The sequence below is a fragment of the Scardinius erythrophthalmus genome (assembly GCF_964197995.2).
Source record: "Scardinius erythrophthalmus genome assembly, chromosome: 14".
Classification (NCBI taxonomy): domain Eukaryota; kingdom Metazoa; phylum Chordata; class Actinopteri; order Cypriniformes; family Leuciscidae; genus Scardinius; species Scardinius erythrophthalmus.
Window position 1 is genome coordinate 12,880,743 of NC_138234.1, and position 60,948 is coordinate 12,941,690.

At 36.8% G+C, this 60,948-nt stretch overlaps 2 protein-coding genes across 11 annotated transcripts; both read right to left on the minus strand.

The window, feature by feature from the left end:
- Positions 1-12,514: 12,514 nt before the first annotated feature.
- Positions 12,515-33,098, minus strand: LOC308702133 (uncharacterized protein; the record flags this gene model as incomplete). The annotated part of the gene is made up of 6 exons (XM_081384801.1): positions 12,515-13,006; positions 13,733-13,758; positions 29,273-29,395; positions 29,730-30,059; positions 31,171-31,506; positions 33,068-33,098. 6 exons carry the CDS (start codon positions 33,096-33,098, stop codon positions 12,992-12,994), a joined length of 861 nt encoding a protein of 286 aa, XP_081240927.1. The 3' UTR covers positions 12,515-12,991.
- An 18,332-nt stretch (positions 33,099-51,430) lies between these two features.
- LOC308701686 (uncharacterized protein) lies at positions 51,431-59,463 on the minus strand. 10 transcript variants are annotated; one of them, XR_014031496.1, is made up of 8 exons: positions 59,121-59,463; positions 58,202-58,531; positions 57,579-57,725; positions 57,244-57,453; positions 56,694-56,810; positions 56,522-56,550; positions 54,446-54,716; positions 53,056-53,701 (listed from the first exon to the last, which is right to left on the minus strand). XR_014031496.1 is itself a non-coding variant. In XM_081384081.1 (8 exons), the coding sequence occupies exons 2-8, from the start codon at positions 58,494-58,496 to the stop codon at positions 54,657-54,659; spliced, it is 765 nt and encodes a 254-aa protein (XP_081240207.1). In that variant the 5' UTR covers positions 58,497-58,531; positions 59,202-59,366; the 3' UTR covers positions 53,056-54,656. The 10 variants fall into 10 exon arrangements, 8 of the variants coding, with proteins under 8 accessions (XP_081240209.1, XP_081240213.1, XP_081240212.1 ...); XR_014031497.1 differs by having other exon boundaries at positions 59,202-59,397; XM_081384081.1 differs by having other exon boundaries at positions 53,056-54,716; positions 58,202-58,372; positions 58,466-58,531; positions 59,202-59,366.
- Between the last annotated feature and the right edge of the window lie 1,485 nt (positions 59,464-60,948).

Consider the following 60,948-nt stretch of genomic DNA (forward strand, 5'->3'; position numbering starts at 1 on the left):
AAATAAAGTGATTAACACTGACAAAATATGATTATGTTATAATAGTTATTGCTATATAAGTGATTTTTAGTGTGTATTCAAGTATAAATGCAAGCACATGTGGAAAAATTTAATTAAGTAGAATGGCCAGCAGAGGGCAGTAGAAGACCACTTATTGGCTCACTTTCACTTTAAACCTCATGATTTTGACCAGTTTTCTGCACTAAAGCAAACCAGTGTTTCCATGTTAACTCAATAATGCATACTTGCTACATATGCTACACACAATAATGCTACACACACACACACACACACACACACACACACACACACACACACACACACACACACACACACACACACACACACAAATGTTTTAGTGATATTGGTGTCACATTCACCTTCATCACATTCGCCTTCTGTCTTCATCACATTCACTATCTGTTGTCATCACCTGCACCTGCTCCTCATCACCCTCCTCATCATCACCTGCTCCTCATCATCATAACCGTCACCTGTTGTCCTTGTCTTGATCTGTGTATTTAAGTTCCCCTCTCATCCATTATCATTGTCGGTTATTGTTTGTGCACTAGCACTCTGTTATGTTTGTTTTCATGTTGGAAAATAAAACCTTTGTTATATTTGTACCACACACACACACACACACACACACACACACACACACACACACACACACACACACACACACACACACACACACACACACACACACACACACCATCATTTATCATGATTTACCATGGCTGATACCAATACCAATATGAGAAAATGACTATTTTAAACAGCGGGGGGCAGTAAAATACCACTTATTGGCTTAACATGCCATTAATTCATATCATTTTCACCTTTTTAACTGTTATAGAGGCAAATTTTGTCCGATCTGTCTGAAAATTTTCATGCTTGTTCAGGGTGATATTTCACACGTTCTGACTTGTTTTTAAGAAGGTCTGAGCATTGATTAAAGAGATATAGGCTTTCGGGGACACTTGGTAAAGGCCAGATTTTGAAGTGAACCTATTATAGCTATCCAAATGAAGTAGTTCAACTTTTTCTGACAATTATTGATCTAGTGAGTCCAGAGAATTGTATTGCACTAGTTTTGAACATTATGATATGAAAATTATATGATCAGAGATGGAAAAGACCATTTACAGCCAATACAGGCAGTTTACCATAGGAAATATATGATTTTAAAGCTTTTTAACAGTTATAGCGCCACCTATCGTCCGATCTCCATAGAATTTTTCATGCTTGTTAATGATGTTATGTCACATATGCTGACCACTTTTTGTGAAGTTCTGAGTTTTTATTTAGGATTTATAGGCTTTTTAATGTATTTTGACACGCCCATTTTATAAATGACCCTATTAGAGCCATCCAAATGCAAAAGTTCAACTTTTTTTTGATAGTTTTTGATCTGGAGAGTCCAGAGAATTGTCCTAGACTGGTCTGGTTCCGATCGGGCGAAAAACCTAGGACTAGTTCGCAAAAGTAGGTTTTTAACATGTTTGCGAATATTTAATGAACGGTTTGATTGACAGCAATGGTTCTTGAGGCAAAGTTGTTCAGGATGAGGAGGTCTATCAAATGATATGCATATTGTGTGGATATTTGTAACACCACGTGATTACAGAGCCATAAAACTCGTTAGCGCCAACTAGTGGCCGATTTCTTTCAAAATTCTTACAGACCTCTAGGGCCTTGAGTCGAACATGCCCATCGAGTTTCGTTCCGATCGGCCTCCGTTAACCTTGTCTAATAGGTGCTCAAATTTCATTGGCCGATGGCGGCCATGTTTTTTGAGATACGCCAATGTCCTCATACACATACATGGCACCTTGGACCAAGACACTGCATACCAATTTTCAAGTCAATCGGACTAACGGTCAGGTGGTTATAGCCTGTTTTATGTTTTTTTCATGTTATAGCGCCACCATGTGGCCAATCGCCGCGGTTTTTTTACTGTGACCTCAGATTGACCTCTTACACATGTGTACCAAGTTTGGTGAAGATACCTCATTTACTTCTGGAGTTATAGCCATTTTAGTAAAATAGGCCCTGCCCACGACGTACGTTTTGGCGCCCCTTAGCGTCCGTGAATCGAAATTTCAACTTTTTTTCGATAGTTTTTGATATTCAGACTCAAGAGAACATTTCTGCACTGGATTGGTTCCGATCGGGCGAAAAACCTAGGACTAGTTCGCAAAAGTAGGTTTTTGACAAAATTCAAAATGGCGGAAAATCTATCATGGCGGAAATGAAATCGGAGATATACGTTTTGTTCGTCAGGCGTCCAGCTTTCCAATGATATAAGACACTTGAGTCTACGACATACGGTCTAGTAGTTATGAGCAGTTTTGCGCTTTTGGTTGCTATAGCGCCACCTATGGGCCAATCGGGGTCATACTTTTATAGGTTCTCCCCAAATTGAGGACTACCATTTGGCCAAGTTTCAAGGTTCCAGCTCTTACGGTTTGGTCTGCACGATGCGTTTAAGGGGAAAATAATAATAATAATAATAATAATAATAATAAAAATCAGTACAATTACAATAGGGTTTCAGCACTTCGTGCTTGAACCCCTAATAATAATAATAAAAATCAGCACAATTACAATAGGGTTTCAGCACTTCGTGCTTGAACCCCTAATAATAAAAATCAGCACAATTACAATAGGGTTTCAGCACTTCGTGCTTGAACCCCTAATAATAATAAAAATCAGCACAATTACAATAGGGTTTCAGCACTTCGTGCTTGAACCCCTAATAATAATTAAAGCTGCAAGCAGCATTTAGCGGGGTTCAAGCATTTAGGGTCTTTAAGCACATAAGGCAGTTTAGTGAGTTGTCTGAGTTTTTGTTTAGGATTTACAGGCTTTTGAGTGTTTTTTGCCATACCCATTTTCTAAATGATCCTGTTATGGCTACCCAATGGGTAAAGTTAAAGTTTTTTATATAATTAATAATCTAGAGCTTCCAGAGAATTGTACTGCACTGGTATATTTCCGATCGGGCGAAAACCTAGGACTAGTTTGCAAAAGTAGGTTTTTAACATAATCGCAAGTATTTAATGAACAAATTGATTGACAGTAGTAGTTCTTGAGGCAAAGTTGTTCAGTATGAGGAGATCTATCAAATGATATGCATCACGTGATTACATAGCCGTAAAACCTGTTAGCGTCAACTAGAGGCTGATTTTTCAAAATTCTTACAGACCTCTAGGGCCACGAATCGAACATGCCCACCGAGTTTCGTTCTGATCGGCCTCCGTTAAGAGTAAACTAACAGCTTTGAATTAAAATGGTGAGGTATCCTGTTGTAAACATCAACCATGCCTGTTGACAGTTCTCTTTTGTGGGAAGGGAATGAAAAGTTCTCAAATCCGCAGCACAGCCTCAGACATAACATTTATATCCATGATCTGCCATTTTCACTATTGTCCTTGCTTGCTTCTTCACAATACCTGCAGATCTTCTGATGATTTGGCTGTGCAGGTCCACATTAACACTGCCTGGCCTAGAACATGGACTGGAAAATGCAAATTTGGGGGGTATAAATATTAATGATCCTGACTCCAACGTCACAGTCGGTGTTATGGTGGGATTCACTCATTTTTCAGCGGTCTTTTGCAAACAAGAGATTTACACATGAAGGAGGAAACAATGGTGTTTGAGGCTCACGGTATGTCAGTTCCATGTCCAGAACTCTTATCATTCAACTATGCCAAGATAAATACAGTTTTCAATTGTATGGCACCTTTAAAATAGATGATTAGTAATATAATGCTTACTTGGAGTCTGAAATGGCTTTAACAAAAGAAGAAAAATATTCTTAGATTTCTGTTCATTCTAATCATGTACAAATAAAGTAGCACAATAAGATTACATTTATTTGAATGCATTAGTGAGTGTGTGATTGTGCTGTGTGTGCAGCGTGTCAATACTAAAAGTGAAGGTTTAGTTGATATCTTTGGTGATAATATCTGTAGTAATCATAAAAAAACAATTAAGAAATAAAGAATTAAAATTACAAATAATATTCTATTAAGATATGAGTTACAATAACATGATTTGCAATAGTAATAATATCAATAATATATGCACAATACACACAGATTAGACTATCAGGTCTGTGTTTTACAAAAACATTAGTATTGCAGCCAATGTGAGTCTGTGGGATTTATAAACAGACAAAATATTATTTGAAATGTTATTTTAATGATTTTATTAAGTTTAAACAATATTTCAAATGGAAAATATTGAAAAATTTCAAAAAAAATGAAAAATAATATTTTAGTGAGCAGAATGAACCAATGAGTGTTCTTCTTCTGGTGGTTAAAATGTAAATGAAAACAATAATACTTAAACAATAATACTTAATACACTAACCATGCTTGAACACACACATGCACACACATTTTGTTGTAGATGTAGATATTTAAAATAAAAGATAGGTAACAAAATGATAATTGCAAATCTCCTCTGTATAACACCATTTTCAGATTTCAAATTAATTACTGAGAGGCAGAATTGTTCAAACTGAGAACTCAGTAAAAATGAAGTGATAAACTTTGACAAAACATGACTGTGTTATAATAGGTGATTTTCATGCAAGTAATTTTATATAGTCCAAAAACTAATGCAAAAGCACAGATGAAAATATTTTATTAAGTAGAATGTCCTGCTTCCATAGTAGAAGACCACTAATTGACTCACTTTCATTTGAAAGACTTTTTTATCCACCAGTAAAACAAAGCAGTTTCTCCATGTTCTTTCCATTAAGCATGCTTACACACACAGACACACACACAGACACAAACACATCCACACACACACACACACACACACACACACACACACACACACACACACACACACACACACACACACACACACACACACACACACACACACACACACACACACACACAAAGACAAATATGTTTTCAATGTTTTTAGGATGTGATATTGTGAAAATATCTTCATCTCCTCATCTTGAACAACTTTGCCTCAAGAATCACTAATGTCAATCAAGCCGTTCATAATCATAATAAAAAAATAAAATATATACAAATATCATAATAAAAAAAAAAACATCATAATAAAAAAGATTGCTTCTTAAAGCATTTGTTTATTTCCCAATACTGAAGCGAATTAAAAGATCATGCGTAATCCTGCTGCTCCCTCTAGTGGACAACAGTGGTATTATAGCTTACATTTTACAGTTGAAGTGATTGAATGAATGAATGGGAATTTGTTTTTTTACTTATATCTCAGGAACCAAAAGGCGAAAAATTCTGAAACTCAGAGCATAGATAGTGCTTGAGGAGCCCTGTTGAATGAGACCATCAAGGTGTTTTTGGGCGATTGGGGCTGGGAGTTATGACTGTTATAAGGCATATCTGTTCGGGCTATTATCTCTGGAATGCCCAGGGCAAATAACACCACATTTGAATCGAAGCTAGCCAAGGACGCGCCCTTTCCAACGAGCTCTCACACAATGTTCGGGGTGGTCTGGGTCGGGAGTAATGGCCGTTCAAAATCGGGGGTCCCGCGGATTCGCGATGCGCGGGGGGCGCGCTCCCGAGGCCCGCGACGACACGTTTCGATCAAGAGCCCGGAGAGGTCCTCACCATCAAAATTTGAGCGCGCAACGACTTTCCGTTTTCGAGTTATGAATGAATTTGTATTCGGGGGCGTGGCTTAAATGCCGTTATACTTTCGTTTCATTTCATTCATTTACTTTCGTCCATTTCCATATCTCAGTGTAACACAATTGTCAATAGTAATACTCAATAGATGAGTTTTGACAAAATGTGATTGTAAATGTTAAAATAATGATTTTATAAAGTCTAAATATGAATTTTATAACAATATTAGGGAGTAGTATGATGAAATGACAGCAGGGGGCAGTAAAATACCACTTATTGGCTTAATATGTCATTATATTCATATAAAATCACCTTTTGAAGAAGTTAAACTTTTTTTCTGATAATTATTGATCTAGAGAGTTCAGAGAATTGTGCTGCACTGGTTTTGAACATTATGATATGAACATTATATGATAAAAGATAGAAGACACCATTTACAGCAAATACAGGCAATTTACCATAGGAAATATATGGTTTTAAAGCGTTTTAACAGTTATAGCGCCAACTATGGTCCGCTCTCCATAAAATTTTCCATGCTTCTTAAGCAGGTTATGACACATATGCTCATCAATTTTCGTGAAGTTCTGAGTTTTCGTTTAGGATTTATAGGCTTTTGAGTGCATTTTACCACGCCCATTTTCTAAATGACCCTGTTAGCCATGCGAAAAATGCAAAAGTTCAACTTTTTTTTGATAATTATTGACCTAGAGAGTCCATAGAATTGTCCTAGACTGGTTTGGTTCCGATCGGGCGAAAAACCTAGGACTAGTTCGCAAAAGTAGGTTTTTAACATAATTACGAATATTTAATGAACGGTTTGATTGACAGCAATGGTTCTTGAGGCAAAGTTGTTCAACAAGAGGAGATCTATCAAATGGTATCCATTTTGTGACAATAAGTGTAACACCACGTGATTACAGAGCCATAAATCTCGTTAGCGCCAACTAGTGGCCGATTTCTTTCAAAACTCTTACAGACCTCTAGGGCCATGAGTAGAACATGCCCACCGAGTTTCGTTCCGATCGGCCTCCGTTAACCTTGTCTAATAGGTGCTCAAACTTCATTGGCCGATGGCGGCCATGTTTTTTTAGATACGCCAATGTCCTCATACACATACATGACACCTTGGACCAAGACACGGCATACCAATTTTCAAGTCAATCGGACTAACGGTCAGGTGGTTAAAGCCTGTTTTATGTTTTTTTCATATTATAGCGCCACCATGTGGCAAATCGCCGCGATTTTTTTACTGTTACCTCATATTGAGCTCATACATATGTGTACCGAGTTTGGTGAAGATACCTCATTTACTTCTGGAGTTATAGCCATTTTAGTAAAATAGGCCCCTCCCACAACGTACGTTTTGGCGCCCCTTAGCGTCCGTGAATCGAAATTTCGACTTTTTTTCGATAATTATTGATCTTCAGTTTCTAGAGAACATTTCTGCACTGGTTTGGTTCCGATCGGGCGAAAAACCAGGGACTAGTTCGCAAAAGTAGGTTTTTGACAAAATTCAAAATGGCGGAAAATCTATCATGGCGGAAATGAAATCGGAGATATACGTTTTGTTCGTCAGGCGTCCAGCTTTCCAATGATATAAGACACTTGAGTCTACGACATACGGTCTAGGAGTTCTGAGCAGTTTCGCGCTTTTGGTTGCTATAGCGCCACCTATGGGCCAATCGGGGTCATAATTTGATAACCTCTCCTCGATTTTTGTACTACCATCTGGCAAAGTTTCAAGGTTCCAGCTCTTACGGTTTGGGCTGCACGATGCGTTTTACGGCAGAAGAAAAATAATAATAAAAATCAGGACAATTACAATAGGGTTTCAGCACTTCGTGCTTGAACCCCTAATAATAATAATAATAATAATAATAATAATTAAAGCTGCAAGCAGCATTTATCGGGGTTCAAGCATTTAAGGCCTTTAAGCACATAAGCATTTAAGACATTAAGTTTTATTTGTAAAGCTTTTAACCACTGAAATAATAGATGGAAAAGACCATTTACAGCCAAAACAGGCAATTTACCATAGGAAATATATGGTTTTCAAAGCTTTTTAACAGTTATAGCGCCACCTATCGTACGATCTTCATGAAATTTTACATGCTTGTTTAGACTGTTATGGTACATATGCTCACCAATTTTTGTGAAGTTCTGAGTTTTCGTTTAGGATTTATAGGCTTTTAAATGCATTTTGCCACGCCCATTTTCATTATGACCCAATATACCCATGCGAAAAATGCTAAAGTTGAACTTTTTTTGATAATTATTAATCTAGAGAGTCCAGAGAATTACCCTAGACTGGTCTTGTTCCGATCGGGCAAAAAACCTAGGACTAGTTCGCAAAAGTAGGTTTTTAACATAATTGCGAATATTTAATGAACGGTTTGATTGACAGCAATGGTTCTTGAGGCAAAGTTGTTCAGCATGAGCAGATCTATCAAATGATATGCATTTTGTGACAATAAGTGTAACACCACGTGATTACAGAGCCATAAAACTCGTTAGCGCCAACTAGTGGCCGATTTCTTTCAAAATTCTTACAGACCTCTAGGGCCATGAGTTGAACATGCCCATCGAGTTTCGTTCCGATCGGCCTCCGTTAACCTTGTCTAATAGGTGCTCAAATTTCATTGGTCGATGGCGGCCATGTTTTTCGAGATACGCCAAAGTCCTCATAGACATACATGGCACCTTGGACCAAGACACTGCATACCAATTTTCAAGTCAATCGGACAAACGGTCACGTGGTCATAGCCCTTTTCATGTTTTTTTTCATGTTATAGCGCCACCTAGTGATCAATCGTCGACATTTTTTTACTATGACCCCAGATTGAACTCTTACACATGTGTACCAAGTTTGGTGAAGATATCTCATTTCCTTTTCGAGTTATAGCCATTTTAGTAAAATAGGCTCCTCCCACAACATTAATTTATCACCCCCTAGCGACCAGGAATCGAAATTTCGACTTTTTTTCGATAATTATTGATCTTAAGACTCCAAAGAACATTTCTGCACTGCTTTGGTTCCGATCGGGTGAAAAACCAGGGACTAGTTCGCAAAAGTAGGTTTTTGACAAAATTCAAAATGGCGGAAAAATTTGCATACCTGAAATAAAATCGGAGATATACGTTTTGACCTTCAGGCGTCCAGCTTTCCAATGATATAGGACACTTGAGTCTACGACATACGGTCTAGGAGTTATGAGCAGTTCCGCGCTTTTGGTTGCTATAGCGCCACCTATGGGCCAATCTGGGTCATACTTTGATAGGTTCTCCCCAAATTGAGGACTACCATTTGGCCAAGTTTCAAGGTTCCAGCTCTTACGGTTTGGGCTGCACGATGCGTTTTAGGGGAGAATAATAATAATAATAATAATAAAAATCAGTACAATTACAATAGGGTTTCAGCACTTCGTGCTTGAACCCCTAAAAATCAGCACAAATACAATAGGGTTTCAGCACTTCGTGCTTGAACCCCTAAAAATCAGGACAATTACAATAGGGTTTCAGCACTTCGTGCTTGAACCCCTAAAAATCAGCACAATTACAATAGGGTTTCAGCACTTCGTGCTTGAACCCCTAATAATAAAAATCAGTACAATTACAATAGGGTTTCAGCACTTCGTGCTTGAACCCCTAATAAAAATCAGTACAATTACAATAGGGTTTCAGCACTTCGTGCTTGAACCCCTAAAAATCAGTACAATTACAATAGGGTTTCAGCACTTCGTGCTTGAACCCCTAATAATACAATGCCTGGACAAACCTCACTGGTTATTGTGCATCAAGCATGCAGATGTGAGCTTCTGTTTACCACATTAGATGAGCTGTATGTGCATTGATCAATATTTGTATTTGCATAAAGTGTAAATAAAATATGTTCATCATATAAAAGTGGTCGTGTCTCTTCAGACAACTTTACATTTAAACCCCTTGATTCAAATGGATTACTTTTATGTTTTTATGCACCTTCTGAAGCTTGAAAATAATGAGAGAATATTAAAACATCTTAATTTGTGTTTCAATGATGAACAAGTGGGGTCTGAAAACTAGAGGCCATGTATATCTGACAAACTAAAAATGTAAAATATTCATCAGAACAAGTCAAAGTGAACTTCATTCTGTACACTTCAAAGTGAACTTCATTTTGTGAAATGTGGTTTGACCTAGACAAACAGCTTTTGCATGAGAGTGTGTGTGGCTGGATGTTTGTGAGTGTGTTTAAAGGTGTCAGTTTTATGTCTGTGCATATAGCATGTGGCTGAAGGTGTTTTTCCATTTCTGCTCATAAGATGTTAGCAGTTTTACTTCTGCGACCACTGGAATGTCCTCTAGTGTCAAAACCCAAAATTCAGTTTTTAAGGACTAAAAATGTTAAAAATGTAAAGTTTTAATCCAATCAGAGTTAAAATCACATTCTAGAATGTAAAGAGATTCACAATGATCGCTCTACTAACTCAGTGTAACTTTGTTCAGCTATTTCCAAATACAAACTTTAAAAAAAAAAAAATCATGACAAATTCAGATTTCAGCTGTTAGTCAAACAGATGTTTTTAATGGCACATGGACATACAAAGACATTACAAGTTCTTTTATAAAATGAAATGGACAAAAATATTCAGCTTTTTTAAAAGCCTCAATAGAATTAGACACGTCTTAGGATATAGAGGCGTTCTGTCCAAGAACAAGGTTGGAGAGACTAGATAACACACCACTCAGACTACTCAAATGAAGGCAAACATTTCCATCATTTAAGGAGATTTCATACAAACACAGCAAAAAGAAAGAAAAAAACAATATAGCAAATCTTGAATGAAGAAAACATGGAGAAAATGCATTACAGCATGAGTAATGATTACATGATTACAGCTTGCAGGCTAAATAACTGAAATACACACATAACATTAAAAGCTATTAACACTAAGTGAAAATACAACATTGACATTTAAAACGGTTTATTATTATTATAAGCTGAAGCAAAAACAGTATTCAGATAACATGAGGGGACCTCCAAAAAACAAAACACGTGGCAGTGAGAATCTGATCAGCAGCACTTAAAACATCACAAATATTTTGTTCACAATTTCAAGTTTTAAGTGTTACAGTTTCACTGAAATTCATTTTCACACCTTTCAACAAAAATATATAAAACTGTTCAAAGACTACACAAAATTATTATTAGAGTGTTTGTTGTATCATGCATCACATTTGTGTGGAAAGCTGGTGAATTCGGGTTTTGTGGTGGTGTAACAGGTTTTTTATTTATTTATTTTTATAAAAATGGTTGATCAAAGGCAGCTTGCCGGTTAAAATAGATAAAGGTCGATTTGTTCCAGAAACTTTTTTGTTATGCATAGTTCAGTTGAAACTTCAGTTGCCCCCTGTTGGCTTGCAGTTAAATGTACGAGACAAAAACAGTCTGCTTAAATTACACGGATCGAAAGATAAACAGTGAATTCTTACTTCAGTTACGGGTCATTCACACGCATGTCAGAGCAAGTCTAGAGACGTGTAGTTGAACTTTAACTTGAGCTCAGCATTTTCAGAACACTGCGTCATTCACGAGACAGCCAAAGTTTGAACGCGTGACTGTAAAACACGTCAATCTAACATGTTTTTTTTACATTGAAAAAACGATGAAAAAGTTGCATAGTGAAATGGGGAAAAAAAAAATGTGTGAAGCCTACTACGGTGTTTTCTTTCAAAATTGTCACTTCACAGTAGAAACGTGAAAATGGTAGAATAGTGACCATAAGATAAAAAATGTTAGGTATAAGAGTTAGATATTCTTTCTCCTCCACATCACACGTCATCAGTGCGTTACATGCTATGTAGAGTTAGACATGTCAGGAGACGCTCAGAAGGGAGGGTGGGATCTCGTGCTTTCAAAGCTTTTATCTAAGCTTTTTAAAGGTTACGATTTTCGTACTTAGCAACATAATATTAGTTTTTTTTCTACTAACAGCAACAATACCAGTAACACTTACAGTATCAGTAGTACATTTGTGCACAAGCTCATTTCTGTGTAGAGAAGGTGTTTCAGCTGTGTTCATCTTGGCAACATATTCATGTAAACAGTCAATTCTAACTGAATGTCCCCAAATGGGACAAAAGTAGTATTTCAGTGCATTGATAGGTCTTAACAGTGCTCGAAGTGGACAGGAATACGCACCAGTATGCAGTACTGGCAATTCTGTGTTTTGATCTGTAGTGTACCCTCACTTCCACTGGGATATGATTTCAACCGATAGACTACCAGCACTTTTTTCCCACTTCGAGCACTGGGTCTTATAGTGTAAACGACAAAACAAAACTATGTTTCTGTGTGAGTCAGTTTAGCAGCTTTAACAAACCTCTACAAATGGCTGACCAAACCAACAGACCAATTTTTATCATACAGATGAATCTGATCGTTTCACTAAACCAGGTTCGAGACAAGTTAACGTGTGCCGTCTGTAGACGTTTTTCATACATTTAGCATTATTAATCAGAATATGTAGAGCTGATTAGAGTGATAGAACTTTGAAAATTATTTAGAGATGGCAAGGGAAGACAAATCTTTTAAATTACTTGTTAACTTTGTTTTACCCTCATGATGAGAATGTTGATCAGATTGTAGTTTATTATTTTTAGCAAAATATAAAATACTTTTCTTAAGAGGTAAACCTGCACCTCCTGTTTTTTCTCAGTCCCAAGGCCTTCTATGGTGTCTAAATGTAAAAAAAATAATTTTTGGGTATACTGTTTTTTTGGTAAAGATAGACATTCATTGTTTTGACTCTCTGGGCCCAAGATTCTCATCTTTGGTGAATATTTTGAGTGTTTAGTTGTTTTTTTTTTTTTTGTTTTTTTTTTTTACAGCTGCCTCAATGAAAATTTGTAACTGTTCCTACATAAAAGTCTTGTCCTGACCTCCGCTGGGAAGGAAATATAGAGACCGGACCTCTTGGAACTTTAATTGAATACCCCTGATCTTTATACTGAAAAAATGTTGTTCTATTGCTTGTAAATTGTTTCTTTGTTCTTTGTGTTATTACTGGTATGTGGTTTAATTGTCTTATTTTTTTATTTTATTTTATTTTTGAAGAAATGGGTATATAACTTAATATTTAATGTTTTAATCTGTTACAAAAATTACTATTTTTGCGGTGTTGAAACTCGTTGAGGTGAAACTTCACTGGTATTGGTACCAACTACTAAAATCTTTTTTTCAGAGCAACTTACAATAAAGAGAACAAAAGAAAATCTCGTTCCCCATCTTTTGTTCACTTTCCTTTTCAGTTAAAGTATCAGAATAATTAAAAATGTTCCATTGATGTCTCACTGGCCAAGCCTTAAACACCATTCGCCTGTAAGAAAACAGATTCATAGTAGGTGAAAGAAATTAATCATTTCAGACTAGAAACAGTAATTGTGCATTTCTTTTGATTTTTGCAGAATGTATGGTAGTTTTCTTTACCCAAATATTAAACACGTTGTCATAAGTGTGGGATGTTTCTCGTAACGTATCTGATAAACTGCATTACACGGTCATCTTCTGTACTACAATAACATTCAGTCATGGTAAAAAACGAAATTAAAAAAAATAATTCGCACCCTTGCACTTTTTTTTTCTTTCAAATCAAAATTAATCCTAAAAATAAGTTGAAATTGAACAAAGTATTTGGTATCTATGACTATTTCCAAAATGTTTGGCCACGTCACGTTTCCACAAAAGGGTGTGGAAATACATGTTCAGACTGCAACTCATACTGTGTGTGGAGAAAATATGTCTTGCGTTTGATTTAAGCGCTGTCGAAATAACGCATAGATCCTTCAGCAGGGTCATATAACAGTCTACGGTATATAAACATAATAGTGATAATATAATTAAATAATTTCAATTATATAAAAATATAAAAGTATCCATACCACTGTTTATTATAAAGTAAAATAGTACAAGAGCAGTGCTGTCCTGAAGAGTCAGTTATTATTGGTTTAATGTATTGATTTCTGAATCTAACCAAGTAAAACCCTGCCAACTTGCAGATCTGAATCTGATTTCAGTAGTCAGACAAATTCAGTGAGTATCTTACCTGATAATTGAGCTGCATCCTGGTCTCTGTTTGAACAATTAAAAAACTCAATTAAACACACATTACTATGGTTTTTTAGAAGAATTTTTTTTTTTTTTTTTATATATATTTACACACAATTTCCATCTTGTTAATTCAACTGCATGTAATTTAGTGATGGCCAGTTCATTAACAAATAATTCTTCTGAACCAGTTCTGGATGAGCCAGTTCTCCAAACTGAACTGAATTGTCTGAAACAGTTGTGGCTAGGGGATGTCCCGATCCGATCCACGACATCGGTATCATGCCGATAGCCTACTGGCCCAGAACGCTAGATCGGATATCGGAGAAAAAACAAAACAAAAAAACTGATACCTATGATCCGAACAGTACGTGTATTCGTACTGAACGTACGTTCGGTACGTGCGTCACGGTTCGGTGCATGGATTTACACGGAGAATAGCCTACACGGTATAAAAATAAATAAAACTCGCGTGCACATTAACTACTGAACTACTGTTAGATATGCGCATAGACAGACATTTCGCTTCAAACGCTCGCTTTATACGCATGTCCTATTCGCTTTGGACGCGCGAATGGATTCAAAATGTTCAAGCGTCGAACTAGACGCGAATTTGACGCTCTATCCGCGTTTGGTGTGAATGCAGCAAAATGAACAGGCTGCGATGTCAAGATTGCAATGCTGGAATGTGTGTGTGTGTGTGTGTGTGTCAGTGAGAGAGAGAGGCACGGGCGCGATCGAACAGTGGAAACATAAAAATATACTCCGTCATTTTGTTTACAGGACATATTTAAAACTGCAAAGTGTTTAGCCTACTCATATTTGTGTAAAACACAACATTGTGCTTTTGTCAAACTGTAAACTCGTCAAACTGTACCCTCTAACTGTCACCCAACCAAAATCACACACACGCAGTTTAAAAGCAAAAATTATCTCATCTTTTGGACATTCATCATATTATATTGGTTTTCATTGCTTGTCCTAAAACAGAGCACTAATCTGTTTATTTTTATTGTTTTTATTGGTAGTATTATTTTATACAGAAATAAATTATAATTCAGATGAGAATAAAGTTAAAGTTAATTAAAATTTGAAGGAAACAAATATATTGATTTGAAATATAGAAAATTTATTTTAAATTCATTCAGGTACAAGGTCTCAAGGTCTTTTGAATAAAGGGTGGCAGTCTTTCATTAACTGTTGTTGTGGACTATATACTGGAGAAGTATTTGTTCTCTATTTGAGTGAGATGTTTTTATGTGGCTAATTGAGCAAAGTGCTTCCATATATTTTATTATTAGTAGTATTAGTTCAAGAATATGGAGGGATTATTGGGTCAGATTTAAAACTAAAACTCTAAAACTAAAAGTCTTAAACGAAAACTAAAAGTCTAAATTTGAAACTAAAAGTCTAAGTCGAAAACAAAGTCTAAGTCGAAAATGAATTTGGTATTTAGGATTGGGCATTTGGTATTTAGGATAGGGCATTTTGTATTTAGGATTGGGCATTTAAAATTTAGGATTGGGCATTTAGGGATAAAGGATTGGGAATTTGGTATTTAGGATTGGGCATTTAATCATTTAGCCATTTAGGATTTAGTATTGGGAATTTGGGGATTTAGGATTGGGCAATTGAGGATTGAGGATAGACCAACGCTACTTTTGCGTCATCGAAGGGTAACGCCCCTTTTTGGGGGAATACAAATGGATTCCCCTGAGAACAGAACTCGCTCGCTCGTCTAGACCTGCAAAGTTTCTTGATAGCAAAAATGGCACAAACATTGTAAGAACTGATTTTCTGGACAGCAGATAGCAAAGACAGAGCACAGAACCTTGTCCTGCCCAAACTTATCTCCTTGTCGCTTTGTTTGACTTCAACTCATCCCCCCTCTCCCTCCTCTTCTCCCTCCTCAAGTCACTGAAAGTTAAATTAAGAATGTCTATATATCGCATATGGTGTATCTTGTGAATGTGTTGTTTTTTTTTCTTTTCATGTTTGGTATCATTTTAAGTGTCTCAGTGCGATTGGTAAAATGGTCTTAATTTCATTGCAGTCATTGGTTTAATGAAAAAGATTGAAGAACTTAGGAGAATCCTGTATCTCCTCTCTGGCTGATATCTCTTTACGATATCTCAAGAAACCAGGTGCTACCCCCCTGGGGTACATGGATTGGCCCAACCAACTCTAAACAACATTTGTTTAACCCCTTTTGTTCTGGTCTGGTATTTAAGGTGAGGGGACAGAGCAATCATTGGGAATCTTTTACCGGGATCATCCCCCACACAGTAATGCATGGCAGTATTTTCCTGTTGGAAAATCCTGACACATTACTGTGTGTCTTTGTCAGGAGAACATTGCTTACTTTTAGATTCATCTTTGAGTAAATGTATATTTGAATTGGCTTTTAATAAATTACTTCTGTAATTGGCATAATACATTTTTACCTGACAAATAAATGTTACATCTTGATTTATTCTGAAGTATTCTGAAATCATTATTTTAATATATTTAAGGAGGCTGGTGCTACCGCAAACTTAGTTAAGGTAGGTCAAACTACAGGCACATGAATGAACGGAGCAGTAGGCACGTCATCTTGGAGACCTGTTGATTTCTGTCTATCACTGGTTTAGCAAGTTGTATGGAAATGGCTAAAATAAACTACACTCTCTAGTCCGTAAGCAGTAGGCGACTGACTTTAGGGGTATATTAGCAAACCCTACATCCTCTGACTCAAATCAGAATTAACAAGTTTGTGTCCGTGAGAAACACGAATTGGCCGACGTGATCTCTGTGCGGCATTCGGGTCCATAACGTATTAATAACTGAAAGTATGGGATAATCAGGATAATCAAAGATCTAAATTAATTCATAATCGATGTTTATGATTAATTTCTAATCAGAAATACGATCTAAATTTGATTATCATTTGAAATTGGAGTCAGATCAAACGTAGAGCTAAAGTAATACTAAAACTAAGTTCCAATAGATTAAGTGAACTTCACTGGAGCGCTGAAAAGACATACACGCTTTAAACCTTCGCCAGGCCGTTGGATTCCGTCGTTGGGCCAATGGGTGGTCCTTACAAAATGGTGACAGTCCCTCCGTGATTCTCCAGGTTGCGAGTGTCTTTTCAGCGAAATATTGGGACTTGCAACAAGTAAGAGAAATAAGATGTCCTTCTCTTTCTTCAGCCGTTTGGTAAGTCAATTCTCTTTTGCCTTTTAGAAGTGTTGAGGGAAAATTCAGACGCACCTCATATAGACACATTTGTAGAATGGGTCGGCATACCCAGTTAGACCGGAGAACGCAAAATCCGGTGGGGCTTGAGAATTAGATAAAACCACATATCAGGGACATGATAGCGGCAGTGTAGATGAGAAAAGATATCCCTGGCTTTAACTTTACCTCCTTGTTTGCCAAAGCAACAAGTGATGAAACCTAAATTGGAATAACATCATCCAAATTTTATTCTGGTACTCAACAGAGGGTTGAAAACTAAAAACTTAAATTCTGAGGTAAATAATGTTGTTACATTTAATTATTTGCTTTGTTGCAACAACATTGCAACACTGGAAATAAGAAAATGGTCACGCTAACTTGTGAAAAAATCTTGTGATTTGATGAGCTAAAAGATAACAAGTAAAATTGTCTCACTTGAATCCTTTGTGTGTGAAGTGTAAAGTTGGACAAAACAGTGCAATGCAATTAGAATATTTCAAAAGAAATTATCTGGGAAAATGATTCCAGTCCTAGAGAACAGCTGCTATGCAGGAGTCCTAGGCTGAAATTTGGAAAAATACGCTAAATTTTAAAACTGATGCATATAATGACAATTATTGTGTTACTAGAGGCTTGTAACCAGGCCTGATAGTGTCAGAGGACATGCACAGCTTGTCCTTATCTTATGAGATAATTTAGACAAAGACCTATATGAATTACATCAAAGTAATCATGGTTCTTTGAAAATCTTTTAATAGTGTCAAAAAGTTCATGACTGATGCCCCATATATGGTTTAAACAACACCATTTAAGGCTCAGTCTTATAAAGCATAGCTTATATAAGACTTTGCAATCACTGATTTCTTGTATGTTTTTGAGGTCTCAAAAGAGACTGACAAAAGTAACAAACCATAAAACAATCTTGGCGCCCTCCATGAGACCTGTTTGTCCAACCTTTCTTTCATATTCAAATAAGATTCTTAAAAGAATGCAACTGATAACATCTCAGCCTAAAACAAGATAATTGTGTCCAATTCTAAATTGTAGTCACAAAAATCTTTAAATTGAGCAATGATTTGACCCATGTTTCTCAATGCCTGCAGTCCATTGAATGTTCACAGCATCGAAGCAGCTGTAACTGGTTTCCAGTTTGGGTTGTTGCTGTGTACACAATGCTAATGCCAGCACAGCTGGAGCTGCAGGGCCAATCACCTTCTAAAAGATCAGTGAGAAGATAACAAGTCAGTTTGGACAAATTACTCAGTAGAAACCCCCGAGACCAGTAAATAAAATTGGTTTGATTTATACAATTTTATAAAATATAATTTATATTATGACCAGATTGTAATATATATTATATTGTAATGGCCAAGAATGGCTTTAATCTCGTGATGATTCAGCATTGGGTTAGAAGAAAAAAGAATGTTTAATGAGAATTAAAAGAATCAGAATGTAGAAAGATGGTACGTGTATGTAGGGAACAAGAAGGAGGAACACTACTAGTGTTGGGAGGAATGAGATAATAAATGGTTAGAGAAAGTATTGGTAAGAAAGGAAACTGAAAGGAAGAATTAATCAGAAAGAACTTCTTTACCTTCTATTTGTGCAAAAATCTTTAATGAGAGAAATTACAATGCCCAGTATATACCAACTAAAATGATCAACCTGATTACCATGTCTTAAATATTCATCCAAAGCCACAGGATGATTTAATTTTGATCTAACAGATCTTTAACCCAGTAACAAGGGGAGGTACAAATTTAAATTTTCTCTTGCAACAAAACCACAAACGAAGTGGTGCAAGTGTTAAAAAAAAAACTCCTCTCTGGGAGCTTCAGCTCACATGGAATCTGATCAGGGAAGGTATTTTACTGGACATGTAAGAACAGTTGTGTGAAATGTAAACATCAGGCAGAAAATCTACAGTCTTTATGGACCACAGAGATCCAAATGGTCAAGAGTTGAATGGCACCATAAATTCCAAAGGCTAAAACAAACAAGCACAGCACCACACCTGGTGATCTAATTGCTCTAAACACAGATCTGGCTAGTGTAAATAAACAGCAACATGTAAAGAGATTTCCCTGGCAGACCTGAGGGTCTTAATGCTCACAACACAGCAGACTGTGTGAGTTTAGATGCAATAGCAGTAAGATCTGACCATTATCACTGTTTAATTGACCTTTTCTTTGCAAACACATGATCATGAGAATGATACATGTCTTTGTAAACAAAAACAAATTTTCTTCTAATGGCATAAAATCTTAACAGATCAAAGCCATCAGTAACAACTGTCTGGCTAAGGCCATCAAATAAATAATGAGATCGACCATCTATCTTAATGCAATTTGTATAAAGGCTCAATATTTAACTGTGTTTTCCTCTCTAGGTCTATTTCCTTACAGGCTGACAAATGACTTTCTTTAGAACCAGATTCCACAAGGGTCTGGTTCTGCCTGCCTTAAGCAGGACACACAACTTTACATTAGGAGATGGGGGTGGAGAAACTTCAAGGGGCCGCTCACACCTCACAACACTACAGAAGCAGCTCCTGTATGTGGCCTCCCGGTGTAGCACTGGAACTAAATTATGCAACACAAATTATGGTAGGATAAAACACCACCCATCTCCTATACACAAACATACACAATACACACCATCACTATGACAATCTTAGAACATCTCTACCTGGCATAGATCATAAGACTATCCAGGCCAAAATTATTCACATCATGCAATACATCATTCACCTTCATACATATAGGACAAGGGAAATTATTTTAATAATTTCTTTTCAGCATTACATTCTTGTCAACTTCCTGTATGTAAATATTGTGCTGTGCATAGGACATGCATGGCTGTGGTCACACATCAATTGATTTAAATCCACATAAAAAATCTAATTGAGACCCATTAATACAGCTGGTCTTTGGACAAAATATTTATTATGTCCAGTCGTTGGCAATTGTTGAAAACCAGGAGGGCCCCCTAGTTTCCAACAAATGACTAATGACAATCTAAACAGCTAAATCTAAAATGCAGGCATTTATATCTGTCAACTAAACGATTCCCAGTCAGACCTGCACTATTGAGTGTGACCTAGTCTGTACATCAAATGCACAGAGGATAATTACAAAAGTTAAACCAGAGAATTTAAATCTCTGTTTCTATACATTTCATTCTCTAATTGAATCTATTAAAACATTAAGTTTCATTGATGATTTGCACTTATAACAACTAATGTAGACAATTTTATAATTATGAAATTGTGTATTTCCATGGTTAATTATGTGATATACTCTAATTACTCTAATTATGCATACAACTAGTAAATATACTAGTTATGGTGACTTTCTGCTACCCGTCCTTGATTCATCCAGACCAAGTCTAAATCCCACTACCAGATCACTGCGGTAGTGAAGAATTTGGTGATCAAATTACACGTTCATTAAATATATGATTTTGAAAAAGAGACCATATTTACCACTCGCACCTTTGACTTTTGGGTTTCATATTTTTGAGTACATCATGTTTTGTTATCTTGTGTTCTTGTGTTTATCCAATAACTTTTCCTCATCTTACAATAACCACAAATACATCAGTGTTCAATTATTGCATGGTCATTCAAAAGTTGTTCAGGTGTCTTACACGCAGTGGAGCGTCATCAGTGAAATGATTCCTTCAACAATGGAGTTCTGATCTACCCGGCAAATGAAACCTTCTGCTTGAAGGTGACCGAGGACTTCTCAAAGGGTCAGTTAAAACATCCTAGGGAGGACAAAGATGTTTCCGCAAAGCGTTATAATGACACTTTCCACTGACACTTTCTGATCATGCTGACCAAAGCAAACAGACTTGATACAACGTGATCATTCTACAGACTGAACACCAACGCAGCCAAGTGCAGGTGGAAGCAAACCCGGCCAAGAGGGTCATGTGACACCCTGTCCAGCTGCTGCAGAATCCCCGCATTCTGCCATGCTTTCATTTTAATATTCAACCTGTCTTAATGCTGTTATTTCAGGTGACGACTGGATTCCTGCACCAATCGACGAACGCTGCAAACTACAGTGGTCAGCCCTATGAACACTCAGAGAATAACACTGAAAATGTGGAAACAGGAAAATGTCCAAAAAATGTCCCCTTTGGCCTGATCTAAATCTGTCCCAAGGGGCCAGGGGCCGTCTGTAAGAACTGATTTTCTGGACAGCAGATAGCAAAGACAGAGCACAGAACCTTGTCCTGCCCAAACTTATCTCCTTGTCGCTTTGTTTGACTTCAACTCATCCCCCCTCTCCCTCCTCTTCTCCCTCCTCAAGTCACTGAAAGTTAAATTAAGAATGTCTATATATCGCATATGGTGTATCTTGTGAATGTGTTGTTTTTTTTTCTTTTCATGTTTGGTATCATTTTAAGTGTCTCAGTGCGATTGGTAAAATGGTCTTAATTTCATTGCAGTCATTGGTTTAATGAAAAAGATTGAAGAACTTAGGAGAATCCTGTATCTCCTCTCTGGCTGATATCTCTTTACGATATCTCAAGAAACCAGGTGCTACCCCCCTGGGGTACATGGATTGGCCCAACCAACTCTAAACAACATTTGTTTAACCCCTTTTGTTCTGGTCTGGTATTTAAGGTGAGGGGACAGAGCAATCATTGGGAATCTTTTACCGGGATCATCCCCCACACAGTAATGCATGGCAGTATTTTCCTGTTGGAAAATCCTGACACATTACTGTGTGTCTTTGTCAGGAGAACATTGCTTACTTTTAGATTCATCTTTGAGTAAATGTATATTTGAATTGGCTTTTAATAAATTACTTCTGTAATTGGCATAATACATTTTTACCTGACAAATAAATGTTACATCTTGATTTATTCTGAAGTATTCTGAAATCATTATTTTAATATATTTAAGGAGGCTGGTGCTACCGCAAACTTAGTTAAGGTAGGTCAAACTACAGGCACATGAATGAACGGAGCAGTAGGCACGTCATCTTGGAGACCTGTTGATTTCTGTCTATCACTGGTTTAGCAAGTTGTATGGAAATGGCTAAAATAAACTACACTCTCTAGTCCGTAAGCAGTAGGCGACTGACTTTAGGGGTATATTAGCAAACCCTACATCCTCTGACTCAAATCAGAATTAACAAGTTTGTGTCCGTGAGAAACACGAATTGGCCGACGTGATCTCTGTGCGGCATTCGGGTCCATAACGTATTAATAACTGAAAGTATGGGATAATCAGGATAATCAAAGATCTAAATTAATTCATAATCGATGTTTATGATTAATTTCTAATCAGAAATACGATCTAAATTTGATTATCATTTGAAATTGGAGTCAGATCAAACGTAGAGCTAAAGTAATACTAAAACTAAGTTCCAATAGATTAAGTGAACTTCACTGGAGCGCTGAAAAGACATACACGCTTTAAACCTTCGCCAGGCCGTTGGATTCCGTCGTTGGGCCAATGGGTGGTCCTTACAACATACACTCTCTTTGCCGGCCGAGGACCGTGAGCGGTATTTAAAGAAGCTACTGGATAGGGAGTTACAGAGGTGTCCCTTTGAAATGGTCGAAAACTGGATTAATGACCCCACGCAGTGACCAAATATGGACTATTCAGACATCTACCACTATCTCGTGGAATCACCAAGTAAGTAGCAATGTTAGCCTATTTTTTTGTCATTAACACACTCACAGTATGACAAACTAGACGATGAGGCCATGTCAAGAGGAGTCGGTGGTTTACTTGGATCATATTTCACTTGATTTAAGCTATTGACTGTTTTGTTGTCGACTAGCTATACTAGTAAGAAACCCTCAAACACTGTAATCCGAACAATCATGTCAGATGCTAAAAACATAGGGTAAACGTACCTATTAAGCTCAAGTACCCATTAAGCACACTACCATCTTGGAGCTCAGATTATAAAAAGAAACAGCAATGTATTATCCTATTTGATGTATTAACCAATTGATGTGTTTGTTACTATATACCTCCTGTAATTTTAAACCAATCAGACCATTGCACACTGAGATATGTGTGTCCATGTGTTCACACTGTCTGGCGGCTATTTTCAAAGCTGTCTGAAAACTTTCACCAGAAGAGGAGCCCCTCAGATGTGCATTTTTTATATGTTTAAGCCTTTATTTTGAAGAAGTACATCTTCTTATTGCAAAATTAAGAGATTAATGTTTAGACTTTTGAATATTATAACCTGGAACCTGGATGTGGGAAATAATTACAGTTAGATCTAAAAGATAGTTTTAGCAACATAGCCCAGATGCTACGAACATAGCTAGCTTACTAGCTGTATAAGATTGTGTGCTACATTAATATATTACTTCACAGGAATTAATGGCTTGTACTTTTAAATCCATAATATTATAATTTTACATTTTATTGATAGTCTGTGGTTTTAAACTGCTGTAATTTTTAAAGAATTCATATTATTGTTAGGTGAGCTTAAAGGGTGCACTACTATGACAATCACACAGCTTCAGTGTGACATCAATTAGAAAAAGCATAATTTCATAGATATTGTCTATAATAGTTGTTCATATTAAAATTGGTATAAACTTAATACATTACCTAGATTATTAATTTAGCTAAATATTTTCCTTTAAATTTTAATTTAATATTTATTAATAAAAAAATGTTTTTGCTCCAATTAAGCACAGTGTGTGCTCCCTTTAAGCTCACCCACATTAAACGTCTATGTAAATACTTAATAATCAGAATTTAAATATTAACTGATGGTTGTCACTATGTTAATCTTCAAAAAAATGATTAATAAACTTATTTTCACAGTCTTAAGACGACAAAAGCTAGACGAAACTATAGTGTATGCCCAAAGATGAAAGAGGCATGTCATACAAAGAAGGAGCCATCAGAAACCTGTCGTATCTGTCCAAGAAGTTTGGAGTAGACAGGAAAGCTCTGACCCAGAGAGTTAAAGGGATACTCCACTTTTTTTGGAAATAAGCTCATTTTACAACTCCCCCAGAGTTAAACAGTTGAGTTTTACCGTTTTCGAATCCATTCAGCCGATCTCCGGGTCTGGCGGTACCACTTTTAGCATAGCTTAGCATAATGAATTGAACCGGACAAGACCATTAGCATCTCTCTCAAAAAAATTACCAAAGAGTTTCGATATTTTTCCTATTTAAAACTTGACTCTTCTGTAGTTACATCGTGTACTAAGACGGACGGAAAATGAAAAGGTGCGATTTTGAGAGTATAGTTCCTAGCCATATCAGCCTAGAAAATTTAAACTTTACATTTTCCGTCGGTCTTATTACACGATGTAACTACAGAAGAGTCGAGTTTTAAATAGGAAAAATATCGAAAATCTTTGGTCATTTTTTTGAGAGAGATGCTAATGGTCTTGTCCGGTTCAATTCATTATGCTAAGCTATGCTAAAAGTGGTACCGCCAGACCCGGAGATCGGCTGAATGGATTCGAAAACGGTAAAACTCAACTGTTTAACTCTGGGGGAGTTGTAAAATGAGCCAATTTCCAAAAAAAGTGGAGTATCCCTTTAAGGAGCACATTGGTTTGTTTTGTTATTTGATTTTTCAATATGGGTTACATAGCTGAACGTGGACTAGTCTAGATGTTGCAATGAGTTTGAATGACACATCACTATGAATAGGATAGGCTACCTGATCAAATTGAATGCCTTGTTGCTTGATTTTAGTGTTCTGTTTTTTTGTGATTGACTCTGTACCTTCAAATAAAACTTTTTTCAATTATTCCTTAAAAAGGTTGTTTAAAATAAACAAGATTTTTTAATAAAACTTGTTGTGAGCTTATTGGGAACAGGGGTGTGCTTAAAGGGTACAAAATGTACCCATTAAGCACAGCCAGACTTTTTATATTTAATGATGTACATCTTAATTGAAATACTTTTGTCATTTAAAATAAAATGAAATATTATAGTGTGAGAGATTAATATTTTATTTTAAAATAACTTCTTGTACTAAAACCAATATCTTGTGCACTAAAAATGTCTCAATGTAGATTTTGGTGAGCTTAATAGGTACGTTTACCCTAAATAGTCCGTACCTTAGCCTAAGTGGGGTAGAGACAATGAAAAACATGCCCCATACATAGGTCCCATACATATTTTGCCGTACACTGTAAACCTTTTTACAACTTTCAAAGTCCTAGCACTTTCTAGACACAAGCAGAAACCAGCCAAGTCCACTTTAGTCCTAGCCTGCCACTATTTCAACAGTAAAATCAGTTAACAGCCAATAGCGTGCCTAGTGAGAGCTAACATTAATCACGTAGCTGCTAGCAGCTTCATCTTTCTAACTAGTAAGTTATAGCTAGTCGACAACAAAACTATGTCAATAGCTTAAATCAAGTGAAATATGATCCAAGTAAACCACCGACTCCTCTTGACATGGCCTCATCGTCTAGTTTGTCATACTTATCCAACTTATTACATGGCTACCTACAAAATACATAAGGGTCATTCCACGAAATTGGTGCCTTTTGTGTCCCTGAGAAATAATCAGACGATATTTGACAAAATATTGATTTAAAAAGGAGTTTATTGATTTAAAAACGATTGTATTGCTTCCACTAAAGAAAATAGTCCGTTCCGCGTCCATAGCAACACTGTTTTTCATGGCAACGGTCTGTTATACTTCGCAGCAGTCTGTTATCAAGAAATAATAGACCGCATTCTACATCGGAGTTCAACCAAGCCAAGTAAAAAATATATATTTTAATGCAACGCATCAGAAAAAACAAGGTTAGGAAACAGTAACTGTACGTTCACAACGCCGCCGACTTGAGCTGCAAAGAAGCTCTGGCCGCCCTGTCAAAGACGCTTGTCAAAAAGTACGGGGAAGCTTGTTGACGCTTGTTGACAATGACAACGGTTGTTGATAGTAAGTACGCGCGCGCAGATCTATTGTATACTATTCACCTTATTTTCGAACGCGGAAGTAAATATGGGTCCAGTTTCCGGTTTTTGTGCGGCACTTCCGTTTCCTCACTTCTCTGGGCTACTAACGATATCGATTGCGAAGGATTATGTAGAGTTGACAGAAAAATGTTACACATGCCTTAGCAGATGAATACAACAAAGAACTAAAGCCCCGCCTCACCCAGGTCGGGTACCGGACCTAGTTGAAAACACTCATGCAGCTAGCTGGCAGATTGCCAAAACTTCGCCGGCGCCTTAAGCACCGCCCTAAACACGGTCGAGCCAACGCTGGACTAAGTTAATATATCTATGGAGGTAGGCTATTTTGTCATGTCAAATGTATTAATAATGTCATCAGAATGCAACCAAAGCACATGATAGCAATAAGTAGATGGCTATAAATAATTATAAATCATACAAAATAAATGCCATGATCATGATCATGCCATGATGACTAGATTTTGTACAGGGGTTACTATAATGATTTTGTTTCTCCTTGGAGTTTTTATTCAGACTTCGTAGCCCAGCCACTTTTCTGGTATCGGGTGGTCTTCTGTAGGTCTTGTGTTCACGAAATGAAAAGAACAAACATATGGTCGTTTCTTCAAATGGGCTGCGTGGCGTGTCCGTTATTTCGGCTCCCATGTAAACAGGTTATTTAGAGCTTGCACACTGCCTGCGTGACACGCGTGTCTCAGGGAAAACGCGTGCATGCTAGAAATAGAATCGAATATTCTTCACGCGACACGCAAGCGTTTTGGAAGCGTTTCCAGGCAAAATAGAATAGGAAAATATGTTTGTATGTCATTTTGATATGAATACATATTAATAAATGACATTTTGATGTTTGAATTTAGGTTGACATAAATGCAGATAAATGTCAAAAAAAAAATATATATATTATCGATTTTCAAATATTGCACCTGTCAATACAGAACGAAATATTCTGTAGCCTATTTTGCCGTCAATACTGCCGACGTTGTCTTTGCTGCTATACATTTATGTTTAACATTAAGTGCCTTCCACAACTCTCTCCCCATATGTCGAATATATATCACCAATGAGGCTTATGTCACCTAGCAGCAGCAACGCCGCATCAGACACGTTTCTGGTGTGCAAAGACAGAAAACGCCACGCAACAGAAATGCCACGCAGCCAGTGTGTCGCCGGTCGTAGGGCGCCTGATTATTAAAATGTCGATGATTTCGATGATTAAAACACTCCTGCTCCAAGTAAATATTTCTTTTGTGCCAGTTATTATGACATCATCTAACTGCACAAACAATCCCGGTCTTCCTCGAAGGCATAACGATGAGTTAGTTGTTACGAACAACGCGCGCCAATGACCGGAAGTGCCTGACCGGAAGTCTCGCACAAAATACCGTCAACTGGCTGCGTCCGTTAAAAATAAGGTGAATACAGTGATATTGTGAAAGCCGTGGCAAGAGAAGCAGCTTCTTTATTAGGCTACTATACCTTTGTGCTGTCTATTACAACTTATGCTTAAACAGGTGGTTCCTATCATTATCGGATTAATTGCACAGTTTAACCATCATATAGTGAAAGTTTGTCATTTGCATGTCAGTTTAACAAGGGCGCGCTTGAGCATATATAAGAACGAGCAGAGAGAAAGAGAGAGCCCCGGCCGCGCGCGCACTCACTATTAATAATAATAATAATAATAATAATAGTTATTCTCGTCGTCAGACCGATAGCACTCCTTTCACTGGTTACTTTGTGTGTGAGGCCACATAAATGTTACAACGCTGTCATTAAGTTGAAGTTATCACATTGTAAAGTACAGTCCTCGCTCCAGCCCTGCTCACTCGCTCTGTTTGGTTTCATTACAGTGTGCTCCTAAGCACTGGGAGCTCCCTCTGCGGTCCATGAGGTGCCTCTGCGCACCAGCCATTTCAAACCCAGCCTCCAGTATTTGGGCCACGCCTCCTTATTTGCATACACTCCTCAATCCTTAATCCTCAAATGCCCAATCCTAAATCCACAAATTCCCAATACTAAATCCTAAATGGCTAAATGAATAAATGCCCAATCCTAAATACCAAATTCCCAATCCTAAATCCCTAAATGCCCAATCCTAAATCCTAAATGACCAAATGCCCAATCCTAAATACAAAATGCCCTATCCTAAATACCAAATGCCCAATCCTAAATACAAAATGCCCTATCCTAAATACAAAATGCCCTATCCTAAATACCAAATGCCTAAATACCAAATGCCCAATCCTAAATACCAAATGCCCAATCCTAAATACCAAATTCATTTTCGACTTAGACTTTTAGTTTCAAATTTAGACTTTTAGTTTTCGTTTAAGACTATTAGTTTTAGACTTTTAGTTTTAAATCTGACCCAATAATTCCTCCATACAAGAATAAAATAAAAATATCAGATTGATATCAGTATCGGCAAATAGCCAAAGCTGCGTTATCGGTATCGTATCGGAAGTGAAAAAGTGGTATCGGGACATCCCTAGTTGTGGCTCAAGTCAGCACTGATGCACGGTTATTACATTGAAACATTTCGGATGTGCCTCAGACTCAAGATGAATGACTGTGACGATGATACTGTTTCGTGACCGACATGAAGAGCTTCTCCGGCACCAGAACAATCGTTGATATTGCCATGATTTAAAAACTTTATGTTTGTACTTTACTTTAAGCTACAATCTGTATTTTTTCACCGCTGGGGTCGCTAAGCTCTTCAAAACAATAAAAAAAGGCGTAGATTGATGACGCAGTATGTAAATGAGCGTGGAATCATGGAACTTGACGTCATCCCGATGGATCTAATGATGTTTATGGATGAGTGAATACAATGATGTTTTTAACATTACTGTGGTATGAAGCAGGGCGTGATTGCTAATGAGAGACAGATATCAGCACAACACACGAGTCCCGCTGATATGGAATAAGGACATTTAATTCTACCTTAATACCCACAAGTGCTGAATTACTACTCTCAAAGGTCATTTTATTTGACCTGTTTTGACCTGATTGAATTAAACTTGTGAGGTAACGCAGCGCTGTTTCAGATGGTCTACACCAGTTGTTCTCAAACTTTTTTGGTCACACCCTCTTTAAACCTTTGAAGACATCTGGCTTGACAGTAGCCTTGAATTTTGACATGAGCTTCCTGCTTTCTAACCATATATCTTTTTTTTTTTTTTTTATTTTTTTTTTTTACTTGTTCTGCTTATTGTACTGACATACACTGATAAAGAAAGTATTTATCAGTAGTCCCAAATTCACACATTTTGTACAGTGTCTACCATTGTAACATGTCTACGAACTGTCTGAAAGAAACAGTTCACAGATAAGTATCAGACTTCCAATCACTTTAAGTAATACTCACCTTTCCTTCTTACTTTACGCTTCCAATAAATCACAGTAGTTACAGCAGCAGCAGCCACCAGCAGAACAACAGCAACAATTATTCCTGCTACAGCACCTGAAGACAGACCTGAAGCTGGAACAGCTGAAGACAGATAGACATTATTATTCAACAGAGTGACTCATAATCAATTTTACCAGTCTTTTCTCATATTTTAATTAAATTGACAGATGGCGCCTTCTGGTGGGTTTCTGAAGAACAGCAGCTAAAACAGCATCAGCAGCACAGAAAAACTGACTTAATGTTTGTTCATGTTAATAACATTAATCTTGTGAACAGCATGTGTTGGTTGTGTCACTTGATGTGAACTCAATTATGAGGTCAAAGCTCACTTTTTCAAACATTCCACAAAGAAAACATTAACTTGGTCGATTTAAAATTTGAAGTTTGCTCAAGGGAACTACTAAAGTGTCCTCACCAGTGACAGAAACACTGAAACTCCTTTTGACGTTGAAGCTGCTGCTACTGATGTCTAGTTCATAAACTCCAGTGTGTGTGTTTGATGTGTTTGTGATGGTCAGAGATCCAGTCTGATGATCCAGCTTCAGTCTGTCTCTGAATCTCCCATCACTATGAACATCTGTACAGATCTTACGGGGTTCTCCAGTGATTTCAACTATACGAGTGTCATTAAAATACCACGTCATCACATCATTTGGGTGTTTTATTAGACCAGGATCTAAAGTAACCGATTCTCCCTCCATCACTGACTTTCTCTTCATTTCATCTCGTTCTGAAGCAGGAACATCTGAAACACAAACCAACAGATGATTAAAAGATATATGCCAAAAACACACACAAAATGTTTCTTTCTATTTTGCACATTTCATAAAACATTACATTTTACATTAAATCCTCATCCAAACAGTTGATAAGAGAATGTAATCATAGATGGAAAACACAACTAACTAAGGGGCCGTTTACACCTGGCCACTTCATGCGTTTTCTCAGATCGGATAGCTATCCGATCGTGAAAAGACCAGGTGTAAATGCCCTCCGGAACGCATTCGAGACGGATTTGAATCCGATCCCTCAAACCACTTCAGGAGGAGTTCTGAGACGCATTCCAGATGAAACTGGACAAGTGTAAATGCATCTGGTTGTTGAAACCACATATGTAAATTGTGCTCCTCCCAAAAATGCTAAAAAAAATAAACGTGTGAGAGCGTGAAGGCTATATGTAATGTTATAGCCAGATATGACGCTACTGGAACACGCACTACCGCAGATGAGAAACTGAGCATATTCATTAAGCCAGTGCACTCTTAAAATGCAGTAAAAATTCTCCTGTCTGAGTGTCTTTTAAGCTATATTTTTACTATGTGTTATAGTAAAGCACAATCACTTGTTGCTTAATAAAATTAAGATTGAACCACTGTAGTCACATGGACTATTTTAACAATGTATTTCCTGCCTTTCTGGGCCTTCAAAGTGTTAATTAAATAGCTGTCAAATGAAAGAAGGTCTGGTACGACACGAGGGTGAGTAATTAATGATGGAATTTTCATTTTTGGGTGAACTATCCTTAAGTAGTCACTGCCAGACTATTTTCAGGGTCTTCATGAGGAGATTGGAGCTTTAACTTTAATTTCTACGATTCCATTACTGTTTGTTTCTCACCAACATAAGAGATGAGCTGCTACGCAGTAAACTACTAACTGTTTCTGCAGGAGTGATGGCAGGCCTTGATATCACGGCTCCAATTCACACTCACTACTTTAGAGCCTCTGGCTCCAAGATATCAGCGCCATATTTGGACTTTGGCGGCTTCACTTCTCTACAATGGAAGAGAGTGAAGGTGCGTTGTCCAGTTTTCTTTTATCGTCTATTTAAACAGGTGCATTCATTAAATGACTCACCGTGACCAGTGACACTGAAGGTCTTTTCAAAGGTATTTCTGCTGCTGAAGATCTTTAGTTTATAAACTCCAGAGTCTATGGATCTGATGTTTGTGATGGTCAGAGATCCAGTCTGATGATCCAGCTTCAGTCTGTCTCTGAATCTCTCATCACCATCTTTACACTGAACATCTGTACAGACTTCATTGAGATCTACAGTGATTTGAGCTATACGAGTGTCCTTAAAATACCATTTAATGTCTTCTTGTTGGTTTGTTTGAACACCAGTGTTTAGAGTGACTGCATCTCCCTCCAACACTGACACTGGCACTTCAACTAATCCAACACCAGACACATCTGAAGAAGAAATTAACAGTTCATTACTACACAACACTAAAAAAGGGCTGTGAAAAGTTTTTTTTTTTTTTCTCCAGATCATTACAGATTGTGATAAGAGAAATATGTCTGGATTCACATAATGTAGCACATGCAAACAAACAGCAGAAGAACATCATTGATTTACACATTCACTCATCAGACAAACATTCATGAGTCTCATGGACAATCTAAATGAACATCATCCAAACTCACATCCTGATATTAACTGCTTTCCCTAAACATATATTTGTGGTGAAGGGGGTGGATTGGAATCCACTGCTGCTTCAATGTATTTGTAATGAGTGATTATAATCAAGGTATTAATCAATATTTCTAAATATTAATAAATTCTAAATATAACGAGCTGAATGACTTCTCTGGAGATTTTATTTTGTTATAGAAGTTACCAGTGTGATTACTGAAATCTTATTTTCACGTATTCTTTAATGTCAGTATTTGATATTTGAATGCAGTAACAGTGCTTGCCTATTTATCCCGGCTTCCAGAATGAAATAGGGACTTGTTTTGTGTTTGAGAAAGGTCTTCAATGTGTTAAAACATAGGGGTCATTGAAGTCAATAGTTTAAGGGACCATTTCTTTGTTAAAGCCTTACTTTCCACTTTTCAGTTAGACTAAAGTGCAGTTCTCATTGAGAGAATGAACTTATCTAGATGTTTTGAGAGGACTCTCCCGTTTATAGAGCCTGGCCAAATCCAACCTTGGAAAAGCTGTGTGTTGGTGTAAGAGTAAGTGGGGCGGCCTACGAACTCCTGTGTGAGTCTCAAAGCTGACTTCTGCTGATGAAACCGCAAACTATCTTCAGTATAACTTCTCTTAATTTTTCTTATTCTGACTCCGGGTCTTCTTTCAAACATCTGGGGCCGTATGTATAAAGCCACTCAGAGTAAAATTTTAGTCTCAAGTCTGTCAAAATTCTAATTATTCCTAAACTTAAGAATAAGTGTGATTCATAAAGCTTCCTAAGTGTCCACACTAGGTCTCAGCATGTAAATTATTTAAGAGAGCTGGCGAGGTCTCCAAACCTAGTTAGGAGTAACAAGATGGCAGCAGAGAGGAACACACACTTTTCAACGAAAATATGAGGTATTGAAGTTAAATGACGGAGTTGATCAAACGATAAAAGTTTGATCATCAAGGAATCATTTTTGTAACTAACCTTAAAGAAATTTTATACCATGAAAATGAAATTAAATGAAAGTAATAAACTTTTGGTGACTGGAAAAATGCAACAGTGCACTGGTGATGACTTGAGCTCAACCCGGATGCCGAAACACTACTGACTTCGTGATTGGTAGATAGGCGGAGGGTGGAGCATCAGGCCAAAACACAACATGACAACATCAACATCAGTTTAGGGCTGGAACTTCACTTTTAAAGGGATAATATGTAGTTTTTTAGGCATTTTATTATCTAAAATCAATATTTTTATTCATAAATATGTCCTCAATGGTGTACAAATACCTCTGCCAATGATCTGACTTATCCTCGTAAACTAAAAAATGTATTATCTTTATATACATGGGACGGGTAGGTCCATGAAGGCTTCCATGTTATTCCGCAATCTTGAAAAACTATAATAGCAGAGAGGGAAAAAAAGTACTAAGCCAGGGCGTTTCCACAACACGCTTTCATTCAGAGCCAGCTACATAATGACTGAAGTCAACAGAAGCGGAGGAGCAGAGCAGTGAGAGGTGCTTGTCACTGCCCCGGCAAGTTTAAAAGGCTGCACTGTACTGTTATTTATTATGGAGGACCATACATATGCTGAGTCACAGGTCCTCGTCGTCGAAAAAGTACAAAATAGACCGTAAAAGGAAACGCGACCGGAGATTACAAAAACAAGGGTTAATGTCGGGATAGCTAATGCAGGAGAAAGCTTTCAAAGGAGACGCTGAAGTTGCCTGCTTTCTTCTCGACAGGTAAGTCAATGTTACGGTCTTAATTACAAGCTTTTTTTTCATTGTTTGGTTGTGTACTTTATTATATAGACAGAAGAACATTTATAGTTAAAAGTTAAACAGGCTCTTTGATGAATAGCAGCTATTGAGTAAAGTAGAGAAGGCCCTAAAACAAGGTTGTAAGTTTTGTTTGTTCAAAACTGTAACATTCGTTTGTTAAAATCTGCCTGCCTCTATGGGAATTTAACATAGGGGTATCCAGACATTATTCATTCACAAAGAAAATTGGTGTCCTTAAATGTTGGATTTTTCCTATTTTTTTGTTAATTAAGGCATTAAGTTAAGTTCAATTTCCAAAAGATGATTTTTTATTCCTCTTTTTAGTCAACTTTAACATGGGTGTCTAAACTTATGCATAGCACTGTATCAAGGCCATTTTATGATTAATTGAAATACATTTCTTACATACGGTTCCTTTAAAACATAGGGGTGACTAGTTATAATAAAACGTTTGATGTTCATTTGCATTATTCAGTTGGCAGAAGTTTTTTTGGTAACACTTTACAATACGGGTGCACTTGCTTCATTATGCTTAACTATGCTTAACATTGTGCTTAACTAAAGCACAGATAATCATGTGTTAATTTATGACTCATGAAGAACTAAACCATTAATTAATGATTACTGCATCAGCAACTAATAAAGATTCTAAATAATTAAAAGATTAAGTAATATATGAATTGTTATTAATCAAATGTGTCATAATATATTAATTCCTTAATAACTTATTTTATTTACTACAAGTGTAAATTAATGCGTTAATTACCACAGTTGGTCAAAGCAATGTACTTCAGCTTCCAGTTTTCTGCATTAATTAATCATTAACTAATGATTTGCAAATGTATCATTGTGTTATGACTTTACTTGTTGAGGCACTTGACTATTAACTAATTGTTAAGTAATATGACATTTATGGGTTTTGACAGTTTGCACATGCAGTGAATGTAATGTCGGTGTGAATGTGTTTGAAGGATGGGTGAGTTGGGCTGCACACAAACAATTATACTTAATTAGTTAATAGTCATGTGCCTCAACAAGTAAAGTCATAACATAATGATACATTTGCAAATCATTAGTTAGCAGACAACTGGAAGTTGAAGTAGCCTACATTGCTTTGACCTACTGTGGTAATTAACGCATTAATTTACACTTTTAGTTAATAAAATAAGTTAAGGAATTAATAAATTATGATATTTAATTAATAACAATTCATATATTACTTAATCTATTAATCATTTAGAATCTTTATTAGTTACTGATGCAGTAATCATTAATTAATGGTTTAGTTCTTCATGAGTCATACATCAACACATGATTATCTGTGCATTAGTTAAGCATGAATTAATGCAGATTAGTGCACCCTTATTGTATAGTGTTACGTTTTGTTTTTTCAAAGCCACTAAAATTACATTCAATGTACATTGATCAGTTTCTGTAGTGTTTTAAAAGATTTAAGTTTGTGAGAGAGCAATGCTCTCGGAGGAGCGCGCGGAGTAGCGTTCATTCATTCTTATGGTTGACTTGAACAGAGATTGTAATATAAAATGTCTTACCATGTGCGAGTAAAAACAACACTGAGCAAAATAAATATTTTGCGTTCATGTTTTCCATGCACAGTTGTTCCCGCCAGTTAATCTTAAAAAATGAATGCATACATGCAGAGCCGGATTAACGCAAAGGCAAACTAGGCACGTGCCTAGGGCCCGATTGGCGGGATGGGGCCCAGACAGAGGGACAAAAAAAAAAAAAAATAATATAATGTAAAAATATCCTATCTACAATTTATTTCAATATTTATTAATTAACTAAAAATAGTGACGATGTTTATCTTCACCATAGACTGTTACATTACTGCAGTTAAACCAATTAATGTGTCCGTTACAAAGCGGGTGCCGGCTTCTGAAAGTATGTGTAACGAACGCATCCATCAGGTGCTGCGAGGCAAAAGCCTAAGCACACAAAGAAGCACAGCTCAAAATGCAGGTGTGTGAGTTGTCGTCATCTATTTTGGAGTGATTGCAATGTATTCTAAATATAAACTTGTCCTGTAGATCAGCGTCATTTCTGTAAAAATCATTCACCGCTTTATTACGAGTTTAAAAGAGCGCGAGCGTCATTAACGTGCCCAGACGCGACGCTTTGAATTTGCGCGTACAATGAATGAATAACATCGCGTCGGGAGCTGACTAGTAAAAAAGCTACAAAATTAAAAGACAAGGCGTCTGTATTCTAAGTTAAAAAGCCAACACACTACAACATTTTTAAATGTTTCAAATAAAGGATCTCATGGGTCTATCTTCTAAATTCTGCTGATGATTAGATTATACCCTGACATTACGCCAATAATATCAGTTTATACATTTTCTTCTGCTCAGTAGCGATCGTGTCTTTCTCTTCCACTTGATTTGTGTATAGCATATTTAAAGTAGCAATGCGATATAAAAGCACTTATGCTCATTTACTGAAGTGGGATTCTGGAACTGTGAATAAATTGAATAAAACAGCAAAATAACAACAACAACAATAACATCTTCATTAAACAAAAAAGAGATTACCTTAGATAAAGTTTGATTAATATGTACATACAGTAGGCTACCGGTAAAAGTCTGGACCCATTACTATTTTTAATGTTTTTTGAAAGAAGTTTATTATAATGCTCTACAAGCCTGCATTTATTTGATCAAAAATACAGAAAAAAAACAGGAATATTCAGCAAGGATGTGTTAAATATATAAAAAATGATAGTGAAGACTTTTTTAAAACAACTTTTTAATAATCAAAAATCCTGAAAAAAAGTATCACAGATTATAAAATAAATATTAAGCACCCTTTCTAACATTTGATAATAAATCAGAATGATCACTTGACACTAAATTCAGCTTTGCATCACAGAAATATAAAGTATAGTAAAATAGAAAACCATTATTTAAAATTTTAATAATATTTCACTATATTATTTTTCTGTATTTTTGATCAAATAAATCCAGGCTTGATGAGCATAAGAGACTTCTTTCAAAAACATTAAAAATAGTAATGTGTCCAAACTTATGTACTGTGTAAGTAAAAATATACTGCTTTTAAAATTAAATGTTGTATAAATAAAAAGGTTAGGAATCATATTTGTTTCAAGTGTTTTTTTTATTGGGGGTGGGGGGCCTCCAACATGAATTTTGCCTAGGGCCTCCTAATGTCTAGAACCGGCTCTGCATACATGGGCAAACACGTGTCGTTATTGTTCTTCTGTGTTCCCGCTTCAGTCCCGCTTCTGCTTTTTCTTTCGCTTCAGCTTCTTCTACTTTGGCGGTTGGCAACCAGCTTGAGGTTCTTTTCCGCCACCTACTGGGGTGGAGTGTGAAGCCTCGATGAACGAAAGGAAGAATTAAATGAGAAGAAAAAAAAGAATGAAAAAAGAAGAAAAATAAAACTATATACTTATGATCAAATCTGTAATTCTTGAATATTTTAGAAGAATATCATAGACCCTTAAATGTTTCTGTGCATTCTGAAATATATTGTGATGTGTAATGACATTGATTTCCAAATCTCTTTGGAGTTTTTCAACAAGCGGATTTCTTTCTCTTTTATAGCTTTGCCTCACAGTGTAAAATCACATGTTCTGTTTCTGTTATTGTAACTGTTATTCTGCAGCAGTTTGTTTCACACTTTCCTATGCAGTGAATAATGAAGGTTAGTGTGTCCTATACAGAGCTGTGGTTATAACAGTATCTTCTCTTCCAAACACCCTTCTTTCAATCCCCTCTTTAGATTGAATACTGAATAGGTGTCTCCCTTTAGACTCTTTCATTCTTTATTCTTGCTATTTTTAATTCAAAATAATCAAAATCTTCATCCATATTGCTACTCCTTGTTTTTTCAAGTTTTTTCAGAAATTCTAACTTATTTCTGGCCTTCTTTTAAAAAACGTATCATCCAAGTTTTCAACGCTATGGATTTTAGCAAAGGTTGAAGCTTAGACTTCTGCATTTTCTTTATTTCTAATGGCCATTTCCCCTTTCTCTTCTCTTATATGAATCTGCTTATAGTTATTAATACCTTTCATTTACCTAATCATTCTCCATACCACATTCTCCAATACATCCTAATAGCTAGCTGCTTGCGACCAATCTGTAAAGGTATTTCTAGAAGGAATACATGCTCTTCTGGATCAGAACATGATTCTTTCTTAAAAGGTGACACCATAAATGAATCTCACAAGTTCACCAGATCATTAAACTTACAAGTTTGTGCTCGCTTTATCACACATGCAGGAAAATCAACCTTACATCTGTGAGGGACATCACTAGTTTCCTCTGGGATTTCTACCACAATAGGCTGGGAAAACACTTGACCACCAGCCAGGTCATTCCCTGAGATGAACTAAACTCAATCTGCCAGGAGTTGTGTGCTCAGTCATGTTCACATACCCGGATACCAAGTCTGACTTCAGAAAAAGTCTGTATAGAGGAACTTTCATACAATCGGCACCCACGCCACGAAACAGTAGTCTCTGGGGCCAGCGCTAGCACATTGCTTATAATTTATAATAAAGAGTGATTGAGCGGCTCATAATATCCAAATGTGTGTTATAGTATTATCGTCCTCCTCACTACTATAACCAGACTAGGGAGAAAAGAGTGAAACAGAATTCACACAACCTACAGTTTTAGGCTTGCTTGAAATATTTTTCTTTTTCCAGGCTTCTCAATCAGCGATCAGATCCTGCATCTATACAGTAGAAACAAACCCGCCGCCACTAGAGCGAGTTTTTGTGGATCTGCCCCCTCCATACGCCCCACCCCGGCTAAATCTGGTATTAGCATCCCGTCCTCTCTTCATCTGCATTTCAGAACCACGGACAGCAACTTTCAATCAAACCTCATACTGGAGAAAAAACTGTTTATAAACTCATCAGCAAGAACAGCCAAGTTTTCATGAACACAACCTTTGAAATCCTCCAATAAAATTAATTAGTAAATTTTATTTGGGCCTAATGGGTGGAGCTAGATATCTAACCACACCCTAACCAGAGAGGAGGAGCTGGACGTCATTTGACTCTGCAGTGACTTTTCAGTTGTATGACACTGCTTTAAAGCCACACCGCGGACTTTGTGACCTAAAGAGTTGACGCATACGAGTTATTTTAAATGATTCCTCAGGCCAATATACAGCGTTTGACACTATTAATGCTCCGAGCGGGGCTGCCCTCTTGAAATACCGCCTATGTAAGTTTGGAGAAGACGGACCGTCGTTGAGCAGGTCATGTGACCTGGAGAACGTATCGCTTTACGGCCGTCACGTGACCATAGGCTCTGATATACACGAATCCGCCGAGCGTTCTGTGTAGGCTGCCATCTTGTGGCGACGCCATTACTGAGCTGTTACTGGTATGTAAACAAACCTCCGTGATAACGCACCCTCGATGACAGCTACAGCCAGGCAGTATGACTTGTTGGGTTGATGATGTTAGACAGTGGCCTCCAGTGGCCATCCGATGATCAACAAAATGCCAACTACAGGTCACTGATAGAGAGGGTCAAAATTATCTGAGCTCCGGATGGGTTGGTCAAATAATGCACACTCTACCAGATGATAAACACAGGGGCTGTTTACACCTGGCCACTTCATGCGTTTTCTCAGATCGGATAGCTATCCGATCGTGAAAAGACCAGGTGTAAATGCCCTCTGAAACGCATTCGAGACGGATTTGAATCCGATCGCTCAAACCACTTCAGGAGGTGGTCTGGGCCGCATTCCAGACGAAACTGGACAAGTGTAAGTGCATCTGGTTGTTGAAACCACATATGTAAATTGTACTCCTCCCAAAAATGCTAAAATATAAACGTGTGAGAGCGTGTTATAGGCTATATGTAATGTTATAGCCAGATATGACGACGCTACTGGAACACGCGCGTCACCGCAGATGAGCAGCTGAGCATCTATTCATTAACCAACGTGCAAACTATCGCAAATCAAAGTGAAACTAAGTCGCAGACGCTTAACACCCAATCATCATCATTAAAAGTAGAGAAATGAAATGATCTTACCAGGGTTGTTGCCGCTCTCTCTTATTGCGGTCTTTGATTTAGACATTTTTAGCTGATGATCAATAAAATGCAGCTCATATCTGTTGCTTTCGTGACGGGCACTCCATTAAATCTGCATATAGCGCGGGAATTGAAGATCGGATTTAAATCCGTTTCGCAAAAACACATCGTTTTGATAAATCAGATAGCTATCCGATCTGAGAAAACGCATTAAGTGGCCAGGTGTAAACAGGCTCATAGTTCTAAAAGGACCTGTCCGATTTTCACAGACCATTAACAACACTCATACTGTACAAATAACTCTGCAGAGGAAGAATAGGAAAGTTGTAGATGTAACGTTAGTGACAGTCGTAAATCGCGGGCTGTTTATTCCAGTGGACGCAACCAAACCAATAGGAGGCAATGGCGCAACGCTACTCAGCAACAGCTCAGTTATGGCGCCCGCTTACTTCCGGTAGTTTCGCCGGATTCGTCTATCCAGTGGTGCCCAATAGGTCGATCGCGATCTACCAGTCGATCGCAAAGACAATGCTGGTAGATCGCACATAATTTTAAAATATGCTTTTGTTAAATTTGTATAAAAATAAATATAGCATTGTCCTTCCTTCTTTTAGTTTCTGTATAACTTGCACTTGACGAATGAATTTTTACCAGGCGCGATTTTTGTTTATTCGGTTGTCATGACAACTAGCCTGCTTCTGCTTTTCAGCTCAAGAGCTTCGGAGAACAGAGCTGGAAAGCAGAAGCAGGCTAGTTGTCATGACAATCGAATAAACAAAAATCGCGCCTGGTAAAAATTCATTCGTCAAAAATTCATTGGAATTTATGAATGAATGCCATTCATTCATTCATAAATTCCAACCATTTGAATATAAACTGTTTGAAAATGATCAAAACACCGGTCCACCATGACTGATGACAATGTGGAGGCCTGTTTGAGACTAGCTATCAGCAGCTTCTGCCCAGATTATATAAAACTGTCTGATTCCAGTCAGTGCAAGTCATCAGAATAAGGCAAAATGTTGTAGGTATTTTGAGTTTAGTGTTAAAATTGAATATCAACAATGAACATTTTTTTCTTCTTCTTAATTACAAGATTACATTAGTAGCAACAAGCATTTGAAGTGTTTTTTTTTTTGTTTGTTTTGTTTTTATTAAACTGTGTTTTTTAGTTGGTAGATCTCATTGTGTTGATCATTTTAAAAGTAGATCATCAAACAAAAAAGTGTGGGCACCCCTGCTCTATACTGTCTTCTAGACTTTTGCGACAGTGCTGCGGCGCTTGTGGTCTCTAGGGGCGCTAGACGTGAAAGTTCCAGGTCTTGTGCCCCTAGCGCCCGCAAAAGTTCCGCGGTGTGGCTTTAACTGATAAATAGCACCATCTAGTGGGTTTCTGAGAAACAGCAGCTAAAGCAGTCATAGCACTGCCAGCTCAACAGGAAACATCAGACAGATGCAGCACCTCAAAAATAGAAATCATGTCTGTGAACTATGAAGACGATGCAACAACTAGGAGTGATCAAGCAACACATTTAACACCTAAATGCAACACATTTAGCCTTTTCAGCAATGTGTTCTTGGCGTCTCATGCCTTTGGTATCTAATGAAGCCCATAAAGGGACATGGTGGTGGAAAAAATTGGGATGGAAAAAAAAAAAAAGTTTTCAAATCCTTTACATTCTCCCGAGAAACTTTACGTTGCCTCGAACTTGGACTCAGTGTGAAAATTATGTCATTGCATGTGAAGGTGATCGAGATTATCTCATCAGTTATATTATTTGTTATATAACTACAGTGTCTCATGGATGATCTTGATCAATTTAATGAACATCATATAACCAACATCCTGATTCATATATACCCTTCTTTATACATCTGCTTTGGGAACCTACTAAAGCCATTAGATGATTTCTATAGCATAAAAACAGTAAATCAAAGGGTTAAAGGCCACTGAGTTTTTTTTGTTTTGTTTGTTTGTTTTTGTTTTTTGCACAGTGAGTGGAAACTTCACACAGTCCCGTACTTACAACAGATGAGAGTTATCATTTCTCTCCCTCTGTCAGAAACAGTTTCTCGTCATGTTTTTTTTTAAGAGTCTTAAAAAGCTGTTTGGACATGAAGAAACTTTTCACCTACATGTTTAACACACCTGCTCTGAATACACACTCTCACCTACAAGATGTTTGTCCACCCAACAGATCAAACCACATCTCTGAAAACCGACCACAGCTACTTTCAGTTTGACTTGGAAGATGAACTTCAGTGCAGCCGGTACTGTGAGATGCCAGTTGTTTTTAACTCTGTATTTTTACAGGATTCACACAGACTGAGTGTTTTGGTGAACAGTGTTATTAGATCAAGCTCTGAAAAGGAAATGTTTCACTTGCTTGTTTTGTTCTGTTTCTGCTGCTGGAGTCCAACTGGTAAGTTATAAAAACATTTTAATGGTTTAATTTATTTCCATTTCGGCGCAATAAATCTGCTACTACTGTTCAGATTAGATTATTTTCATCTGCTGCTATCTTTACCAGATGAATAATTATGGCAAGAAACTTTGAAATTGGGTTCCTTAATTTATTTTTCAATACTTGTGCAGTTTTCATGAACAGACAAATGTTATGGAAATTCATTTGTCAAAATGCGCATGAACCCTGAGAGCATCAGAGAATCAGTGAGCCTGTTTTATCAACTAGTCTAACCGTCTTATTTATTTTAAAAAAATTATTGAAAATATCCAGCATAATTAAACTTGTAGCTTCATGCTGAAGTTATCATGTATTTGTTTTCAGTACATTATGTAATTTTAAGCAATGATTTTGCTCAACTGTAGATAACTTTAAAACAGAGACCAAATTATTGGTTCATCTATAACAACATCTGTCTGTTTATATATCTCACATTTAATTCTGTGTAGTATATCTACTGCTGTTGTGAATGTATTTCAGTTCATCTGTAAATGACACAAACTACAGCTGATTTCAGGCTTTGTAAACCAACGAGAGTCTTAATCTGTTTTAAACCTGTTCATGTTCTTCAGGTGTGTTTGGTGCTGAGATAAATGACATACAGTCAGTGTCAGTGATGGAGGGAGATTCTGTCCTTCTACACACTAATACTAAAATACGTAAAGGCGATGACATACAGTGGAAATTTAGAGATAAAAAGTCTCTTATAGCAAAAATCAGCATTGAGAACCAAATCTTCCCCACACGTGGTGTTCCTGATGGGAGATTCAGAGACAGACTGAAGCTGGACGATCAAACTGGATCTCTGACCATCACAAACACCAGAACTGAACATGCTGGAGTTTATCAACTAGAGATATATGGAGTGAAAGTGACATCAAGAACATTCAGTGTTTCTGTCTATGGTGAGTAGAGAGCATTTGTTCTGTCCTATTATTATTTTATAAACAGTACCTTGACCTTTAAACTAGCATAATTATTATTTTTTATTTTTTTGTAGTTTAAAAATAATAATAAAAATAATAACAATTTAAACACCCAAGGTCGCTTCACAAAGACAGGTTAAGGACCAGAACAAAATAAATATCACTATCAAAGCACAATATGCCAACCAAGAGATACAAACAAAGAGGGACTCAAACAAATAACATATTAATAACAAGGTACAATTTACAGACTGAGTGTTGAAGAGTAATATTCGGAGAAAAAACTCTTTTTTTTCTTTTTCTTTTTTTCAGAATATTACTCTTAGCTCTCAGTCTGTAAATCTCCCTCCATCACTGACACCGACTGTATTTCAAGAGCATAAGAAACTAACAGGAACACAAGGCTAAAGTCAGATAAGTAAGGTTATGGAGAGCTTTATAAGAGAGGATTAGTGCCTTGAAGTTTAAATGCAAGGAAACTGGAAGCCAATGAAGGAGGCAATTGAAGTAATGCTCATTCTTTCTTGTGTGAGTGATCAAGCGGGCTGCAGAGTTTTGAACAAATTGTCATCGTTTAATATTTTTAGTTGAAAGGCCATAAAGAAGTGAGTGACAGTAATCTAGTTGAGCTGTGTATTACGGTTTCAGCACCCTGCTGACTAAGAGAAGATCGAATATGAGACATAAAGCTGTATTTACCACTTTAACAATGCAATCATTAAATGAAAGAGTGGAATCAATGAGATCAGTTAGATGTCAAACTGTGGTATAGGGGGAATTATCAAGTCTCCATCCAAATCTATCAGTTGACCGGAAAATTTAGATACAACAGATTTAGTCCCTTGATGCAAGCTGTTAATGTAGGTGGAGGAAACACTGAGGCTAAAAATGCTAAAAATAAATCTGAATGTAATCAGCATAACAGTGAAAGTTAAAGGGGTGGTTCTGAGTAAAATCAACCTAGGGTCCTTTGCACCATGACCTCGAGCCAAACACTCAAAAACAGCTCAAAAGCTGAGCTGAGGTTTAACAGAAGGAGAGTGCTAGCCAGAATCAGAAGCTTTGAGGGATCGTTAAGAACATTAACCAGGACTGTTTCAGTTCTGTTTAAAGGACGAAAGGCTCGAAAGAACGAAATTTTCCGATCAACTGATAGATTTGGATGGAGACTTGATAATTCCCCCATACCACAGTTTGAAATCTTGCTGATCTCATTTATTCTACTCTTTCATTTAATGATCACATTGTTAAAGTGGTAAAGACCACTGGTATATACATTTGTTTTGCCTCACTGTCAGATATGAGTCAAAGGCTGTGTTAGTAATTATAATCTCATGACTAACAGTGTCAAAAGCTGAGATGAGGTTTAACAGAAGCAGAGTGCTAAGAGTGCCAGAATCAGAAGCTTTGAGGAGATCATTAAAGCAACACTAAGTGACATGTTTTACCTTAAAATAATGATTCCAAAATCGTATCAGTGGTTCATCAAGTCGTAACAGGATGAAAGGCACTTCTGGATTCGCTTTGCGAGTTTGCGGCCCTATATCTGCTATAACCACACTGTGCAAGTCTGCCAAACCGGGTCGCGTTTCTGTAGTTCTAATGAGACATAAGAAAACTACAATTTGACTTGCTTTATGCCAAGCGTTACAATAGTCATTATTTCGTTTTTCTTCGCAATACATCATACATTCATAAAATCATGCATCATACTCTACCTTGTCTGTGGACATCGTTCATTCCAAAGCCGGTGCTAGATAAACAGCGAGAGTGTGTGCGACGGTAGGCTGCGGGCGGCGAAATTATTTACGACAGCTGTAATGGACAATTCCGCTTCCAACCTGTAGGGGGACCGAAGAGGAAAAGTTCCTTAGTGTTGCTTTAAGAACATTAACCAGGGCTGTTTCAGTTCTGTGTAAAGGGCGAAAGCCAGACTGGAAAGGCTCAGAGGTTATGTGCTGTTAAATAGGCCTGTAACTGGGAGGAAATAACTTTTTCTAATATTTTACAGAGAAAAGAGAGGTAGAAATAGGCATAAACAGCACTGAATAAACCCTCATTCAACACACTGAACTGAAAATTATATTATTTGATTTTTCAATATTTCTCTTTATTGTCATGTTTTCCAGCTCGTCTGCCTGTTCCTGTCATCAGCAGAGATTGCTCTTCATCATCATCCTCAGCATCATGTTCATTGTTGTGTTCAGTGTTGAATGTGTGTGATGCGACTCTCTCCTGGTACGCAGGAATCAGTGTATTGTCCAGCATCAGTGTGTGTGATCTCAGCATCAGTCTCTCTCTACCTCTGGAGGTGGAATATCAGGATAAAAACACCTACAGCTGTGTGCTGAACAATCCCATCAGCAACCAGACCACACATCTGGACATCAACACACTCTGTCACACATGTGCAGGTACCACAGCACTGATGAAATTACTGTTTAAGCACTCATTCACTTAATGACTGTCTTAATCATCTCATCACTCTCTCCTTCACTTCGTCCATCCTCCAGTGTCTCTGATAGTGTTGATCTCTGCTGTTGCTGGATCTCTGATGATTGTCTCTACAGTCGTGATCTTCAGCATCTGCAGGAGACGCAGAAAAACTGATCAAGAAGGCAAGAGTTACATACTGCTTTTAAGAAGTATTATAACATACAATGATTATAATTAGTATATAAACAAATAAGTATGATAACAAATACTAATACATATTTGAATTGTTTTTGATATCCCTATATTATATAGATAGAACTAAATGTATAGTGATTTTGTTTAGCAGTTTCTGTATATTACATTATATGTCTATATCTATAATGACAAATCTACATTATTTCAATGATAAAACAACTTTTGTGTAAAGATGCTGCATTCTGCTGGTGTACAGATGAACATTGATATGAATGACGCTGTTTCACTTTGAATTTTTATGATGATTTAATTTCACCATATGAAGAATGCGGATGCTCTAAACATCCTGTCTGTATTTGATTCATACATAATCTGTAAATTTAAAGATAAACTCATACTGTGTTTGGAACTTTGTGCATGTGAAATTTGTTAATGCTGTTTTCAAAAACTGCAGCATTCAATATTTAATCGCATACATTAATGCTTTAACTCACAGATGAGACTGAGTTTTGTTGCTTTAATGCATCTATTGTTGTTGTTGCTAAAACAGTTCAGACTCGTGAAGAAGAGATGACATACGCTATTCCCACATTCCACAAAAGGAAAGCACATAAATTGGTAAGAGAATATATTCCTAATTTATGTTCTGTGTCTCTGTATAAATTTAGCAGTGAGTCAGATTAGATGTGTGTGATTGTGTTTTTGTATAATGATCCATCAGACACAACAGCAGATTAACCGATATGTATAAAAGCCATGAGATCTGTTCCACACTGACTGCTCTGAGACACAAAGGTTGAGATCCAAATGCAACTTTTATTGAGTAATCCAGAATAAAATTACATTTTTTTAATTTATTTTTTAAATACATTTTTAAAGCAACTGAGAAGCATTGAAAGAGTGCATGATATTACATATTATATTATTATTATATATTTTAATCTTAAACAGTCTAACAGGAAACTGAAACCTTCAGGAAATGATGCAACAATGATGCAAATGACAGATGCATTTGCATGACAGCCAATGAGCAAATGCATTTTTAAAATCAGTCAAACCTAACACCATAACTGCATTTACATTGACCAAGGTTTTTTTTATTTTTTTTATTGCATATCTGGCAGATTGGATCTTGTTACAGCAAAATCTCATATTAGATCAGATTTTTAGTGTCCAATTTAGATTTACTTCAATATATTTGTGAATCATTGAAGTCAGAAAGTCACATACTATGTCACAACAAAAGAATCTGTCTAAGATCTCTCTGTCTGCTGTAAGGCTCACACTTCTGATGTTTGTTTTTAGTATTATCATCTCTTGTTATGTATTATTTTACAGAACGTTAAAGAGGAAGACCACGTTGAGTATGCACCTATTGCCATAAGATGATGATCAAACTGACAACCCACTACACGTTTCATCAGGAAATCACAGCGGACATGCATTAGGATCATTCATAAAGTGTGGTACTTTAAGATGGACTCCTAAAACTTTTTCACAGGATTTTTTCTTTTAAGACTTTTTTAGATAACAAATTATCTAAATCATATGGCACATTGCAGCATTTTCATGTTTGACTCTTTTTTTTTTTTTTTTTTTTGGTCTTAAAGAGACCATGTGTGTAAATCTCTTTCTCTCTCTTTTTTTTTAAAGTGCAAAATGTAGATGCAAAAAAATCACCATGAGGAGTGGAGACTGCTGTGGTCTCATTTATTCACATCTGTACAGAAATGTGGTTTGATCTGTTGTACAAACAAGTTATGCATGAGCTTGTAACTGCTATGTGTTTGTGTTAATGTCGTGTGAGAGTGTGTATGAGGTGTCAATAGCGTGTGGTTAAAGGTTTTTTTCCATTCTTGCTCACATGAACCCGTTTGACTTGCTTTAGACAAAACAGCTTTACTACAAAATACTAAATCCTACATAAAAAAATTCTCAAACCAAAAAGAGATGTTACTGTGTGAATGTGAAATATGAAATATGGAAAATACTCCAATATTTATTTGTATTTTAATTAATTTATCTTTAGTTCTGATTATCCGCTTGTAGCATGACACTGAAGTAATAACTGATCACTCCTAAAACTCCTTTCAACAGATACTAACACCCAATGATAAAAACTCTGATGACAAATCAATGACACCCCTTACATATTTTTTATGAGGTATGCATAAAGTATGACACCTACAAGAAGTCCACAATCTGTAGAGGTGTTTTTTGAAGTGAAATGTCACACATCTCCAAAATGCTGCAGCAAAATAGAGCTTCGTCGTCTTCTTCATTGGTTGTTAACGGCAGCTTGCATCCTTGATGTTGCATTACTGCCATCTTTTGGTTCTAGTTATTTCCCATATACTTCATTCATCATATTCTTGTCATTAGTCCCGTTTTAGTTAGAAAGAAAATCAAATATTTCATTCCTTGTTCATTCCTACTGCAGTCCATTATACTATTTACTCCATTTCCTATTAGTCCTATTTTTTCCATGTCTTTTATCATATCTATCCTCTGTAATTCATATTTTGAACAATTAATAAGCACATGTTCTACAGTCTCAGGTATTTTGCACTGATCACAAAACACAGCTGGATGTTTCCCCATTATATGAAGAGTGCTATTTAATTTATTATGCCCTATTCTTAGTCTGGTTACAATAGTCTCTTCTCTCCTGTTTCCTCTCTTGTTTTCCACAGTGCCGACTCTTTTTTTAATTGAGTAAAAATGTCTTCCTTTTAATTCTTGGTCCCACCTTTGTTGTAATTGTACATATAATTGTAATTATAATTGTAATGTGTGTGTGTGTGTGTGTGTGTGTGTGTGTGTGTGTGTGTGTGTGTGTGTGTGTGTGTGTGTGTGTGTGTGTGTGTGTGTGTGTGTGTGTTTTATTTTTTATTTTATATATATATATATATATATATATTCTGACTGGCTTGACCGTAATCTAAAACTGACTCCAAGACATTAAACATAATCACACTGAACAGGGTAAAACTCATTAGTCCCTTTTCTCAAGAGTCATGCTCTTGCAAACTAGCTAACTTTCAGGGAAAATGTCTTTAACAACTGAAACAGTTGGAAGATTAGTGAAGTCATTTAAATCAATTCATCCAGCAATTCATTAGTGTATAAAACAGTTGGCTGTTTTGGCAAAAGAAAAAGATGAACCACAAAATGTAAAAAAAATAAATGAGAGACAGATGTAGATGCAAAATACCTGGACAATTATAGTCAAACACCAGACACAAACGGGCTGCCTGGTGAAGATCTGCTCCAGCTCGGGAACTGCCACCTATACAGCAGACGAACAAAACACCAGTATCGAAGTCTGAAGGAGTAGGCTACGTCGAAAAAATACTTTCTTTGAGAAATAATACAGTTAGCAAATATGCTAAGGTGTTCTGGTTTAGTGTGTGGTTACTTGGGTGCCATTGGTGGTTGTTGTTTAGCCTACTGGTTAAAAGAGCCGGAGTAGAGATAGCCTAGGTTTCACAGACACAGAGTCGATCATGATTGACGAAAAACATAGGCTGTGTCCGAAAACTGATCATGCTGCCTTCGGAGAACGCATTTCAAGGTCGGACTCGGAAGGCATCATGGCACGTCTGAATCCAATGTTAGTTTCACCGTCTCCTGAGATTCCTTCATCTGATCGATTTTTAAAGGCAGCACAGATGTATCCTTCACTGCCTTTGTTATCCCGCTATCCTGTGCTTTCCATTCTGTGCCAGTTGAGCAAGAAAAATTGTGAAAGTTGTGGCTGGTCGTCAGTGTGTGAATGTAGATTTTTGATCAACGTTAACTTTTCCACTTATGATTTCCAGCAAGAAATTACTATTGCAGGCCTAGACATTAAAGGGGACATATCATGCTAAATCCACTTTTTTAGCCCTTAAATGCATTTTGTTGTATATTTGGAGTGTTTAGAAGTACAGAAAAGTTGAAATTATTCTCTTCAGGTGCTTCGTTGATATCTTTATATTCTGTTTTGGTCATATTTTTCAACCTGTTCAGATTTTTCTGTTATCTATGACGTTTTGTGAACAATCACGTCACAGTATTTGCAGCGGAACTGCCAAATAAGGACATTGACTTCCAGCCCAACACTTCGAGCGATCCGCCATTATTATTTCTCGCTGCAATTTTGTAGTCCAAGCTAAAAGATGCAGAAGTTACGAGAGGGTAAGTTAAAATGTTCGGTTGTTGGATGTAGTAACCCATACGCTTCATTACACCGTCTAATGTAGATGAACTGCCGCGCTTATGACAGTGCGCATGTTTAACTGAAAGAACGAGCAGAGAGAGAGAGACCCGGTCGCGCGCGCGTTCACTCTCTCTCTTCAGACCCTGGCGAAAGTGTAAACCTTCTCCATACTAGACGCTGTCTTGCTCTCTCTCCCTCGCACATATTAATCAAAATAAATCGACACGGTGGTAAAAGGTCGGAAGACCAAAGTTTCATGTGTAAATACAGTAAGTAACACACCATTGCGATACATCCATATGAAGACGTTGTTCTACAGGTTCGTCGTCTTCATTTTCATCTCGCTCCGTCTCCGGACTCTGGCTCGAACATGTAAGGCTGGCTGGACAAGTCTTCCGTTGTTGACATTTTGTTAATAACGTGTGAATAAAAAGTTTCTGTGCCGCTATAATCGTATCTCTGCTATTAAACTACAAAAATGGCCGAACGGGGTGGAGTTGAACCTCTACAAACTGGAGAGGGGGCGGGGTATGATGTGTCTCAATTGTATTTAAAGAGACCGCACCAAAACGAGTTGATGTCAGACGCACACCAGAAAAGGGGTAAAAAGGGGGCCTGTGGAGCTATAATAATGAGGAATTCAGACCCAAGCATTGCAGTTCTGCTTTATATAGACTACAAATGTATGATTTATATGTTAAAAGGAACGATTTAAAAGCATGATATGTCTCCTTTAAATATTCTTTTAGTTTTCTCATAAGCTCACTTTATTTCACTGTACATCATTAAACCGTTACGCTGCCTCAGAAGTATTTCCAAATCAGTTTTGTGAGATCCCTTTTTGTGCAGACGCTGCCAGCAAAGTCATTGTTAAAAGTCATTGTTGCCTCACAGCGAGGCAAGTCACATATGTTTCGGACGCAGCCGAAGTTTCTGTCTAATCAAGTGGGAGATTCGCTTTGCGTCGGAATGTTAGAAGTTCGAACCTTGACGAGTCATTCAAGTAATATGAAGGTTTTTGGAAAGGAACATAACATAGTGGAAGTCATGGTACACTGATATTTCAATGTAAAAAAAAAAAAAAAAAAAAAAAAAAAAATATATATATATATATATATATATATATATAGCCTATATATATTTATATATATATTTATATAGTACTCCGTTAGATAAAGGATTTAAGTTTTTACGCCTCCTATTTATTCATGATTATGGTATTGCTAATGGCACCCGATGTAGAGTTAGCTAACTATCAGTAAGTTAGTTTAGACTTGTATGCTTTCATAATAGTTTAACCTTTTATATTTGCTGGCAGACGATAAATCAAATGAAGAGCATTATTTTTTTAGAATATTTTTTTTTCCTGATACTTAAGCATTCATGACATTTTAATTAAAACAGAAATAAGAATTGTATTCTAAAAAAAGCGAAAAATAAGCTACCTCAGAGATCACCTGTAGATGCGTACGGTAGTGCAAACTGGAAATGCTTATACCAGTTTTCCGGTTCGAACGTTGGGCGTTCCGCATAACCCCTTTTCTTTACTAGCACCATCTAGTGTCCTAACCAGGAATTCACCTTTCCTTGGTTAGCCTTCACCCTCATCCACTATAAATACGACATAATTTAAAAAACAAACAAAACAAAAAAACAGTCGATTAGACTCATGTGTTTATATGGCTAAGGATTCATTTAAACAGCTTGTGTGAATGTCAAAGGTTCAATCCTAAAACGTTCAAGATGAAAGTTCAGTCTATGTTTTGTTAAAATCACAATGATCACTCTATAAATGATTCACTAATTGCATAGGTCAGTTATTTCTGATAACAAACTTAAAATAATTGCAATTATTATCAAGTTTTTTTTTTTTTTTACAGGTACAGCTTTCTGAATTTGTGACTCTGGGAACAGATCCCATAATCCACATTAAGCAGGATGAACCTGAGAAAGAAAGAGAAATTTGAACAATTAGAAATCTTTTCCCATTGTTCTGTCACAATGGGTTGCAGAAAACTCACGATAGAGTATCAAACAAATACAGTATTTAATAATCAATAAAGGCTTAGGCCTTGTCCACACTAATAATACATTGGGAACAGATATTTTTCTCTACGTATTGGCCTTCCGTCCACACTGACATGGCGTTTTTGTCCTGTGAATATGAGCTTTTTGTTGTGTTGTGCCTGTTATGTGTTATTCACTTTGAAGATATGTTACTTTGCACACTCTTCATATCACAGTCCTGCAAAGATGGCAGAAACTGTACTCACAAATGCTGATATGGCAAAATAATGCGGCATATAATGGTGACTAAGATCGACCTGGACACATCAGTGAATGGTGAGATATTTTGCTAAATAAAATCAAACTATCAGAAGAATAGCATGAGAACTTTGTCTGTATGTTCCATCTGTATCATCTCAGTGAGCTTTTATGAGGTTTCATGCATGTGCAGTCAGGTGAATTTAGAGTTTATTATTTCAGTGTGAATGAGAAACTTTTGGAAAATGCATGAAAATGTTAGTGTGAGTGTTTTGAAATTAAAACACTGTTTTCAAATGTATCTGGATTAATGGAGACTTAGCCTTAAATACACATTTAGTAATCAATGAAACGGCGAACAGGTGTGAAACTCAAATCAGCAACCAAGATAGCTAACATAGCAGGAACATGGGGAAACAGGAACAGAACAAAACCAAACTAAAACACAAATGAACCATTAGAACTTTACTTAACCCTAACAAACAGATTATGTATAAAACTGGGGTCAAACATACTTTTTTTGATTATTTCCTGTTCATGTTCCTGGAATGTGGTGGTAGAGACTGGACTGATAATGGACTGGACACATATACAATGATTTACTCCTAAATATTTACTGATTGCTTAATGCACACAATTATTTATTCCACATCTAAGAAATGTGACTTATGGCTCTTACAAGAACCATTTATTTTTGCACATTTCAACAGTGAAGGCATTTAGTAAAGTGAACATATTTATTATTAACATGAATATTGTAATATTCATGTTTTATCAATAAACACATTTATAAAATGTGAAAAGCTTATGCAGCAGCCCTTGCTGGACTTGAACCTTCAACCACAACCACAAAGCTTTAATGTGTTTTCTTTGCTTTGACACTCCAAACAAACAAAACAAAACCCAAAACAGGACAGGGAAATGTTTCATTTCTCAAGGATTCCTCTTGTTAGGGGAGTAACAGCTGTAAGACCCAGGACCAGATATGATGAAAGAAGACCAGGAGTCGTGAGGTTCAATCAAATAAGTATTATATTTACTGCTACATATCACGAGACCTGTACAGAGCATTCAGCGCATACACAAAAGCAGAAGGGAATAGCAGTTCTTCCAAGGTTGTAGAGGGCCTGAGCTCATTATTATCAGGACAGACTACCCAAAACATACTGATAAAACCTTCCCTCCTCAGAAAGAAGTACAGATAATGTTCACTTTATTCTTTAGAAAAATACACATGAAAGAAGTACAATTCTGTGAACCAGATCACGCAAGTCACGTAGAGGTTGACCCCTGTAACCTTAACTTGGTCAGCAGAAAACAGACATAGAGTCATCTGATGAGGGTCTTCTTCAGGCATGCCCTATTAGCTGGTTTCCCAATACAAAGAGCCTGTTCTCAAGGTCCTCGTTCAGGGCACTAAAGATTAGTCACAGACACCATAATGCACTTAGAAAGAAACTGGTAGAAATGCTGACAACAAAATATGATTAAAACTATATGTGAATCACTTATTGAATACAGTAATGATTATATAACTTGATTAGTACTTGTTGTTATAGGAATAATGTAAAAACTAAAAAGGATATAGATATATTGAAGAGACAAGGGATTCTGACCCCACCCCTTCACTGTTGAAAACACCACTTCAGGCCCCGTTTACACCTGGTATTAAAATGTTGTTCAATCAGATCACAAGTGGACAACGCTAAATACAGGTGTAAACGGGGTCTAAAAAATGTTGAGCTTGTCCACTTTGGACCACTTCCAGAGGTAGTTGAAAAACACATTTGACCGGATTGCTTTAGTAGTGTTGCTCATGTGGTTGAATATGTTCAAACAGCCACAAAAGACCAACTGCTCTCCGTCTAATGACCTAATGCTTAAACATTATGGGAAGAGCTATAGCCAGACGAGATTTAAACTCTGTCTGCAGAAGACTTAAGTTTGGTTTGAAGATGAAAAAACATACCAAGTGCAATGTTCTCTCACCATTCCTGATTTCTAACACACACTCACAGCGTTCGGCTGGTCTTGCGTCTGTCAGAGCAGAAAAGAAAGCTGATGCTCTCCATATGTTTCTCCGTCGCCTGCTTTTGAGTTTATGTAAATTGCGTGAACTTGTGTCTCTCTCGTCTACTTGTGGTCCGATCAACCAAAATGCATCTTAATACTAGGTGTAAACAGGGCCTTATAGTTGACCAATCTGGTTGAAAAAGGGACTTTCTGGTTAAAACAGGTAGGGACACCAGCATCCAAAACTCAACATACTGGCACTGTCAAGATGTCAACAATACTAAAATGGTAAAGATGTAGCATTAACAGTCTTTTTACAGTATCTGTAGCACAGACTTAATTTAAGACCTGTGTGTTGTTTAACTGACAGTTGCCTTGTTGTGGCATTTACACATGATCTGTGAAGAGCACTTGCATCTTGCAATATTAATGATTATGAATCTGATCAAAATAGATCAGTGCATTATTATATCTTGTAGAACAAATGCTGTTGCTAATGGTAAATAGAGTTATAGTGATAAATAGAGATAATCCTGCACTGTTCCGGTTGGGATTCCTTTAGTAGCTCTTATCCACTATTACAAACTGGAAATCCTATTGATGATCAGCAGGGATCAGTGGGAAACTTTTTTGATAAGGGAATTGAGACTTCCACACCATTCCTCTGTAGGAAAACACACATTTACAGAAGGTTAAAACAAATGTTTTTTGTTTTTTTTTCCTCAGAGGTTTGCTGAATCCTCTTTATTCTTAAGTAAAACTAAATTATTGGTGTTTCTATGCAATGATTTCTGAATGCAAAAACATGCTGAACATTCTGCTGATAGTTTACCCAAATATAAAAATTCTGTCATCATTTACTCACCCTCAAGTTGTTCCAAACCTGCGTGAGTTTCTTTCTTCTGTTGAACACAAAAGATATTTAAAGAATGTTGGTAACCAGACAGCAGACACTGACTTCCATAGTAGGAAAAAAATACAGTGGAAGTCAATGGCTGCAGACAATTGTGTGGTTACCAACATTCTCTAATATCTTTTGTTCAAAAGAAGAAATTCACACAGGTTTGGAACAACTTGAGGGTGAGTAATTTTCATTTGGGTTAACTATCCCTTAAAGCCTCATTCAGACTGTCAGTCCAAATCAGATTTTTGTGCATATCCGATTGGAATCCAATCATATTTATCAAGTGTGAAAGGCAAAAAAAAAAAAAAAATAAATCACATGAAATAGGATTTTTACAAATCCATTTTGGGCTACATGGGCTACATTCACACTGTGGTTTGCAATAGAGACATTGTCGTATTTACATGACAATGTTTATCCACTGTGCTTTGTCTTCTGAGGCAACAGCAGAAAGTTTCCTAAAACAACGTCTGACGTTTACATTTTACGTGGTGTGATAAAGTCACATTTTAATCGGATATGCACAAAAATAAGATTTGGACTGACAGTCTGAAATCCTAATCAAACCACATTTCTGGAAATCCGTTTCAGTCTGACCGCTCTGATCAGATGTTACGGTTTTTGTCACTGTCGCACGCCATGTAAAACGTAAATATCAGACGTTGTTTTAGAAAACATGCTGGAAGTCGCTAATGAAACAAAGTTGTGTTGTTGCAAAATGCCAGACGAGCAGAAAATGACAATATAAACATGACATGCACTGCGTCTGCAATCAAATACTTCTCTACTACTGTATATAGTATGCGAAAAACAGTACGCCAACATAGTAGTATGTCCGAATTCATAGTATTCTAAAAACAGTAGGCGTAAAGTACCCGGATGAACTACTACTTCCGGTGAGATTCTGAAGTGTCCCTTTACTATGAGGCCACAGGAGCGGGTTTGGGAATTGAGGTGAAGGGACGTAACTGACTCTGGTAGGTCACATGACAATAACAACATGGCGGATGCAGTACATCCGGAAAGTTTGCAAGTAAGTTTGAATTAAAATGTAGTTCCTACTTACATAGTACAGTATTTTACATACAGATATGCTCTAAAACTGACGGAGATGACAGCACAGAATAAATTCTGTTCGAAATAAATAAAACAATTCTGCCACTGCCGTAGAAGATGCTGTAGCCCTGCCCGGCAGATACACATATAGACAGTATTTATTTACCACTGACCATATGTAGCCACTGCTCTGGACTACTGCGTCTATCTGTATTGCAATCCTTCTATGTTGCTGTTGTTGTTGTTTTTGGCGCATGCCTACCAATGCAATGCATATATTCAGGAAAACAAAAGAGCGACACAGGACACACAAATCGGATCTGAACAGTTGCGATACTGGACAGTCAATAATTTAGATAATTTTTTTACCAATCGGAAAATAATCGGATTTGAACCGACAGTGTGAACGTAGCCTTAGACTTGTGAGAATTGCAGATCTCACAAATCAGAATCGGTTGTAAATTCATTTTTTATTTTTTTTAGACAGACGAGGTCAGTGCACATCTTACCTTATCAGGATTGTTCTGCCTCGTGATGCCTGTATAAACAACAATAACAAGAAAACTCGATTAACTCAGATTACTTTGGTTAATTTGAATAAAGACACACATTTTTTACGATTTTTTTGTTCAATAAATCTCATACTTCCATCCTGTCAAATCAGCTGTATAAAATACTTGCCATCTTGTCCTGCTTGTGTAGATTTCCTGAGGCGATAGTAAATCACAGCAGTTGCAGCCACGACCAGCAGAACAACAGCACATATTCCTGCTACAGCTCCTGAAGACACACCTGAATCTGGAACAGATAAAGTCATTATTTATCTGAGTCATTATTACCAGAGCTTGACTAAAAATCTACTTTAACAACATACTTTTGACTGATATTTATACCCGTCTAATTTGGTCATCAGTGTGATGGTAATTTACTTTATAAATGGTGCCATCTGGTGATTTTTTTTTTCATGAAACTGTGTGTTTACAGGAAAACTGACAAATATTTAGCATTTTTCTTATTAACAATACTTAATTGCAAAATTCATAATGTAAACAAAACTCAATGTAACGAGAAGACAATAGAAATGGTCTCAGTTATATTTTAATATTGAGTCAAATCTCAACTTTTCTAACAGCCACCAATAAACATGTACAGGGTTGATTTACAGTAAATATTTCAATCGGTTTCCTAAAACTCCAAAGGAAAATGCACTGAATGATTACATGATACTCACCAGTGACATTAACACTGAAACTCTTAATGCTGACATTCACATTGAAGCTCCTTCTGATGCTGAATCTGCTGCTGATCAGTAGTTTATTGCTGGTGATAATCCGTAGTTGATAAACTCCAGAGTCTGTGTTTCTGGTGTTTGTGATAGTCAGAGATCCAGTCTGATGATCCAGCTTCAGTCTGCCTCTGAATCTCTCATTACACTGATCATCTGTAGAGATTGTAATGGAAAATTCTTGCAAGAATGAATACTTTTTGAATGATCATTTGATTCAGAGTGTCTCTTACGCAGTGATGATGATGTTAATGAATATTTTTGCCACAACAAGATCTTACTCTGATTTCCAGTGATGTCAGCGATGAGAGTGTCATTAAAAAACCACGTCATCAAAGCATTTGGGTTTTTTGTTACACCAGAATCTAAAGTAGCAGATTCTCCCTCCTTCACTGACTTCACTTCATCTCGTTCAGCAGCAGAAACACCTGAAACACAAACCAACAGATGTTGGAGGATCTACTTGCTGAGAAAACTCTACAACAATATAACTGAAATATTGATTATAATACAAAAAAGACATGAAAAATGACATTATATGTTTTCTCAACTTTCAATCTAAAAAGCAGAATTTTACCAATAAATGATGTGCTAATGTCCTTATTAAAAACTAACTAAAACCCAATAATTATAAAATAATAGATGCATTTAAATCATAAGAAAGGATGATCCGGGATTAAATTATGAGAAATTGTCTTCTTCACCAGAATAAAACTAACTGATAAAACTAATGGACCACCAACTGAAAGAGATTAGTTTTAAAACATTCTGTTCTGTTTAATAATGCAGTTAAAGAGAAAAAGCAACTCTGAATGTCACTCTTATAATAAACACGATGTGATTTAAACACATATAACCTTTTTTGTTCAATTAAATGCTTTTAAACATTCATTAAATGACTCACCACGAACAGAAACACTGAAGGAGTCTTCAGTGATGTCGCCACTGTTGATGATATGTAGTTCATATTCTCCAGTGTCTGTGTTTGTGATGTTCATGATGGTCAGAGATCCAGTCTGATGATCCAGCTTCAATCTGTCTCTGAATCTCTCAGTGCCTTCATTACACTGAACATCTGTACAGATGAAACTGAGATCTCCAGTGATTTGAGCTATACGAGTGTCATTAAAATACCATTTAATGTCTTCTTGTTGGTTTGTTTGCACACCAGTGTGTAGAGTGACTGAATCTCCCTCCATCACTGACACTTCATCTGCACCAACACCAGACGCACCTGAAAAAGAAAAGAACAGTTCATTAAACCAAACAAAACTACACAACAAAAAAAGGGCTGTTAAAAGTTTTTTTTCTCAAGATCAGAAAGATTGTGAATAGAGAAATATGTCTGGATTCATAATGTAACATGCAAACAAACAGCAGAAGAACATCATTGATTTACACATTCACTCATCAGACAAACATACTCAGACTCATGGACATCATTCAAACTCACATTCTGATATTAACGGCTTTCCCTAAACATATTTGTGGATTCATACAACCAATTTTCATAGATTCATATAGACCATTTCCAAAAATTATAGATACATATTATCCATTAAAACATTTGGTGCTATAATCGGAAAATATTGCTTTAAAATGATAAAATGACATTCAATGTAGCATATGGATCAATTTATAGTGATTTAAAAGATTTCAAGTTTCAAGAAGAGAGCAGCAATCTTTTACTAAGAAAACAATGCTCTAGGAGCAGCAGTGAGCACGTGGGATAAATTGCGTAGCCATGGATACAATCTTCTGCTAAATTCGTCATTCATTTTCATGGTTGAGTAGAACAGAGACTGTAATATAAAATGTCTTACCATGTGCGAGTAAAAACAACACTGAGCAAATGCAATATTTTGCGTTCATGTTTTACATGCACAGTTGTCCCAGCCACTTACGGTACGATCACAGTTCTGTCGCGCAGCACTCCTCTATATTCCTATGTCAAGCGACTTTGACGCGTCCTTAAAGCATTCCGGGAAGGCGGCGCTTCATTTGGAAAATGATCGTTTGGACTGAAAATGAATGAATACATGACAGTCACGTGTCGTTATTGTTCTTCTGCTTCTTTGGTGGTTGGCAAACCAGCTCGAGGTTCATTTCCGCCACCTATACGCTGATTTCACGCAGCCGTTATTTTGAAATCGAAAGCGAGGCTCCGGTGGGAAGAAAACCGGAAGTGTCGCCTTTAATCATAGGAGACTCGTGAATGCGATGGCGTATTGTTGTGTTTAATGATGTTGTGTCAATTCTAAAACTGTACATACATTTCTTTCATACTTTAGACTGTATACAGTGAAATTTATTAATAAATAAAATATATTTTTTTCTATATAATCCAGAGAGTAAAAAATGAAGCAGGAATGAACTATATACATATCCTATATTAGATAATATCTTCCAATAGTGTAAATCGCGGCAGCAGCTTCAGGTTGGTAGTCCAAGGCATTGTTGTTTATCTGTACTTCCGGGGTTCTTCCCACCGGAGCCTCACTTTCAAGTTCAAAATGGCGGCTGCGTGAAATCAGCGTATTGGGATGGAGTGTGAATTAAGCCTCGATGAACGAAAGGAATAATTAAATGAGAAGAAAAAAGAAGAAAAAAAACTATATCCTTCTAATCAAATTTGTAGATCTTATAATATTATTATCTAATATTTTAGAAGAATATCATAGACCCTTAATGTTTCATTGCATTCTGAATATCTTGAACTGTAATGGCAGTGATTTCCAAATCTCTTTGGAGTTTTTCATCAAGCTGATTTCTTTCTCTTTTATAGCTTTGCCTCACAGTGTAAAATCACATGTTCTGTTTCTGTTATTCTAACTGTTATTCTGCAGAAGTCTGTCTCACACTTTCCTATAATATGCAGTGAATAATGAAGGTTAGTGCAGGGCCGTTTGAAGGAATTTGGGGACCCCAAGCAAAATGGACATTAAATACGATAAACAGTGATTCTGGAACAGATCTGCGTCTTCCTTATCCCGTTAAAAAACATATTATAGTATGTAACCATATTCCGTCTGTTCGAATAAAAAGTTGCACTAACTGTTTGTTACAAGCATAGATATCATATATAAACGCTAGATGTCTTATGGCGCAGTCACTTCCGTTCGGCCATCTTGTCACAGGCAGGCTTAATGTAAGGTGAATGATCAGCACGCACACAAATCCTCTTATCTCGCTGAAATCTTGACGGATTTACAAACGGTTTGGTTTCTTACAAACGTCATTAACGTGGCTATAATTCCGAATGCTTGAACATGTATGTTATAATTATTCATATGTATGCATTGTATATGCAGTGTCATAACTACATCTCTGACGTTTATAACAAACCAAACCGTTTTGAAAATCGGTAGAAAATTGAGCAAGTTATGGTTATTTAAAAGTACATGCACCATTAAACGAGTGAGCGAGCTGTCTGTGGCAAGATGGCCGCCACGTGCGGACGTCGACCTCCATTGGCCAGCAGCGCGCACGAGACATCTAGCCTTTATATGATATCTAAGGTTACAAGCAGCATTTGCTGTCAGGCAGGTAGCTACCATAAACATATTTTTGCTAGCCTACCTGCTGCAAAATTACACCATTTGTACAAGACAAGTAGAGCTATTTTATCCAGTGTAATTTATCACTTACCAC

What these genes read in the sequence shown, in the direction of transcription:
- LOC308701686 (XM_081384080.1), bottom strand. Translation starts at nt 59,169, where the DNA reads ATGAACGCAAAATATTGCATTTGCTCAGTGTTGTTTTTACTCGCACAT. An exon ending in CTTCAGTGTTTCTGTTCGTG is followed by an intron (nt 57,726 to 58,201) that starts GTGAGTCATTTA and finishes TTTGTGTTTCAG; the next exon opens with GTGTTTCTGCTGCTGAACGA. An exon ending in TGACATCACTGGAAATCAGA is followed by an intron (nt 57,454 to 57,578) that starts GTAAGATCTTGT and finishes CAATCTCTACAG; the next exon opens with ATGATCAGTGTAATGAGAGA.